Consider the following 72,089-nt stretch of genomic DNA (forward strand, 5'->3'; position numbering starts at 1 on the left):
CAAAACCCTCTGGCTGACTCATGTAAACATCCTCAACCAACTTTCCATTAAGGAAAGCAGTTTTGACATCCATTTGTCAAATTTCATAGTCATGAAATGCAGCTATGGCTAACAGAACCCTAATAGACTTAATCTTGGCCACTGGAGAAAAGGTCTCATCATAATCAACTCCCGGAGTTTGTGAGAAACCCTTTGTAACCAGTCGTGCCTTATAGGTGTGTACATTACCATCCATGTCGGTCTTCTTCTTGAAGATCCATTTGCACCCTACAGTCTTACGACCTGGTACATTCTCAACCAAGTTCCAAACTTGATTGTCATACATGGATTGTATCTCGCTGTCCATTGCCTCTTTCCACTTGGCTGACTCAGGGCCTGTCATGGCTTCCGCGTAACTGTTAGGTTCATCCAGACCTATCAATGTCTCATCACTGATAAGTGTATCACCTTCCGCAGTAATATGCAATCCATAGTGATGCTCTGGTGCATTCCTAACCCTTGTGGAATGCCTCAGAGGTATAGACTTGTCAATTGGCTCAATAGGAGTTTCCTCCTCAAGTTGAGTGCTAGGGTTTGAAGTTCCTTCACCACTTGACTCTTGAATTTCTTCAAGGTCAACTTGCCTCCCATTGTTTCCTTGGCTTATGAACTCTCTCTCTCTTTCTCTCTCTCTCTCTCTCAAGAACGCCCTCCTAGCTACAAAGACCACATTTTCACTAGGTCTGTAGAAGAGGTAACCAAAGGATTGATGTGGGTAGCCGATGAAAATACACCTCTCGCTTCGAGGTTCGAGCTTATCATGAGTCTCGCGTCTCACGAAAGTCTTACAACCCCAAATCTTGATGTGGTCTAGTTTGGATACTTTACCAGTCCACATCTCATGAGGAATTTTGGCAACTTTCTTTGTAGGGACTAGATTAAGGATATGGGCGGCAGCCTCTAAGGCATACCCCCAAAATGAGATTGGTAGCGAAGCTCGACTCATCATGGAATGAACCATGCCCAACAAGGTCCGATTACGCCTCTCATCCACACCATTCAACTGCGGTGTCCTGGGAGGTGTCAATTGTGAGACAATCCCACATTCCCTAAGAGAGTCGAGGAACTCTGAACTAAGATACTCACCACCTCGATCGGATCGAAGCATCTTAATGTTCCTGCCCAATTGATTCTCGACTTCCTGTTTAAACTCTTTAAACCTTTCAAAAGTCTCTGACTTATGCTTGATTAAGTAGACATATCCATATCTACTATAATCATCAATAAAAGTCAAATAATAACGATTAACATCCCTTGTGGCATGTTTGAAGGGCCCACACACATCCGTGTGTACAAGATCCAACAAACCTTCACCCCTCTCACAAGAACCTGTGAAGGGTGACTTTGTCATTTTTCCAAGTAAGCATGATTCACAACTATCATCTGACTTTAGGTCAAATGACTCCAAGACTCCATCCTTTTGGAGTTGGCCTATGTGTTTCTTGCTTATATGTCCAAGACGACAATGTCATAATGATGCTTTATCCAAGTTATTATCATTAACCGAATCAATACACAAAACATTATTTCCTAAGTTACCAATCACAGGTACAATTTCATACACACCATCACAAGGTAATGCTTTAAAATAAAGAACATTATTAAAGAAAGCATTAATCGAACCAACTTCATTATTAAATGAAAAGGTGAAACCTTGTTTATACAATGCATGAAAGCAAAATAATATTTCTTGCTATTTATGGCGAATAACAAAATTTATTCAAATCTAAATTAAACCCACTACTTAGCGATAAAGTATAAACTCCAATCTTGGTGACAGGTAAAGCTTTCCTATTCCCCATGATTAAGTTTATTCTTCCTTGCTCCAAATTCTCACTTCTTCTTAGTCCCTGCAAATCAGAACATATATGAATACCACAACCGGTATCAAGGACCCAAGAGTTAGAATGGGGTGAGTTATTAGATAAGATAGTGTAAATACCTGCATGGTTGGGTTTAACTTTCCCATCCTTCACATCTTGCTGGTACTTTGGGCAGTTCCGCTTCCAATGTGACCTTTCATGGCAATAGAAGCATTCAGCCTCTTTTGGGTCAGAAGAAGGAGTGATGAAACCTTTCTTAGTTCCACTTGAAGAGGATCCATAAAGGGTCCCAGCCTTGGTACCCTTCGAAGAGCTCTCCATCTTCTTCCCTCGACTTTTCCCAATTGCCAAAAATGGGGCGGAGTTTGGAGTAGGAGTGTTAACAACCGACTTCCCCTTAAGACCTGTTTTTGTGGTCTTGAGAAGTCCCTGAAGTTTGCTGAGTGTGACCTCTTCCTTGTTCATGTGAAATGTCATGCGAAATTAATCATAGCACGATGGTAAGGAGTGCAAAATGATATCTATTGCAAGCTCCTCAGGGAAGTTAACATTAAGCTTCAGCAACCGATCCACATACCTTTGCATTTTCTACATGTGGCTCGTGACGGACTCTCCGTCCTTCATCAAGGTTGTTATCATGGAGCAGATGGTTTCATACCTCTCTTGTCGTGCACTTTGATGGTATTTTTCCATCAGATCTTGGTGCATTTCAAAAGGATAGAAGTCGTCATAGGACTTTTGGACTTCTGCTGTCATGGTGGCCATCATGATGCATGCTACTTTGGTAGCATCCCTTTCATGTGCCTGGAAGTCAGCGATCTCCTGGGGAGTTGCAGTGGTCTCATCAATCTCCTTAAGCTCCTTATCAAGGACATATTCTTTATCCTCGTAGCGGGTAATCATCCTGATGTTTCTGATCCATTCATTGAAGTTGGATCCATCAAAAGTGACTTTCCCACACAAGTTCATAAGGGTAAAGGAGCTATTAGGATTAGAGCCAGAAGCAGCGTTGTTTGAAGACATCTGAATGAAGAGAACAAGATTAGTTTAGATATTAAGAGATTCCTTAATAAAACACCCAAATGTAATATTAAGGCTAGGATCCAATCACAATATATTATAACTTAGAAGAGGTATGTCGTAATCCATGTTATAACATATTTGAAAGGTAGGTGAATGACGATTCACCAATTTCCACCACGAAAAACGAAATATTGATATTAGGTTTTTAATTGGTTATTAGAAATTCCTAGATTCTTTGAGATTCATTGAACTTTTCAATGGCATGTTTCAATCTCGAGTGCGCCTTCCAGGTTTTGTGACTGGGATACCGAGGATCACAAAACGAGGTGTGAAGTAACCATGCAAATCGCTTGGTACCCTTAAAGTTTATCACTCAATCGATGTGTCGGTAAACCACACACGCTCCACCGATACTATGATAAACCTTAATTCACCCTTTAGCTACCTTTTTAAGTCCAATTTAGTGTGTCGGTTAACCACACACGCTCCACCAACGACTTAAACAAATTGTAAAGTGTAATTTCATCGATTAGCACCTTATTCACATTTTTCCTAAAGTAACTAAGATTGGGAATTTTAATAAAACATTTAGTTACTCTATAATATTCATCATACTTTTAATGAGAATTTATAAGTCCTTGTCTTACCCGTTCGGCTAACGACCCTCCACCAATCAAGGAAGCGGTGGGTGAGAGTGGACACCCATTAAGTTTCCATTTTATAGGCAACAACCTTATACCCCCTTTATAGACCGACTTCGTGAATGAGGCGTACTAGCGGTAAGACGACTTGATCTTATATATATATATATATATATATATATATATATATATATATATATATATATATATTATTAACATATAATATTATAAAGTATAAGGTTTGAATTTTAACTTTTAAAATTCTAAGGGTTGGAACTAAAGTTTTAATTAAGACTTTACTTGTTCCAAAACTTGAGGGCAAGTTTTGTAAACTTTCAAAACTTTTCATTTCTTATAACTTATGAATTAATCGAGTCATAAAAATGAAGACTCTTCATTTTTTATAACTCTTGTGTTCTTTTAATGTCTTTAATAAAAGTGTGACTTTTGGTTTTCCATAACTTGAGGACAAGTTATGGACTCCATTAAAACACATTATGATCATGAATTAAACTACCATGAAGGTTACAAGCAATTCCTATGATCATCTAATCTTCATAAGTTCAAGAACATGAATATGAACATTTCAAGAATCAAAAATTACACTTAAAAATTTGTAATTTTGATAATTTCCATTGCAAATGGATTAGTATAAACATTACACCATCTAAAACAAGTTTTCAAGTACCAAAACAGTTTAGGATAATGTTTCTAGTCCATTTCCAGCAAAAAAAAGTCGAAAATCTGCATTCTAAGGCTCCTACTCGTTGAGTGCACGAACCTACTCGGCGAGTAGGATGAAATTACACATGAACTCGGCGAGTCCCCCCATGGACTCGGCGAGTTCAGCAGGCAGATAGCACAAAATCGACTTTTTTCAACAGTTTTGCACAAATAACAAACAAACAAGCCTAGGCTCTGATACCACTGATGAGTTTTGAGCATTCTAACACTTCCTAAGTGTACATTCAACCCTAATAACCTTGGATCTATGTTTGTTTAATTATCATGCAAAGTTGAATTCCAAGGTTATATTCCTATCTAACATACATGGGGAACAATTTTTTTTAACTTGAATGGAAGATAGAATAACTTACCTTGTTGTTGCTTATGATCCTTGAAACCTTATGAGCCTAGCACCCCAAGTGTGATGCCTCAAATGCTTCACACAACACCAAATGCAAAGGAGTAAACTTTGAAAGAATCCAACACTTGCAAAAATCGGCCTAGCCCTCACTTGTTCATGTGTAGCCGATTTTGGTGGAGAATGGGTTCCTTATATAGTGTTGACACATCTAGGGTTACACCATGTAAACCCTAATGTATCATGACTCTTCATTTCCATGACCCATGGTTTGTAACTCCCATGGAGCATCCATGGAGCATCCTATGGGTGGAACCCAACTTGATAATCCATGGAGCCTCTTAGCCCACTATACAAGTTATGGATGATTTACATAATCAACCCATATATTTAATTAGTGATCTTTTGATCACTTAATTAATTCTAAATTAATTCTTGATCAAACTAATTAAATAATATTATTAATATATTAGAACTTATAATATATTAGTAATCCACACGTGTTATTTCTCTCATTTAGTCTATCCAATTGCATGGTGCCATGCAACCCAAATGGACCATGCCAGGTCGGGTCAAGTACATACCATAAATAGTTATGGACTTAGACACCTTATCCAACAAAGTATACACTAGTTAGCATTGCCTAAACGGAGTTAGTATCAAAAATTAATTATAAGCATTGTAGGTTTGCCTAGTGATGGGTAAGACTTAAAAAGGGATGTTTAGTTCAATTAAGTTTGGACATTGGATTGCCTTTTATTAAGAGTACGTGTGTTGTGAGATTGATGATCGGTGGAGTATGTCCTACATACAGAAGTACATTTAAGTACGAAGTCCTTTTCAAAGCTCTGTGTCTTAGGTGTTGCTTGTGCCAGGATACTATTATGTTATCGGGTACGAGTCCTTCGCATACCAGAGTACTAAAACGTGCCAAAAGTACTATCATGTACAAAGTCTTTTTGACAATTTTGTGTGTCGGTTACAGGAGCATACGGGAGTACTATAGTAGTATTTTCCCATACTTTTATTTTGAGGGAGCTTTGGAGTTAGCGTTTCTTTTATGAAGTGATCGACCGAGCTTCATATGTCAGCGTTTTCTTTCACGAAGTATTAAGGGAACTTCATAGACTGCCTAATAAAGTGTGTCGGTAATAGACCACTGCTAGGTATGTCTGGTGTTATATTGTTGAATAGGGTGCGTCTAGGGGTGAAATACCTCATGATATTCAGGCCACTGCTAGGCAAAGTTCGATGCTGGGATAGGTAGAGTCTGGGGGTATAATACCTCATGGTAGTCGGGCCACGCCTATGAATTGTTATCTAGATAACTACCCCTGACTTGGTTGTCTTGTGGTTCTTTCTTTTACGAACGAAGGTTCGTGGTGAAACTTATTCCATTCCCCTCAATTGATGTCTTTATTGATCCTCGTTTGATGCCAGGAAATTTCCGAAGCAACTTCGTCAGTTCGTTGTTCATATCGATTCCTTAGGCTAGATCTCGTAAGATCATTGTATAGGGTCAGTATGTGGGGATCGAAAGGATAGGATATATTGTTTTAGAAATATGTTTTATATGTGTTTATAATATTAGTGGTTTTGCAGGATCGAGATATACTTTATTTTCACATTGTTTGAACTAAGAGCTTTCGTACTCTGTGTTCCTTAGGTGATTGGGTTCACCAGGGATATTCGAACTAAGTGTTCATTATATATTTGAACTTAGTGTTCATCAGGGATATTTAAACTAAGTGTTCATTAAGTGTTTGTGAACTAGGTATTCATTAGGTAATATTGGAACAAAGTGTTCATTAGGTGTTCTTGAACTAGGTGTTCATTAATTATTGTGAACTGCGTGTTCACTAGAGGTAATCTAAGAACCTTGGCAGCACTAGACTTTGTGTCAGTTCCTTATGGCAATCCTTAGGAATGAATGGGAGAAGGTTAATCGGTTCTTAGGATAAATCTTTAAGAAATAAAGGAAGATAATGGGGGTGGGTAATTAGATTGATTGTTTGATAAGTGAATATAATAATTATATTATTGTGGGTTGAAAACCCTGTATGCTCACCAGGCTCCCAAGCCTGACCCTCTCAGTTTTCTTTGTATTACAGGTTATGGAACGAGAGCATAAGTTGGATAACATAATGAGAGATTTTGGATTATAGGCCACTAGTTATGAATAACTGTTGTAAGGTCTATTTTGTTCTGTTTATGCTTTTGGTCTGTATTGAACATGACATCCCGAGATTTTGTTATATAATAAAAATACATTTCATTAAAGAAATGCTTTGATAAATTCTTATCATATTTTGTTTTGGGAACAAATTCTGCAACTGTTTTCTTTAAAAGATTACTCTGATTTTAAAAAACAAAGCATAAACAAAGCGGTCTTTTCTGGCCGTGAAATTGGGAATGTCACACAATCTCAGCTTTTTCTGGACTTCCAATGTTGCTAATGTCCAATAACGTTTGGGAGTTCGATTGACCAATCAATTTTGCTTTACCATTGCGCCAAATCATTGTTGATTCGGCCGCAATAAGCAAATAGGTCAAATCCATGAGGGTCATGTCGTTTTCCATCATATAGTACTCTCTTACGAACTCACTATATGAGTCAGGAAGTGACTGAAGAACCCAGTCTATAGCCATCTTCCTTGAGAAATCGACACCCAACATCCTTAACCTGTCAATATGTGACTTCATCTTTAAGACGTGTGCACACACAGGTTGCCCATCTTCATGTTTTATTGCCACTAGGGCTTCAGTGAGCTTGAACTTTTCAAGCCTTCGATCACGTGGGTTAGGGAGAACAATAGAAGGAGGTGGAGGAAGTGAAGCATGACTCTCATTTCCTTGATCGTATCTTGGAACATCATCTTCATTTGGAAAGCTTGTTCCAAGGGATTTTGGAAGACCATTGTTAGATTTAGACATCTACAAAACGGGAGAAAATTCAAGTCAAGTTGATTGAGTCCTTAATAAAACACCCAAAATGAGTCATTAAGGTTAGGATCAAACACAATACTTTACAACCTAGAAGATGGATGCCGTAATCTAGTTGCATAATATTTGAAGGTAGGTAAATGACAATTTACCAATTTCCACCATGAAAAACGTAAATGAAGTTTAAGTTTTAAATGAATTGAAACTCCTAGATCTTTTGAGATTCATTGAACTTTTCAATGGCATGTTTAAATCTCGATTATGCCCTTCAGGTTTGCGACTGGGATGCCGAGGATCACAAACAAGGTGTGAATAACCATGCAAATCACGTGGTGCACGCAATGCTACTATCACCTAATGAATGTGCCGGTTAGCCACACACACGCTCCATTGATCTATGATAAACATCGAGCCACCCTTCACTACCAATGTCAACCCCAAATTAGTGTGTCGGTTAACCACACACGCTCCACTAACGTTTGACAAGGGTATGAAGTGTAATTCCATGGATTAGCATACAATTTCACATTTTGCCTAAAGTAACTATGATTTGGGAATTTGTAAAAGCATTTAGTTACTTTGTACTTCATTATACTTATAATGGAAGGTTTTGTTTGATCATACCCGTTCGGCTAACGACCCTCCACTAGTCAAGAGTGCGGTGGGTAAGAGTGGATACCCATTCAATCGTCATTTTATAGGCAATTTCCTTAAACACTTTTTATAGACCAACTTCGTGAATGAGGCCTACTAACGGTAAGAATGAATTTTTACTCATACATTTATATAATATTAGATTTTTAATGTTACATATAATATAAGGGTGTATTTTATACTTTTAAAATACTAGGTGGTCTAATTTAATAAATTATACTTTTAATTTAGTTAAATGTAAGTCAAAACTTTATGGAATTATTAACTCTCTTTTAATTATACATTTAATTAACTTAGTAAGACCATAAGTATGTAATTTGAACTTTTCAAAATACTAGGGTTTTAGAATTTAATATTTCAAAATTAAACTTTCAATCAAATTTTAAATTCCAAAACTTGAGGGCAAGTTTTTGAAACTTTTCCAAAACTATATCAAGAATATTCTAGATCAAAAAATTCAAACAAGGCAATTAACAATTAATTGGTAATTATCTAATTATGACCTAATCCAATTTCTTGCAAGATAATTCATCAAATAACTCAAATAATTAAATCTTATCTTATAAGGAAACAATAATTTGATTAATTGGTAATTATCTACTATTTTGGTAAGGATAAACACCCAAAATCAATGAAAATAGGATTTTATTAATTAAAAATGTTTTTGGTAATTATCCTACGCCAAAATAGCAAGAAAATCGCGAAAATACGCTGCCATACTTGCTAACTCGTCGAGTCTACACTGGACTCGCCGAGCACCCAGTGAACTCGGTGAGTTCATTCATGGACTCGGCGAGTCCAGCCCCAAAAAGTCAAAATTTTCGATTTTCAGGCAATATTCAATCAAATAAGCATCAAATTCATTAACAAACAGCTCTAGGCTCTGATACCACTGATGGGTTTTGAGCACTACATCAATCCTATGGTGTACATGCACACCCTAATGCTTTGGATCTAGTTTGTCTAATGAACATGCAATCGAATATCGAAAGCTATAAACCCTAGATCTAACATATTATAAACTGAATTAGGGTGTAGAGAATACCTTTGATTGTTATGTAGCAATAACAATCTATTACTTCCTTTGATTGGCTTCAGAAAGCTTGGTGTCTCAAGTGTTGCGCCTCTAATGGAGTCACAAACACCATGAGCAACAAGGATGAATAGGAGAAGAGAGGAGACAGCCAAAAACGACTAGAAACCCTAAAGGAAGTCTTAGACACGTTTTTGGGGCCATATGGGTCCTTTATATATGTAGGCTATTAGGGTTTACAACTAGGAAACCCTAATCTGATTGCTTAAACCCTAAGCAGCCCATGGACTCCTTTAGAATACCTCTTAGACGAATTCCTTATGGGATTCCCATAGAATTTATCCAACCTATATTCCAAGGTGATCCATAGCCCAATTATAATTATCTTATAATTACAAATCCAGTCCCCTAAGTTTAATTAATCTCTTTTAGCCACAAAATTAATTCTTAATTAATTCTTGACTAATATTAATTAAACAATATGATTTCTCCTTTAATATATTATTCTTATAATATATTAATAAATCATAATTAAACCTTTCTTTTTACATAATTCATCCTACAAGTTGCTATGGTGAAGGCAACCCAAAAGGACCATGCTCATAATCGGGTCAAGTACATACCAAAATAGTTATGGACTTAGACACTAGTCCAACAGTTTTGCCTGGAGTTTGCTTCCGAGCAAGCTCAGTTGACTCTTTATCTGAGCATGCTCAAGACTGACATTAGACAGTTTGTTGTTACCCATCATTGTGATACATTTTAGGAGTTACAGGAGGCCTCTATGTGGCGTGAGCTTGAGATTGAGCTGCAGATGAGAGAGCAGAGGCAGGACCCCGATGCAATTACAGCCTGCGCCGAAGCGGTCCAAAACTGCCGATTCTAGGTCTAGAGGCCAACGCGGCGCACTTATGGGAAGTGCGGGAAGGGTCATTCTAGAGTTTTTTGATCCAGCGTTGCGTACCGCAAGTGTGGCAAGGAGGGGAACTTTGCGAGGGATTGTCGCTAGTTAGCCCCAGTTCAGGATATGGGGATTTGTTACCGCTGTAATTAGGTTGGTCACGTGAAGACCAAATGTCCATTGCTCGCTATCAGGCCGGCGCAGGCTCCAGGGCCGGCTACACTGAGGATTACTGTTGGGAGTCAGGGTAGAGCAGAGCCCCCAAGGGATCAGGGACGCGCCTTCCAGCTCATGGCTTACGAGGCCAGGGCAGCACCAGATGTGGTGGCCGGTATGTTTCTATTCCTTAACTTTTTTATTATATTTATTTTATGCTCATATGTGTTGTACCTATGTTAGGTACGTTCTTAGTGAACTCCTTACTTGCTCTGGTATTGTTTGACTCGGGGGCGAGTCGGTCTTTTGTCTTGCGATCTTTTGGTAGGGAGTTCGGTTTACCCTTAGGAGAGCTAGAGTGTCCTTTGCGAGTCTTCATTAACAACGAACACGAGATTTCTTCTTCTTCAGTGTATGAGGGTTACGTTCTAAAGATCTTTGGGGTATCCTTCCCGATTGACTTGATTCCATTTCCCATGGGGGATGTTTGTGTAATATACTGGCTGAGTCGTTTCGGTGTCATGGTCGACTACGAGGGTCAGCATGTGGTAGTTCGTACCCCAAGTGGGGGAGAACTGGTTATCTACGATGAGAGCATCAGGTTGGGTTCAGGGTTCTATTTAGCCACCAGGGCTCGACAGTATATTCAACACGAGTGTGCGGGTTATTTGGCGTATGTGGCAGATACATGGGTCAGGGTTCAGGTCTCGGTTTTAGAGGTTCCAGTCATTAGAGAGTTTGCTGATGTGTTTCCGGAGGAGTTACCTGTAGTGCCTCCGGAGAGGCAGGTCTAATTTAGGATCGACCTAGTGCCAGGTGCGGCCCCTATTGCCAAGGATTCGTACCGATTGGAACACCAGATATGAAGTAGTTGTTATCTCAGCCGCAGGAATTGCTAGTCAAGCAGTTCATCTGTTCGAGTAGTTCTCCGTGGGGAGCGTTGATTCTCTTCATCAAGAAGAAGGATGGTTCGCATTGGATGTGCATAGATTACCGGGAGTTAAATAAATTGATGGTGAAGAACCGTTATCCACTTCCACAAATTGATGATCTCTTTGATCAGCTACAGGGAGCATCTTGGTTTTATAAGATAAACTTGAGGTTCAGGTACCATAAGTATAGGGTGAGGGAGGAGGACATGGAGAAGATTGCGTTCCGAACTCGTTATGGACATTACGAGTTCGTGGTGATGCCGTTTGGGCTCACCAACATGCCGACAAGATTCATGGACCTGATGAATCGGGTATGCAGACCGATGCTCGATCACTTAGTCATTGTGTTTATAGACGACATCTTAGTGTATTCCAAGACCATAGAGTAGCATGAGGAGTACCTTCGTGAGCTACTAGGAGTCTTGAGGCGGGAACGGTTGTATGCCAAGTTCTTGAAATGCGAGTTTTGGTTGCAAGAGGTTCAGTTCCTTGGACATCTCGTTAACCAGGAGGGGATTTTGGTCGATCCGGCCAAGATCAAGGCAGTTATGCAGTGGGAGGTTCCGAAATCTCCCTCGGATATCAAGAGCATCTTGGGATTGGCACCGAAGATTCATACACGATTTCTCCACGAGGAAGGGGGTGGATTTCTGGTGGGTCCCAGAGCAGCAGACTGCATTTGAGACTCTGCGAGGCGCCGGTTTTGACACTCCTTGAGGGAGTTGAGGATTTTGTGGTGTTTTGTGATGCATCGATCAGCGGATTAGGAGCATTCCTCATGCAGAGAGGACGGATGATAGTCTACGATTCGCGGCAACTGAAGCCGCATGAGACGAGATATCCCACACACGATTTAGAATTAGGAGCGGTGGTATTCGCTCTCAAGATTTAGAGATATTATCTCTACGGGGTGTGCTGTACCATATACACGAACCACAAGAGTTTGAGACACATCATGGATCAGCCGAACCTGGACATGAGGCAGCGTAGGTGGGATGGATGTAGTCAAGGATTATGACTACGAGATCCTTTACCATCCGGTTAAAGCGAATGTTGTGGCGGACGCCCTGAGCGGCAAGTCGGCTGGATCTTCTATTCCAAAAACATGTATGAGGTTATCAGTGGATTCTCCGCTTGTGAGCTTGATCAGGGAAGCTCAGCCAAGGGTGTACGACAGGAGAACTGGAAGGTGGAGAGGATTAGGGGTGAGATCACCAGATTCTTGTAGGATAGTCGGGGATTGTTGACCCGTTGTGGTCGGGTATGGGTTCTGATGTCTGGTGGGGTCAAACAGATGGTACTGGAGGAGGCTCATAAGTCTCCCTTCACTATTCACAAGGGCCACCAAGATGTACCGAGATTTGAGACTGAGTTACTGGTGGCCGTGTATGAAGAGAGAGATCGCCTGGTACGTCGAGAGGTGCTTGACATGTAGGATGGTAAAGGCCGAGTATTAGAGGCCGCATGGCAAGCTGAAACCTCTAGAGGTTCCCATGTAGAAATAGGAATAGATCACAATGGACTTCATCACTAAATTACCGAGAACGGAAAAGGGTTTCGATGCTATTTGGGTCATCGTGGATCGATTGACCAAGAGAGCCCATTTTCTGCCCATCCGGGAGAGCTCATTGGCCGAGAAGCTAGCCGATGTGTATATTCGCGAGATCGTTTCTTGCCATGGGGTTCTAGTCTTTATCGTTTCAGACCGTGATGTTCGATTCACCTCCCTTTTATGGTAGAAGTTCCACGAGAAACTGGGCACACGGCTACATTTTAGTACAGATTATCATCCGCAGATAGACAGCCAAAGTGAGCGGACCATATAGACCCTCAAGGATATGTTCTGGGCCTATGTTATTGACTTTGGTGGGAGCTGGGACTCCTACCTACCCCTTGCAGAGTTCTCCTACAATAATAACTTTCATTCCAGAATTGGTGCTCCACCATCTGAGCTATTGTATGGAAGGAGATGTCGTACCCACAGTCTGTTGGGGTGAGGTTGGCCACAAGGTGATGGGTCGGACCGAGGTGGCTCCGCAGACTACCAAGTAGATTTAGCAGATAAGCAGCAATTGCAGAGTGCTCAGAGTCGGCAGAAGAGTTACGCCGATCTGCGCCGATCTGAGTTGGAGTTTCAGGTCGGCGACAAGGTGTTGCTGAAGGTCCCACCCTGGAAGGGTGTGATTCGCTTCAGGAAGAGCGAAAAGTTGGGTACCCAATACATTGGTCCGCTTCAGTTATTGCCAGGGTTGGCAAGGTGGCGTATAGACTGGATCTTCCGGAGGAGCTCAATCAGATCCATAACACATTCCATGTTTTGCAGTTATGAAAGTGAATTTTGGATGAAGATACGGTTGTGTCACTAGGTGACATCCAGGTCGACGAGGGCCTGAACTACATAGAGAGATCAGTGGCTGTTTTGGTGGTTTTGAAGAAGAAGAAGTTAGAAAAAGGAGGAAGAACATGGGAGGAGCTTGTAGATCCAGGAGTTTAGCATCTTTTCTGACTCATTTGAGGTATCAAGCTTCAACATTGACCATTGCATGCTTAGTTGTAGTTTTAGGGTGTTTTATGTGACATTTTGACTCCATAGTTGAGATTTATTGTGTTCTGGTAGTTCCAACACATAAGAGCTGTCCTTTTGAGCTCTTGGAAGCATTTAGAGTCATAAAAATCGGACCTTGATGGTTAAGCCACAACCATGCAAGTGTTAGATGGTCACAAAGTGTGTTTCAGGACTTAAATCATGTCTTAACCCCCATCCATGCATGCAAAGACATAAAGTTTGTAACTTTATGGTTTAGGATGTCTTAAAGGACCTGGATCTATGTTTTAGACGCTAGGACTTAATGGATTAAGTCACAAAAGGAGTTCTAAGGAAACTTGTCAGTAAGTTGGGCACACGTACCAGGTATGTCGTGCATATGCATGTAGAATGGATAAATGGGTATCTGGGCCTTAGGAAGTTGGGCCTAAAAATAGTTGGGCCTTATGACCCACTGAGGAGTAAGGCTTTTGGGGCTAGACCTAGGATATATGGTATTGGGCCTTAATGGGCTTTATTAGGCCTTGAAACTTAAATGAATGGACTTGGGCCTTAATTTAATTAGGAGCCGGGCCTTGAGAGAAAGAGGTCCAATAGGCCAAGGATTAGGAAAGCTTGCCTTGGGACATGAACTAGAAGTTGGGCCACAAAGGAGTTCTATTTGGACCCAATGATTGACTATGGAATTTATTATGTTTTAGGGAGAGCAGTTACGAGCCATCCGAGGAGTACGATTTCGACATACGTAGTGAGGTGAGTCTCCCTTCGTAGAAATTGTGGGTTGAAGGCACCAATGCCAACCCACTAATATTGATATGGCCTAGTAATTGTATCTGTGATAATCATTAAGGTGGTATGTATTGTGTAACATCCCGACTCCCATGTATGAAATTTAAGGGTTTTTTTTTATGCATTTCATAAGACCTACTCGACGGGTTTAAGGCCCCGACTCGTCGTGTAGAGACCAAGATAGCCGTGTAATTTACAAAGCCTACTCGACGATTTGGAAGACCCAAATCGACGAGTTGGCAGCAGATCATGAAAACCCTAATTTTTAGGATTTGCACCCTATTTAAAGGACCTTAAATCCCCCACCAGCCTCCCTTACCACCTTATTGCCTATAGAAACCCTATTTTGTGCATCATATCTCATTGTGTGTGTATGTGTGTTAAAGCTTAGAAGGTGACTTTTAGTGCTCTTTTGGAAGGAAACTCGAAGATTGAAGAGATTGGAATGAGGAGGAGGCTATCGATCCGACATCTGTTTTGTTTTCGCAACCATCTTGAGGTATAAAGTTGATACCTTGACCTCTTATTGCTTAGATCTCCTCTTATGAAAGTATATGGTAAATTTTTGTACAAAATGGAGTCATTCTCGGATTTGAGCTTGTCCAGATGATGTGGTTTCAGATCTAGACACCTCTAGGCCTCCATGAACATAAAGTTTCCCACTTTATCTAGTCTTGGCCCTCCTCCATGCCCTAAACCTCTTATTAATCTTAGTTTTAGTGTTTTAATCCCTTTGATGCCTTGCATGCACGTAAAGTTAGCAACTTTACGTGGTATCCCAGTCTTAAGAGGTTAGATCTGTAGTTTGGGGCCTTGAGTTTGTCTGGAAGGGGCTGAGTACGTTAAGACAGGAAGACTGCCAACTCGACGAGTTGATAGGGTTTTCCCGCTTTCTGGATGTTGAGTGAACTTGGCGAGTTGATAAGATAACTTGACGAGTTAGTTAGCGCTTTTTCCGATTTTCTGAGTTCCGAAGGAACTCAACGAGTTACTAGCTGCACTCGACGAGTTGGGTCAACATGGACTGTTGACCTTGACTGTGACCATGGTTGACCAAGTTTGAATTCTGAAGGTATTTCGGTAATTTGGGATTTTAATGGAATTCATCATATGGTGGTTATAGGCAGTTGAGTTTGGAGTTGTGTGTTGGGATTCAATTTTATCGGTTCAGCACAACTTATGAGGTGAGTTTTCCTCACTATGCCAATAGGGTCGAAGGTACTAAGGCCGACCTTTTTTGGATTTTCATCCTGGTTATCGCATGATGATATGCTTAGTGACCGGTTAGATCTGTATCCTAGTATATAGGATGATGTTATGTTTAGTGACCTGTTAGGTCGGCATCCTGGTATATAGGATGATACTATGTTTAGTGACCTGTTAGGTCGGTATCTTGGTATATAGGATGATGCTATGATTAGTGATATTTTAGATATGTCTGACTGTTTGTACATGTTGGCTAGCGTATGATATTATGTGTTGATTGTGTGATTGCGGATGAGTCGAGGTGGTCCTACTTTGTGCTCTAGGCCAACAGACCCAAGGCAACCCATATAAACTGAAGGCCCATCGGGGAGTACCAGACAGGCCGAAGGCTCGAAGAACGGTCCAAACAGGCTGAATGCTTGGTAGGGCGGACCAGACATACTGAAGGTTTTGAGAGTGGACCAGATAGACTAAAGGCCCGACGAGGGAGGTCCAATCGTACTAAAGACTCTATATGCATGTTGTTGGTTATGATATTGTTCTGATTTGTATGGTGTTGGTATTTTGGGGGAACTTACTAAGCTTCAGGCTTACAGTTTTGGATTTTGTTTCAGGTACTTTGGATAATCGTGGGAAGGCGAAGGCTTGATCGTGCACCTCCTCACATTTTATGATTTTGAGTTTTGGGATACTCTGATATGAAACTATTTGAAAACATTTTGTAATAAGTAATGGTTTTTGGATGCTTGAAAAAGTTTTAAATTTTTATGAATTTTATGGATGTTACATATTGTTTGATGCTTATGTGTGATATACATGATTTATTTGGTAGTAGTAGGGGTGAAATAGACCCGTAATCGGTTGGAATGAAACCGATGGGTAGGTCGGATACCCCGGTATATCTGACATGGGTAGGTTGAGCACCTAGGTAAGCTCAACAGGGTATGTCGGCCACCCAGATATGCCTGACAGTACGTTTATGATTTGTAAGTGGTATGGTGGGGGAAACTCACTAAGTTTCGTCTCGCTAAATCCTATGGTATTTTGAGTCATAATTTTATTAGGAATATTACACGTTTCAAGGATAATGATTTAACGGTTTAATTCTTAAGTGTTATGCGAGTGGTGGTGAACATTGGTGGGGGATTTGTAATACCCCGCAAGATGTTGAGCAAGCCATTGGTCAACAACAGGAACAACCAAGACAAAGGGGAAGGCGAAATATTAGAGCTTGCGGGAAAATGGGCCAACCACAACAACCACCTCCAACATTTGAGGGTGGGGTACCAATCGACCCTTTTCAAAGTCGGGTCGAAACTTATTTGGACAATCTCCGTGGGGGTGTCAATTACCACAATCAAGCTATTGATGTCTTATTTACGCATCTTAATATGGAACGACCTCCAACAATGCCGCCTCATTACTCGTACATTCCAACTTGGGAGGAGTTGTGGACAAGGCAGGGGTATGGAGCCGGAACGAGTGGAGCACAAGAGGATGGAGATGATTATTAATTCCATCATTTGTTAAGTTTTTATTTTGTTTTAGTTTGTTTTGATTTGGGTTTTAAGTTTTTATTTGGTTTGTTTTGAACTTGTAACCAACTATGGGATGAATATTTTTCTTCTTTCCATAATCCCTTTACTAGGTTACAAATTTAGTGAGCTACCGTGAGCGGAATAACGAGAGAATAGAGATAGTAGCATTCGAGTAAAACCGTGTCATTCGAAGTTATGAGTCGAAGCCCACAATTTTTAATAACTATGGGGTTAATTTCGTGAGAAAATAGAGTTGAGGGAAGAGTCAAAAAAATAATAGAGTATTAAAAGGGTCTCAAAACTGTAACATACCAAAAATACAAGCCAAAAATTTCATTTTTAATTACATCATTTTAAAACCAACAGTGTAATAAAACATCTGTAATATTATGTCATGTCAAAACCAAAGTAGAAATAATCAAACATGTTATCATAAAACAATATCAGAGTGTAATCCCAAAGATCTCATGTGCGGAAAACCATAGTGTGATGCGCTGCGATCAAGTCGGCTCCTTTCCTTTAAACACGAAGTACCTGAAACCAAAACTAAAAACCGTAAGCACGAAGCTTAGTGAGTTCCCCCATCATACCACATACCACACAATCACATAACATACATACTGCCAGACATTTCTGGGGTGCCCGACCTACCCGGTACGGCCATTCTGGGGTGTCGACCTATCCATGCGGCCATTCTGGGGTGCCGTCCTACCCGTGTCAAGCCATTATGGGGTGCTGACTACCCATGTCAAGCCATTCTGGGGTGCTGACTACCCTTCGGTCCTGACGACCGAACCTCGGGGACTATTTCACCCCCTGCTACTACTACTATCACATATCATAACATAACAGATTATCAGACATATCTGGGGTGTCTGAACTACCCTTCGGTCCTAACAACCGAACTCGGGGACTGCTCCCGTCCTACTACCTCTAACTCATATAATAGATCATGCTAGCATATAAACATAACATCACATACTGTCAGACGTATCTAGGGTGTCTGACTACCCTCCGGTCCTAACAACCGAACTCTACTACTATCACATATAACATATCATGCTAGCATATAACATATCAGGTAGTAGCAAAAACCTAGATGATATCACAGAGACAATCATCTATCATACGTCTCCTACTGGTGGGCCGACATTGTGGCCTTAGACCCACCGCTACTGGAAGGTAACTCACCTCACATTGCTGAAGTCCCGAAGAAACAACCCCACACTTGCTGAAGTCCCGCAGACTCGACCCCAGCTGCTGGCTGACAGATTCCCGAACTGTCAACACTAGAATAACACCCAATTAATAATTGGGTCCCAATACATAACCATAAGTATATTCTTTGGGTCTTTACTATATTACCCCTAACTTGGCTTATTCAAGCCCAAGGCCTAATCCATAGGCCCAAAGTCAATTAGAAATCAAAGCCTAACACATGGCCCAAATTTCCAAATTGGGCCTACGCCTAAACATGGTCTCATTCTAAGGCCCAAACTATGGCCCATCTAAGGCCTAATTTTCCAAATTGGGCCCAAGCCCCTTATATGGGCCTTACCCCAGGCCCATTAAATTATTCTAGTTCATTGGCTTGACTTTGGATGGTCCATTATTATCTCAATCATTTAGGCCCAACATAAAGGCCCAATAATATACCCAAGTGAAATTAGGGTTTCACATAAAATGATGATTAGGGTTAAGTTTCCTACTTAACCCATTAAGGACTTAATCCATTAAGTCCACTATCGCTTAGATTAATCTTGCGAATGATTATTATTTATTATTCCACGTTATTAGTAATTCCCGTGTGTGTGACCCGATTAATTCTTAAAGTTAGAGTTTCATTGGCATTACGGTTTTCCAATCCAAATATTAGCCCATTTATCAATTTGCTGGCCTTTTATGTCAATTAGGGCTTTATTGGGCCTATTAGGCCCACTGGAATATCATTAAGCCCATTAGGATTCATTGGGCCCATTAGGGCTTCTTTGGGCCCATTAGGGTTTTAAGCACCCCAAACGAGTCGACACAATCCGGCAAGGCACACCGCCACCCGACACGGCGGCCGATGGCGGCAGGAGGCGGCAATCACCACCCTACGGTGGTGGTTCGGGTTTCTTTTCATTATTTTTCTTTCCGGTTACATTTTACAATGCTAATCTCTAAAATATCACACACACAATTAGGCTAAACACACACACACAACCACCTGTGGTGGGCAGCGGTAGCAAGTGGCGGCAGCCACCACCCTATGGTGGTGGTGATGCCTTTTCCGACCAAATAAACACCCACACACACACTTTCTTGAAAACGGATCCTTCCATCGATCTAGCGGCGTACGGTGGCGGCAGTGGTGGTTTTACGATGGCAGCCACCACCTCACGGTGGTGGCGGACACTTTTTTGTTGGTTCCCAGTCAATCAACGCACACAACAAACCCTTCCTCGAGATTCTGAACACAACCACCACCGGTAGTGCATAACGACAACAACAACACCACGAGCGGCATAACGGCGACAGTCATGACGGCGCCAACCAAGCTGAGACGCGGCGATGACAAAAAGAAGAAGAAGAAGAAGTGAATGCAGCTGGGGAGGAGGAAGTTAGATGAGAATCAACGGTTGCTCGGCGGCTTAGGTTAAATGAAAGCGATTCCCGACATCCGGCTCCGATCCACAGCCTCTATCTTGTCGGAAATGGCAGTAGCGAAAGCAGTAAGGCGACGAGGGTTCGACAGCATCCTCCATGATCTCGGCGGTCCCTCCCGATAGCCGCTACATCGCACACGTCTCCGCCAGCGACGGAGACACCGGTGGGTCGAGCATCAGCAAGGAGATGGCGTCGGAGGTTGAAGATGTATAGAGAGAGAGCGGAGGCTGATGGAAGGCCTCTAGGGTTAGGGTTACGCAGCCTTTAAATACCCGACCCCATTCCGAAAGTTTGCCATAATGGCAACAACAGTCCCTCCCCTCCTTTTTCTTTCAAATGTAATCCAACATTTACCCTTTTAACCCCATCCATGTAACTCCCTTACAAAATAAGCCCCATATTCTAACAAGTGGCCCATCCGTCGGCGATTATTTTCAAGTAAAGTCCATATGTTACCATTCAGCCCCTAAACCTCCAAAATCTCTTCAAATTTAGTTCCAATAATTCACAGATTAGTCCTTGCCTTCAAAAATGCTTACGAAACTAATCCAAAACTTACACCTTAACCCCCGACTTCTAAAATTGTGACAATTAGCTCTTCGAGACCATCCTTTGATATATAATTATTTATTTTAGGGCTACCATCTGCTCATTAATTAATTTATTTATTTGATAAATAAACAGGGTCTTACAAAAACATTTATATATTCAGTTGCATTCCACTTGCATAGAAGACTTAATGCGCAACTGCATTTTGTGACTACCAATATCTACGTCGTGGCCCTTCATTCCACGTCGTGACTTTGGAAGCCATCGCGATTTCAAATACGATTTACATCAACAACACGACATAAATTACAATACCATGTCGTGGTTAGGACATATGGCATTTTTAATCCTCTCTTTCAATTTTATAATGTGGCGTATGCTTTCCCAAATTGAGATGCTATACTTTGAAGATCTTATACACCATATTTTTTAAACATTCAAGTTTCTGAATCGCATTTTTCTGGCACATTCACATATCTCGGAGGATCGAAGTTTCATTCACGTATTCAAGGTGTTCAAGTTATCCACACGTTCAGAATCGATCTCGCCACTATTACCCCAAGGGAGTTTGTTCATTTTTCTCCCTTTTATTGTTTTTTAAATTATTTTATGCATACAGTGAGGTCATTGTATGTAATAAAGTGTGAGGTAGGAGGTAGAAAAAGTAAATTGCTAGAAAATTTTAAAATTTTAAAATTTGAAAATTTAAAAATAGATTTGAAATAATAATCTAAAAATTAAATCTAGTAGTAGTTTAAACTTAAGTTGCTAGTGTTATGTGGGATGATCCAATGCGAGCTCAAATGTTTAATTGAGCCAACATATGTTATACTCCCTCCGTCCCATAATAATTGTCCACTTTTGACTTTTGAAGTCTTTATTCATCAACTTTGACCTTAAATGTTGTTATTTGTGTTATGTATTACTTGTTGAAACTTATAGCAATGAAAAAATATTTAAAATACAATCCATTCATAAATTTTGCATTAAGTTTTATATATCAAGGATAAAAATATTTAAGGTCAAAGTTGAAGAATAAAGACTTCAAAAGTCAAAAGTGGACAATAAATATGGGACGGAGGTAGTAGTATATTTGTGGCTTCCCAAGTTCAAGTGAAAAGTCATGAGATATGAAAGGTAATCTGGTAGTTTATATGACATAAAAAGTTTTGCAGCCTATACTTGAAATCTATCAAGGAGAACTTCTGTAGTCATTGCACTTAGACGAATACCTCTAACCAATAAAGGTTGAAGGTAAGTTCCCTTGCTTAAGCATGTAGGTATTGAGCGAAAAAAAAGAGTTATTTAAAAAAAAGAGAGAAATTACCAAAAAGTTGTAAGAATTTTGGGAGCTATAAAGTATGAAGATCAAAAGATCAAAATTTTGAAGAATCAAACAATTGAAGATACCAAAAATCAAACATAAAGGTGGTGAATTCAAAGAAATCAAAGATCGATTATTCAAAGAAGTGAAGAATTCCAAAGAGCTCCATTATGGTATCAAAAGTTGTAATTTTTCTAGATTATGTATGCTTGGGTAGCTTAACCAAAAATAACTTAAGGTTAAGAAATATTTATGAGGATTGATTCGAAGGGTTGCAAAAATGAGTGTTGTATAAGCTAAGGGGTAAATGTTCATAAGGATTGTGAGTATTTAGGATTGGGAAGTTGATAGGATTTTAGACACAAATATGCGCATTGAGATCTTGGTATAATGGCTAAGTTTAAAGTGGATTATCTTATGTGATGTTGGTGATGAAAGTTTGACTTAGAATAGAATAGTTTTGCTTGAGGGCAAGAAAATGATAAGTGTGAGGTATTTGATATTGCCATATTTATACATATTTTTAGGCAATATTTTAATATATTTTTATTAATATATTGATTATTTGCAAATATATATGAAACTTATCAGATTAAATTATATTTTGCAGCCAAAAGGAACAATCTTGAAGAATAAGGACCATTGTTGACAAGAAGTGGAACTTTGGAGGATTAAAGAATTAATAGAAGAAAAATTCTTGTGAAAAAGCCCAAATCACGACGTGACCATCATTTACACGACCTGGAGTGAGTGTTCTAGAAGATAAGTCCACAGGAAGTTAGAGTCCTTGCCCGATAAAGATTCATCTTATGTACACGACGTGAAATCCCTGTGCACGTCGTGAAGTGTGAAAATTCCCAAAACTATATATATATATATATATATATATATATATATATATATATATATATATTTGTTCACTTTCACGATTGAAGGAGGTTTGGAAGATTTTAAAAAAGATTTTCGGAGAAGAATTGATCAGAAAAACGAAAATTAAACATTCATTGAATGAGATTTATTTGAAGGTCAAGAGATTGAAGATTATATTCATCATCCTAGTTTAGTACACTATGATTATGCCTTTTATTATTGAATTTGTGTCTGTGTTATCAACCATGAGTAGCTGAATCTAGTAGCTTCCATTTAGCTAGATGAAGCTTTAACTCTATGATTTAGTTAATTGATTTATGGATTTTAATTGTTGGTTATGAGCTTATGTTTGATTATCTTTATCTAGCATGTTAATATTTGATGCTTTAATTGCTTAAATTCAGGTTCTATGTAGCTTAGTAAACATTAAATTACATAAACTTGTTACCTAGTAGTTTACTGACCATTAAATTGCTAGAGTTAGGATCGACCCAATCTTAGATAAATAATAAAAGTAACTAATTTAGTTGTGCTGGAGAACATAAATTATGACCACAATTGTGTTTATTTTGATTAATCTTACATAGCTTTTCTATATCTTATAACTGATTCTATGTTTGCTAATGTATGACCATACATAGTTTTACATGAATTAGTGAAACCATTAGTAAAATGGATTTGAATTGCTAATAAAATAATAATTGATAACCAACATTAATAATCCATAATCAGTAGCTAACCATAGAGGAAAAGTGTATTCGAACTAATTGGAAGTGTTTTTAGTAATTGATTGAATCGTTAGCTTAGTGATTAAGTTTGTTTGAACTTTCAAAATTAGATGAAAAACCAATTAAACTTTTGCTTGTTTTAGGTTAATCTATTAGTAGTTAGTTTAGTAAATTAAATCATTTTCCTGAGATCGATACCCGATTGTTTGTGCTATATTATTTTCAACAAGGTCCACTGTCTTAAGTCATAACAATTAGTTAGATATTTGGTAAATAATAGGTGTAGCAATATTTCGACATCATTAACAAACGGAAAGAAAGTTAAGAGAGAAAGAAAATGAAAACAAAATTTTCTTTTGTGTTCCCGAGTTGTAGAGAAGTAGCATTAAAATTAATTATTTTGTTATTATTTTCCAAATCCTTCCAAATCAGAAGGAAAATTAGAAGGGAAAATGATCATTCAATTTCCTTTCACTTCTTTTAATGAAACTTGGGAAGACTATTTTTTATTTTTTATTTTATTCTCATTTCCACAAATTTACTTTCTTTTATTTCGTTAAGTTAAACTTGGAAACGAGATGGATGTGTATTATTCCTACCATTTGCCCAACAAAGAATAAAATGTCCAACAAATAAAGACAATAAAATCATAACTCAAAATTTCATTTTCTACACATCTTCATCGATATCATGTCAAACGAGTCAGCAAAACTCACCTAAAAATTGAATATACTTACTTATTTTTTTTTTTAAATGGCAATATTTATAGTAATACAAACCGTTTGTAAATTTTAAACAGTGTTATGTTTACTGTTCATCTTTGGGAGTCATATATTACCACAATACCAATTTTTTGGTATTGGTTTAGTTTGTGAAAGTAGGTTTAGTTTGAAGTTATGGGTAATCTCAGTTCTAGATCGGTACCAAACCAAAGGGTACCACTATACTAACGTTTTTCGAGAGCATTTCTAGGAATGAAGATCGATTTTAAGTATAAGGTATCCTACTGTGTGGTTCGAAAAAATTGGGTCAGTCTGCTCGCCCCTAAACGAAAATGACTATATTTTTTTGGAAATGACAAACGAATTAAGTGCAAGCCTACTCGCAATATTTCAATGAGCATCTCGAGTTCGAGTTCCTTTAGAGGACAAACCCAGCCCCCATAGGGATTCTCAGGGAAAAATTTCCCATATGTGGCACCACAAGAGATAGTTTAAGGGAATCGAACTCCCAATCTCACGCCCCACATGTGTATAAAACTCAATGCATCAACCTAGCTAGACTGGACATCACTTCCGAAAATAACTATGTGGTCCACACATTTTACTCCACAACGTATATAATGCCAATAAGAAGGTTGTAAATGATGAAAAATTTGACAATAATTTGCCTTAAAAATTTGATAATAGTTATCTTTTAGCTAATCATTTTATTTTTATTATGTAATTGGTAACTTTATGTTATTTTGTTGGCATGCAAGCATAATAACAATAATAATTGTACATATTGGGGTGAATGTCTATTGTTCATAGTATTGACTAATCTTCCATTTCATCATCAGGTCCTCTTGAGAAAGTTCTCTCATTAACTGAGATAATATAAAAAAAACCTTACACCAATTGTCATATGCCTTTCAATGTCATCATCTAGTTCATAGTCCATGATACATCATCAATTGTGATCATAACCCCATCTTCAACATATTATCGAGTATTAGAGTTTTGAGAAGAGAATGTCATTGACAACTTGTGCAATGTAAGAGAAAAATATGAAAATTAATCATCCACAACCAACAAATGTACCAATTAACATGTAAAAATGATACAAAGAAGCTTCAAGAAAACCTCAATCATAAGAAAAAGTTAAAGATAAAAAGCCAACAATTTTGATCAATAATATTGATTAACAAGAAAAAAAGAAGAAATCTATTTTGACCCGTTTAGGAGTAATTAATTTGAATTTACAAACAACCTTAAAACAAGGTAATGATTATGGAGAAAGTGAGAAACCCTGTTTTTGAATTTTTTATGTAACTTTTTGTTATTCAATTGGACTCGATGCAAAATATGACATCTGTAGAAAAAGGTGAACCTAAAAAACATTTATAACATTGACCCCAAATAAAATAATACATGTGAATAGTTTTTCTTCTTTCAACTAATAAAAAATTTCCCCCTTGTCCAAATAGTCGAACGCATATAGAAGCCTCCAAGAAGACCTTCATTCGCGGCGGCCCCCTGCCTACGATTATTCCACGAATCTGCGTGAAAGTTCTACTTCTTCATTCATTCGTTCTTCCGTAGAAGATCCAGACCAATCTGTTCCTCAATCCCGTAAGTTTATTGAATCCAAAGGATCTGGTTTAATCTTCGGTGATTCTTAATCGTTTGCGTTACCTCTCTCTCTGTATATATTTGCTGAAAATTTATATATACATCTGGTTTGAATCTTCCGGTATATGTTTATTTTTTTGTTAAGCGTTTTATTTTTTAACCGATGATTTCGTCTTTATACCTTTGTATGATTTGTGGATAACAGCATATAAAGTTGACGCTAGCGATGTTCGGTGTTTTCCGGCGAAGAGTTGTTAGCGGAAGCTCCTCTGCTTCGGTAAAGGTAGATTTCATTTTCAGGCATCTTTTATATGTTTACTTTGTGTTGTATTTTTATCTATACGATTTCCTCCATGTTGAAAAGAACAAAATAGAATGTGTCAACTGTGTTGCGTTTTGAGCTCAAATATGATACGACTCGTTGCTTTGTATAACAATGGAATCTGATAACCACACTAAACCGTAGCCAAAGTACTCCATCTGTGATGAAATAGGGTTATATCATGTTGTTTTTACTCGGTTATTGATTTTAGGTAAACTTTTTAGAAAGGAAACTTATATAATATAACTACGTTATTGTATGAAATAACAGGAGTTTCGCAATAGAAATTGTCTAGAGTTGTCAAACAAAAAGCATCAATTTAAAATATGAATTTGGAGAATACTAGGTTTAGCAACAGAAACTGAAATGGACTGCAGTATTCAGAGGTAGGGAGGGAATGCTACATTATGCACATTAAGAGTAATATAGAAATATAAAAAATGGACAGGCCATTGATATTACTTTACTGTATTTTGGACAGATCATAGGAAAATCATGGAGAAGGACTTGTCCTGTAGCATCTACAACTGCAACTTGTTTTACTTCAGAAGGAGAGGTATTATTGTCTTATATTCCAAAACCATGTATTTTATTTTTATCCAATATTATTTAATTCTACGTTCTGTTTTCTTATGGTTAACTTTTCAACATGTGTATAGGTGTTGCTCCATCCGAGAATTGTTGGAAATGTTAGGAGTATATGTCATGTTGCCCAACCTGGTAAGTTTCAGCCCATTTATTAGATAGTGTTTTGTTTGATGGAATCAAGGAAGGAATGGAATGGTTCATTCCATAGCCAGGGGAATGTAATGACTCATTCCATTATCCTCGTGATTCCATTCCATCCTACTATTCTGAGAAACACTGATTTTGAAGTGCATTCATTTAGTCATGTAAGGATCTAATTTTTTTTTACCATCCTAATGCTGTTACAGGTGGCCCAGTGAATTTAAGGCCATTAAGGTTAGTTCATAATGCTATCTTTTTACCCATGATTCAAATTCAGTAGTATTGATCTAAGTAACTAGACTTCCTTTTATTCACAGGGAAGTTATGACCAGTCTTCAGCCATCTGTGAGCATTCAAATGCAAACCAGAATGTTCTCCTCAAGTGGTGTGATACTCATATATATTTCTTTTCTGACATTTCATTTACATGTAAATTCTTAATGTTTAAAAGGTTAATTTTGTTTCTTGAAGGTGATTTGGTTGATGCTGTTGTCCCTTTTATGGGTGAATCTATAAGTGATGGGACACTAGCAACTTTCTTGAAGAGTATGTCTATGTCTCTCAATGTATTTCATTAACAATATCCTGAATTATTTTTTAAGCTTCTGATTTTTAATTAATGTTCTTGGAACAGAACCTGGTGATAGGGTAGAAATTGATGAACCAATTGCACAAGTTGAAACAGACAAGGTATTTCTTATACGTGGGTAGTGTTTCATATTCAGTAATCATGGATGGAATAATGAAATGAAATGGAATGGAATGAAGAAATCCTGTTTATTTGACACACAGGAATGTAATGGAGCATTCCATAATCTTGGGCTGATTTTCATTTCATGGGATTTTTATTTTATTTTTTATTTTTATGATTCCATTTATGAGCTTGTAACCATTGGTAATGTTTCTGTATGTTACAGGTTACAATTGATGTTGCTAGTCCTGAAGCGGGTATAATCCAAGAGGTAAATTAAAATATTTTTCAATTTTGTTCAAAAAAATGGATAATTTTTTTAGAAAACTAAAAGATTCTAGCTTTGATTTTGTTAGTTTGTGGCAAAGGAAGGGGATACTGTTGAACCAGGTACAAAAGTTGCCATCATTTCAAAGTCTGCAGAAGGTGCATCACCTCCTCCTCCTTCTCCATCCAAAAAAGAAGAAGCTGTTTCTCAGCCACCAAAGGTTGAGGAGAAGCCAGCGCCAAAAGTCGAAACTGCCCCTATCATTGCAAAGCCTAAGCCTTCTGCTTTACCATCACCATCACCTTCTAGAACCTCTCCTTCAGAACCCCAACTTCCTCCTAAAGAAAGAGAAAGACGCGTGAGTCATTCACATATTTTATATTAATCCAATTGAATCAACTTTAAAGTGGTTGAAATGGAATATTTGTTTTGATGTTTTTAAGGTTTTGTTTGATTGAATGGTGTTATGTTTAATGTGCAGGTTCCTATGACTCGTTTAAGAAAGAGAGTTGCTACACGTCTTAAAGATTCTCAAAACACATTCGCTTTATTGACTACATTTAATGAAGTTGACATGTAAGATTTTACTTTCTTATATTTTTATTCAAAAACCAAGAAGAGTAAATTACACGAATGGTCCCTATGGTTTGGGGTAATTTGCACGTTTGGTCCCTAACTTATTTTTTAACTCGGAAGGTCCCTACTGTTTGTTTTGTTGCGCGTTTGGACCCTGTCTTACCTAAAAAAAACTATTTTGCCCTTGATTTTTTTAAATCAAGGGCAAAATAGTCTTTTTAGGTAAGACAAGGACCAAGCGCACAACAAAAACAAACAGTAGGGACCTTACGAGCTAAAAAAATAAGTTAGGGACCAAACATGCAAATTACCCCAAACCACAGGGACCATTCGTGTAATTTACTCAACCAAGAATATACAAGTAAAGGATACTAAGAAAGAGTACAAGTTAGGTAGATAACCGTTAAGAAATTAAAAAACCAAGCTCAATAACCATTGTTCAACAAAAAAGCGATAAGTTAATTTGTTTTTTTTAGCATACATGTGAATTAGTAAAAATCATTTCTCATATTTTACTTGATACTTGGGTTTATGCAGGACTAATTTGATGAAACTCCGTTCTGAATACAAGGATGCATTCTTAGAGAAACATGGAGTGAAATTGGGTCTGATGTCTGGATTTGTGAAGGTATTTCCTGAAACACAGGGATCATTTCTGTAATTTTGTGATACAGAGGACAATTTCTGTAAATTCTCTATTAGTCAGGGACCATTTCCCTAATTTTGTGATGCACAAGGACCGCTTCTGTAATCTTCCAGTTAAGCAGGGACCATTTCTGAAAAAACATTTGTTAATATAGGGATGAAAACTGTCATTATGCTAAACATCCACAATTATATTTAATGTATTAATATTTGATTATTTTCACTCAGGCTGCTGTGAGTGGACTCCAAAATCAGCCAATTATAAATGCAGTTATTGATGGTGATGACATCATCTACAGAGATTACATTGATATCAGCATAGCTGTTGGGACTCCAAAGGTAACAAACAAACAACTTTGAGATATATTTTTATTAAAAAAATGCAACACAATGACATTCTTGTATTTTCTTTAAAGATTGTGAATTTGTTGTTTTTGTAGGGACTTGTTGTGCCAGTAATTCGAAATGCTGAAAAGATGAACTTTGCTGAGATTGAGAAAGAGATCAACAGTCTTGCTAAAAAGGCAACCAGTGGAACAATATCTATTGATGAAATGGCAGGAGGCTCTTTTACCATCTCTAATGGTGGTGTTTATGGAAGCCTTTTGAGTACCCCAATCATCAATCCTCCACAGGTACCCTTTTGCTTCTTCTTTAATAAAGTAAAATACAATTAAATATTTAATTGGCTAAGTTACAAAAGTTACGGATATCATCCCCATGTTTCATTTGTTGCATATGTGGTCCTCGAAGTAAAATTACTGTATCCTTTGGACCAAAATTGGAAAAATCACCTATACTCAGGGGCCAAATTATAGTCATTTTCATTTTACATGGAACATGGACCAAAATTGTTGAAAAAAACCTCAAATAAGGATCAAAATTGCAAGATAAAACTTTTTGGGACCAAAATAGCAAAAACCGGCTATGCTCAGGGGCCAAAAACGTAATTATACAACTTTTTTTGGTAAATAAGTTGACTGATGAATCATATGGTGTGAAATGACAGTCTGCAATATTGGGAATGCATTCAATTGTGAGCAAACCAATGGTGGTTGGAGGCAACATAGTAGCAAGACCCATGATGTACATCGCCCTCACCTATGACCATAGGCTAATTGATGGAAGAGAGGCTGTGTTTTTCCTCAGACGAATCAAAGATGTGGTTGAGGATCCGAGGAGGCTGCTTCTTGATATCTAAAAACGCTGATTTTGCTTCTTCATAATCATTCATGCTGAATATATATATTCTGGTATACTTGAAACTCTTTTTGACCAGAATAATCGTCTTTCTATTTCTTGCTAAATTTTTTTCTAGGCTTTTGCTCTACTTGATTGCAGCTTTAGCCTAGCTTAGCCACGTTTGCATTTGATATGATATGAGTACTACATTTTTATAAGTCAAACTCCAACACATGGTTTGGTTTGGTTTTACACCAATCTATACTTGAATAACTTCATCAACAACATTTTTGATGATATGTCTTCTGTCAATATGGGGAACTTCTTGGTGGGGTGTACGTAATGTTTTTTTGCTTTTTTTTTTTTTAAGTCCTCTACAAAGGTGAAAGTGTATGATTTATATGGAGTGTTTTGATATTGATTAAAATAAAATTCAAAAACAGAAGTAGATAGAAATACTAAAGTTCAATAGATAAAATGAAAAAGACTACTGAACGTCTATAATTCTTAATTTTGTTAATGCTATATTAACATGGATCCAACCAGCAATTAATGCACATGAATTTGTATGTGGGATTTTTATTTTCTGATGTCTCGAAAGCCTTAAGAAAAGCTACATCTGAATTAGTTCATTACTATTCAACTAAACTATGCTTTTCTAGTTTTCTTCACACAAAAGAGTGATATATTACTTCCCAAAGAAACAAAAAACATATGATTCGTTTCTACTTTCTACCAATACAACAAACTTGTAAGGGACTTTCTTTCTTTTCCCTTTTGTGACTCGCTGAAAATAGCAAGGTTTAAGTAATAATGAATACAAACTAAAATGACAAGCGATTTTCTTTTTAAAATGACAAAAATCGATATTATAGGGTATAATGACAAAAACGCTTTATGCCTGATCACCACATTTGTAGCTCAATCTTATTATATTGACAAAATTAGTATTTTTAGGGTAAACCCATAGATACGAAGTCTCATATTCAAAGCACATTCCTTTGAACATCCTTCTTACATAAAAGTTTCTAACCTACACATAGATTCTTAATTTCCAACTCCCATTACGGAAACGTTTCCATATTTGCCTTACGACAATGTATTCTTAATAGAATCCTATCTATTCATAATAATGTCAATATAGTCCATTCATTAGTATACTTTCAGTTGCCCACAAGTGATCAATCCTTGCAATCAAATGAGAACTCATAGAACTCACATGCATAGTCAACATGAATGGGTACATAAACAAGAATGTGTTAACACGATAGGTTACAAACCTCAAGTCGTGTGCTAATGATGAGCAATAGGTTTATTCTTGATTAGTTCTTGAAACTTTTTAAGACCTTTAAGACTCCCACTGACCTCTTGACATATAAGATTCTCTGTCAAGAAATGTTTTTCGACAAAAAAATATTCAAGTGTTAGTACAGATTCTTATCAAGAAAAACACTTCATATAATTGGTCATAGTTGGTCTTTGTCCTATCCAAGACATCACAACTACCAATTTCAAATTTGAAAGAGTAAGAAGCATTTCTACTCCACATTTGATGAGTGTTACAAACCTTCTTAAAGATGTGTCACTCAAGGCACAATCTTGGATTACGACTCTAAGACTTGATTTTGGAACGAAGTATGATTCACCTTTTGATTTAACCATTTCAACAATTGTTGATTCCTCTTCTTAACCATACAAATGCACTAAGGTGTCCTTAGAGGATCAATTGTGACATGGTTTCATAATCACTAAGATGATCATAAAACACGATACTTAAGTACTCTCCTTTCTTTCAGATTGGAGAAACTTTTATCTTTCTACCTAAATGATTCTTCTTATTCGTTCTGCCATACATTGAAACTTTTCAAATGATTTAGAATTACAATTAATCTTGTAAGTATAACCATGTTTACTAAACTTTTAGTAAATCATGACGAATAGTCTTATCGTTCTTTGTGGTGGACCTGACCAATGCACAACAATGTGTACTAGATCTTCTAATCCTTCACTTGACTCACATCTACATGTGAACAAGGAATTAGTCCTAATTTCCCAAAGATGAAGGTTCTCATTCGTCACACGATAACTCTCGTAACCAATACTCACATTTCGAGAACGTGACATACAACCCTTATCGCCTCAACACTCCCAAAAGCTCTCTGGTCTTGGAATACTCCACGATATCATCAATGAACACAATAACTGATCGGTCGAGCATCGACCTGCATACCTGATTCATCAAATCCATAAACACTGCAGGCGCATTGGTGAGCCCAAATAGCATCATCACGAACTCGTAATGCCCATAACAAGTCCGAAATGCGGTCTTCTCCACGTCCTCCTCTCTCACCCTCACCTGATGATACACCGACCTTAAGTCGATATTGGAGAACAAATATGCACCCTGTAACTGATCAAATAGGTCATCGATCTGCGGAAGCGGATAACGGTTCTTCACCATTAACTTGTTTAACTCCCGGTAATCAATGCACATCCGGTGTGAACCATCCTTATTCTTGACGAACAATATCGGCGCTCCCCACAATGAACTTCTCGGACTGATGAAATGCTTACCTAACAGCTCCTGGAGCTGAGATGGCAACTCCTGCATCTCAGGTGGTGCCAAACGGTACGATGCCTTAGCAATCGGAGCCGCACCTGGCACACGGTCAATCCTGAACTCAACCTGCCTCTCAGGAGGCACACCAGGTAACTCCTCCAGACACACATCAAAAAACTCTCTGAAAAATGGCACATCTAAAGCCGAGACCTACTCCCCCACCCGAATATCAACCATATAGGCAAGATAACCCATACGCACATGCTAAAATACTGTCGAACCATGGCCGCCGAACAAAACCCTGTTCCAACCCTGGCACCCTCTCCGCAGATGATCAATTCTCCCTCACTTGGGGTTCGAACTATCACTCGCTGACCCTCGCAATTGATCATAGCCCCAAACCTGCTTAGCCAATCCATCCCCACTATTACACATACATCTCCCATGGGGACCAGAATCAAATCGATCAGATAAGGAACCCCAAAGATCTCCAACACACAACCCTGATACACTCTGGATGCAAGAACACCATGTTCGTTGGCGATAGAAACCCGCAACGGACACTCCAACTCGCTAAAGGTCATACCAAAATCCCTACTAAAAGATCGAGACTAAAAGGACTTACTCGCGTCCGAGTTAAATAACACAAGTGCAGGCAAAGAATTCACTAAGAATGTACCAGTCACGACGTCAGGCGCTGCCCTGACCTCCTAGGTAGTGAGCTGAAAAGCACGGCTCGAGCCCTCGGGGGCTTCACCCTACCCTGTCACCCATCAGTAATCCTCAGAGTGGCTGGTGTCGAGGCCTGCGCCGGCTTGGCGGCGAGCAATGGACAGTTGACCTTCACATGGGCAACCAGATCACAATGGTATCAAATCCTGGTGCTTGGTACTAGGGCTGGCTGGCGACAATCCCTCGCAAAGTGCCCCTCATTTTCACATTTGTGTCATTCAGAAGTAGATCGGAAAGAACCCTCATGAACCTTGTCGCACTTGCCACAAGTTCGGCCCTTCTGACTCCCAGATCTCACATCAGTGGCCTTAAACCACTTTGTCGTAGGCTACAACTGCATAGGGGCATGCCTCAGATCCCTCTTCTGGAGCTCCATCTCAATCTCCCGTCTCCTCGCGGCCTCCTGTAACTCAATGAGTGAACCATAACGTTGAGTAGACACAAACTAGCGGATGTACATCTTGAGCATGCTCAAGTACCGGGTCATCTGAGCTTTCTCAAATACAACAAACTCAAGGCAAAACAACGCTCTCTTAGTGAACATCTTGGTGATCTCATTCAACAACTTCGTCCCCTACCTCAGGTCCAAATACTCCTGGGCTAATCTCTCTTTCTCTCTCTCTCTCTCTCTCTCTCTCTCTCTTTCTCTCTCTCTCTCTCTCTCTCTCTCTCTCTCTCTCTCTCTCCCACCAAAGGGACGTATCTTGAGCAGAACATCTTAGAGAATTGCTCCCAAGATACAACAACTCTCTGCTATGGAGTGTATGAACCAGTAACCAGCCTCCATCAATCCTTCGCTCCAGACCGAAGAAGGTTTGGAGCGCACTTGACCTTCTGGTCAGCTAGGCAAGAGCAAGTAAAGAAACATTCCTCAACATTGGACAACCACCTAATGGAAATGATCAGATCCTGGACTCCGTCAAACATCGGGGGCTTCGTATTGTCGAAGTCCCATTACTGGAAGGCTCTTCCCCCACCAATTCTTGCAACAACGACGACCGCGGTGGCCGCAACAGCAGCAGCCTCAGAAAGTGCAGTGTATCGGTCATCAAAGAACTCCATCATGACGGTCTTGATAGACCCAAACAACTCCAATATCTGCCCCCGGGCAATAGAAACAACCTCAACATGAATCATCTCCCTAACCTGATCCTCAAACAACCCTGACCTATGCTGGCCACTCGCTCTTGCTCCTGATCCGAATCCTGACTCAAATCGCCTCGTAACCAACATACTAAAAAATAAACTAGAAAATATCAAATGAGGCACATATCATACCATATGATCCATTCCAACAAGACTCTAGGGGTTGTGACTTCCTTGCTACGTGTACGAGTCCTGTGCTTCCAGTAGTACGAGCTTATACTACCTTCTGCACCTACTCGTATTTGTCTCAGAAGATCATCACAACAACCCTAACAACACACACTAGAATACACATACATCCTATTCTCACTTCCTAGAGAAAGGCTAGACATTCCTCAACTGGCCGGCTGACCTCACATAACTTATCCATGAAACTTCCACCAACCCTACAACACTCGTCTATACTAACCATAAAATAACACTAGATCCTATAGACAATCGAATACTTGATTCTACCCTAAGCTCACAATCAGACAAAAATAAGGAACTTTTCTTGAAGTGGGTATACAAAAATCAGTAACCCTAAATTAAGTAACACATCACATAGTCAGTAAAACGATAATACCTAAAGAAAATGGGAGTTGTTGGACAAAGAGAGGAAGCTGGAATAAGGGAAATCGAAGTAGTTAACGAAATCAACACATGGAACTCGATTTCTCCTTCCGAAAACAATAGGTCGCAAGGTCGTTGGCGATGAAGGTGGTGGTCGATCATTATGGAGGCTGACGACGTCAAAGGAACCAGTGAACGTCGTTGTAGCGATGGCCGTCATCAAGCATGCACCATTCGAACGAGAGAGAAAGAGGTGAACGGGTTGTGATCGTGAATGAGGGACGAGACTTAACTTCCTGATTTTAAGGTGTAGATAGCTATGACAACGACTCGGCAAACTAGGAGCAAGAATTCAAGTTTCAGCATGGTTTGAGGGAAGGAAATTAAGGTTGGAAGGTATGTCGATGGGGCCTGGTGGGCTGATGTAAGGAGGAAGACGAGTTCTAACAATAAGTTCTTTTAGCTCATATAGTAAGACATATTGTTGGAGGTTGAGGATTCGAGTCCCTCATCCTTATTTTCTCCAAAAAAAATCTAATTTTTTTTTTTAAATTGTAAAGGAAGGGCAAGCCACATGAGTCGACACATAAGCCCAATAGTCCACTTAACGCGCCTCTTTAGCAAGCAGTCAACTTGGTGCCACTCAGCAAGTTGCACGTAAAAAACGGTCAAAATGATTACAATAGCCGGTTTAAGTTGCAAGTAAAAAAAATTAAAGTGATTACAATAGCCACTTTCCTGTCCATGAACTTTAATTTAGGAACCCAAAACTTTGGGATTGATTATCCATATACCAATTAGGGAATTAGGGATATAAATACACAAGTTGAAACCTTACCATGACAAAAATTTGGGATTGAGGCAGCATGGGTAAAATGTCTATGACTGGATCAATAAGTTTTAATTGTGGTAGTCTGAATTTGATCGAGTCCAACCAAACCTCTTACCACACCCAATAAGTAGTAAGTAAGTAGGGGTGACAAATCGTGCTATCGTTTCGTGTTTCTGTCTGACACGACACGACAAGGTTTTATGTAACACGAACACGATCCGATGTCGTGTTTTTTTTAACTAACACGAAAACAAACGAATTAAAAAACGACAAACATGAAAAATATAACATATACTAGATACTAGTTTATTTTAATGAATACTTTATCAATATAACACGGCAAACACGACAAACACGATAAAGAACTGCTAAATCGTGTCAAATTTTGAACACCAACACGACATGACATCGTGTTTTTTACAGTTAACACGAACACGACGCGAACACGAATTCAATTTCAGTTTCGTCCCAATTTCGTTTCTTGTCGTGTATTTTTGTCGTATCGTGTCATAAATTGCGACCCCTACCATAAAGAGACATATTAACCAGCCTATGATCATGGACACCTGCAAAGAACAAAGTTATATATTTAAAAAATTGAAGTGAGCTGCACGCATCTTACTACTTGTGTTTGTATCAAAACTCAAGAACATTTTTTTTCCTAATTTTCATAACAAAATAACATCTTTAACTCTATTTTAAGTTGCTCCAACAGGGGGTACCTTTCCTCTTGAGCTAAAATAGAGCAGAACCCCTGTCTGCAACCTTTATCTCAGTACTTTACAGCTGTATAAACATCATGTCACAAATCTTTTTTTTTTTTTTTTTTTTTTTTTCTTTTTGTCTCAAAAGGAAGCATTCCATAGAGCAGACTCGTCTTCCCCACATCGCTTGTGAACATCTTTAATCCTATCAGCAGATCTGCAAATCCCGCTGCAACTCCAATCAAATGATGCCACACATACATTCCCTGCTTGAGCCTTCCATTCACAATCTACAACAACATTTAAGTGTTGTTAATAGGACATTAATTTAATTGTTTCCCAAAGTGTGACGTTATTTCTTAAAACTTATTTACCCAAACAACATTCTATCAAGAAAACGTTTATGATTATTATTATTACCTGGTGGTGTTCCACAACACAACCTCCTATCATCAATGTGCTCCACATCCAGTCCAATAAACCATGATCCAATCGAGACATCCTCATTCGCATATTTGTGTAGTACATGTCTACAACATTCCAAAACATCCAATAATGAGATCCAGAATATTGATGACATAATAATTTCTCAAGTTCTTCATGTTTTTTTATAGAATAAATTTTTAACATCATGATCATTTATCAACACAAAACTTTATAAAAAAGAAAGAAGCATGGGCTTACTGGTTTATTGAAATATAAGTAGCTAAATCTCTAGAGATTGCATATAGTTGACCCGTAGCATGACGAAAATACTTGTTTCCTACTTCACCAAATTTCCAATGCTCGGGTTCATGATATCTCACTCCTCTATTCACAAAACAACCATAATTACAATCATATCATTCTTTGTAATATAACTAAAAAAAACAATAAGTAGCTAGTTTCAAGGAAGAGATTCTGCTTACTTATGAGCAAGAACGGGCCCCGATTTCATGCATCCAACATATACACGAGGCTTTGACTGATATCTACTTAACGTTGCTCCAAGTGTACCTTCACACAATAATTTAGCTTTGTAAATGACAAATCTTAAAAAAAAAAACGTAAGACTCACCCTGTTTGTTACAAAACAAGTTGTACTGTGTCTGACATACATTGGACTGTGATTAACCGGTCTCAATGGTCCCATCCTTTTGGGTGGGACCAAAAGCTTTTAGTCCAATGCAAGTCAAACACAGTACAACATGTTTTGTAACAAACAAGGTGAGTCTTATGTTTTCTTTGAATGATTTGTCATTTAGAAAGCTAAATTACCTATATTTACATGTACATCATCATCAACTTTGACATAAAAATCCGCATCCCACAGAGCAACAGCTGTAGTTATGTACTTTTTTGTTTTTGCAGATAATTCAAGGTACCCTTCAATATGCTCCAACCTCAGAAAATCTCCATGCTTCTTTTCTTCTGCTTCAATAGCTCTATCAAGAATACCACCTGATGTAGCACTGAAAATAAAATAATTCATCAAATATGAATTACATGTAAATAAGATTGATATGATTATTAGATACACTCTGTTTACCTGTGACCTATCACAAATCGCATAATAATACCCTTTTCTTCCTCGAGCTTTTTGAGTTTATCACCTAAATTTATGATGCAAAAAGAACTTAATAAAAAAAACTTGAAATAATATTATATGCATCAAGTGGAAATGTAAAAAATTTAACCTTGAGGCATCCAAGTAGCACGAACAGAGTCTCGTCTTTTTCGGCTGCTAAAAGCCGTATTAATCCCAATAACCATAAAATATTTTCGTTTTTTGATGGGATTAAGGAGTGTCAAATCATCAGATATTGGAGATCCTGTAACTATGGAATCTTGCATTGCTCTTGCTGCTGCTAATTCCATCTCCAACTTTGAAATTGTTTTGTCTAATGTTCTGCATCCAATAAGTTTTTAGGTTGGTGTTTGGTAAAGATGGAATCAAGGAAGAAATGGAATGGAAATGGAACTAAAAAAAGTTGTTTGTTTTGAATGATGGAATGGACAATTGATTCCTTGATTTTTATTATTTTCATTCATTAGGCAGCCGTATTTTTTTTTATTCCATCATGGAATAGTGTGAGAAATTATAAAAAGTTTAATGACAAAGTTCTTTTTTAAGAATACATTATTCCATTTAAATATTACGTTCACTTTCAAAAAATTAACTATAAATTTTTATTTATTAAAATCTTATTTGTGTTTATCAGCTTTTATTATGTTTAATTTGTTTAGTTTTGTAAATAATAAATAATGAGGGTTTTAAGCCCTTGGGTCGCGGCGAAATGGACCATTTCTGTAATTTTGTATTACACACAGGGACCATTTCTGTAATTTTGTCTCACACAGGGACCATTTCTGTAATTTTGTCTTACACACAGTGACCATTTCTGTAATTTTGTCTTATATAGGGACCATTTCTGTAACTTTCTATTATATAGGGACCATTTCAGTAAATTCATCTATTTCTTACAGAGGGACCATTTCTGTAAATTTGTCTTAGATGGGGATCATTTCAGTAACTTTGTTGCACAAGGATCATTTCGGTAATTTTTACTCACACAGGGACAACTTCTGTCATTATGTCTATTTGAAACAATGAACTATTTATGTATTTTCTTTTTACACAAGGATCATTTCTGTCATTTTGTCTATTTGACAGCTACTGGGACCAAAATTGCCATTCACTTTCCCTACAGGGATCATTTCTGTCATTTGAAACTACATAGACCAAATGTGCAATTCACTAAAACAAAGAACAAAGACCATAGCTCGATTTGACCTATTTAAAATATTGGTAATGTTATATAGTATAATAATAGAATTATAACTAAATAATATTTAGAATATTGTTAAATTATACCTTCTAATCTCCCATCATATGAAATTCATAACTATTTTTGTGAAACATAAATAATACAATAAAAGGTAAATATCAAAGCTTACTGGACAGCGTTGTGCGTTTTTGAAACTTCCCCAATATTGTATTTAGAACCCCTTCTTACATCATTCTACCAAAAACCAAAAATCCCAAAAATTTTGTATGAGAAATATATAAAATTAGAAGTAAAACAAGTGATACGCTCATGTAAATTGTAATTAGTTACTCACTGATTTTGTATTGCAATCCTCTGCCAAAAATTTTAGATTTTCAGCTTCGTTTCTGGTTGATCTTGATATGCCTTTAGCTTCTGGCTCTTTCCACATTCTATAACCACAAGATTTTAAATTAGTTCTTGATGTAATTCAATATCATGAAATTCACAAAAGTAATCATCAAAAGCAAGCCAAAAAGATTGCACAAAACCCCAAAACGTTGGGTAAAGATTAGAAAAAAGATGAATTTTTATTTCAAGATTCGGGAACCACACTCAAATTTGTGGAATTTAGGGTCAAAATCAAGAACATACCCATCAAATTTCTACACATGTTATGCAAAATAGATGATTATACAACTTTCAAATAAGAAATCTTTTTGGTGCAAAACCTGTCGGTGAACAGCATTCCAGCACAGAAGCAACTGATGCAAAGAAAAATACTCAATTTTCTCGACACCAAATTTCTTGAATTCGACTCTGGTCCACCTCTGTTCTTCCAAGAAGCCATGGCTGAAATCTTTCGTGTAGAACCAATTTAAGCTAATCTAAGCACGAACCCATGTCGTGAACACACCCAATTGATCAAGAAACACACCACACAGTCTGATTGATTTCCAAATTACAATATTTTTAAACCCTAATTAAAAATATTTGCCCTGAAAAGTGAACTCTAATCTTCCTTGTTTGCAGATGCTACTTGAAACGACTGAACATGAGTGAGTTGAGGGCAGTTGTGAAGTGTCAAAGAAAATGGTGGTTCGGTGGAATATTTTGAGAAGAGAGTCCCACCGACATCTAAACAGTGGTGGCGATGGCGACTTTAAATATGTCTCCGCCATTGTAGTGTAATAATAGTTGTATTTGCCGTGTACAACCTTCTTTGTCTTAAACTTACTATTTTGGTTTTAGTAAAGAAAAAGGTGTCTTTCACTAGAATAACGAAAACGAGAGACTATTGCGAAATGATCTAAAGATATTTGCGACTTTATATATATATATATATATATATATATATATATATATATATATATATATATATATATATATATATATATATATATATATATATATATATATATATTTTGTAAAATACTCGGTTTTTTAAAAAAATAAAAAAAATTTCGTTTTTCAAATTTTCTAGTTTATTTACAAATTTGTTTGGTTTCATTTATTTATTCTTCCTAGTGATGTGCACTTCATGGTGGGTAACGAGTAAAAAAAATCTTTATTAGCTATGTAGAGCGCTATCTTCTCCCAAATATTGTTCACATCAATCAAGAATAGAATGTGCCAAGAGATAGACTCATGAAAATTGTGCTGAGCAACTTTTGCCTCCTTTCGTGAAGAGGGGGTAGTATTCCCTGGATGTGTTCAGATGGGTGGTTTAGTTTGATCCGATCCGATCCAATCAAGTGTTTGATACACAACTCATTGGGTCGATCAGCATTTTTGGCTGACTCGCTCCAGTCAACCTGTTTGATAAAGGGGCTAATCCTGTCAAACCCAGTCCATTGTTTTGATTAGGTCCTAGGTAATTGGCTGATTCAGTCCACGGTAAAAAAGAAGCTGACCGGAACATTTCCTCACTTTACCCCTGATTCTTTTTACGCTACATCGTGAGGACGTGAACGACAATCCCATTGTTTCTCTATCTCCTGCTTTTGTCTTCACCAAGTTTGCAACTCCTTTCTGCCATCGTCGACGCCTTCTTCATTATGATTCTTCCTGCCAGGGACTTCTTCAATCGCTGGTAACCTCTGACGTTTTTAATCTTCCTCTTTAATCGGTTCATGAAATCGATTTCATGAAATCGGTTTCACTAAATCGTTTTTGAAATCTATATACATAGTGTGATAGGTAAACATCTCCATCAATAACAGGTTTTCATAATTTTTATGTGTGAAATTCTGATGAATATATATATGAATTTAGGGTAATTTCTTTGCTGATCGATTTTTGCTCCTTTTTGCTGTTTGGTTTTTGCTGTCAGTTGATACACTTGTTTATTGTTGCTCCGTTTCCACCATTTCCAGTGCCACATTTATGGAAAAGATAAAAAAAATTGTTTGACTCTTTGAATTTCCACTGAGATAGATTCCATGTGACTCTTTAATTCACATGTAAGGAAATATAAAGATTTGGTATTATGATTAAATAAATCTTGTATCATGTTGCATTATGTTATGTTGTTCGAACTTGCTCAAGAGATTAACCATTCACAGATTTCATGATATATATTCTATATATGTTAATCTCTATCTCTCAAGTGGTGCCAATTGAAAGTTGAATGGACCCAAAAAGGTTGAACAAGGAGAACCTTATGAACATAGAAATGGCCTTGCAGTTTTTTATATTAATATATGTTGTTATTCTTGTTAAAAAGATTTTTATTGTTGATTTTAAACTTTTATTTTTATCAGGGAGAAGAGTCGAGAATGATTCAAATAAATGTGAAATATTGAATTGAAAGTCAAAATTGGTGTTCCAATTTGCTTTATAATTTGATTAAAACAAATAATTCATGTTTTTTTTATTATGTTCACTTTGGGTATGTATATGTATCATCAAAGTTCATTGCTTTTACTGGAATAATGAATAAAATTCTTCATTATTTTTAGCACTATAAAGAAATTTCCATCAAGGGATAATATGGTCATTTTGCATCATTCATTACAACCGGTCAGAGATATAATCAAACAGCATGGTTTCAGTCAGACGTGGACTCGGTCAGAAGTTCTAACCCAATCAGCACTAACTCAGTCAACACTAACTCGGTCAGCAACTATCAAACGACCCCTAAATTCAAATCGATTTCGGTTTTTCAAAACATTGATCTAAAATAGTCCAAATTAAATTCAAATCCGATCTGATCCAACCAAATTACAATTCGATTGGATCGATTTTTATAATTCGGTTTCAAAACGGAACATTTTAAAACCACATATAATTAGAATATTAATCAGTTTTATAGAATAAACAAAAACAAATTATTTGGTTATGGTTTAAAATTTATAAACAACTACTAAATAAATATATTATAGTTTAATATTTTATAAATAAAAACTTTTGAGATAAAATGCATATTAAGGTTTTTATTAGGTGAAACATTTTGAATCTATTCCAAAAATAAATTACTAAATTAATAAATAATTATAGACATGCATAAATAAGAAATTGTTATTTGGTTCCTATTTTATAAACAAAAACCAATCCAAAATAATAATTTGGTTTTGTTGAAAACAATCCAAAAATCTGAATATCTGAACCAAATAGTCCAATTCAAATTATTCAATTGGACAATTCGGTTTATCCAAATAATGAATAACCCTAATATACCCTCAGCAAGTCGAGCTATACGTCACCGGTGCCAAGCCTTCACTTCGACTCCACGTACAACCTTACGGGTATTTATGATAATTTTACAAAAAATTTACAGTTAAATTACAAAAAAAAATCAAAACTCGTCGAAATTATAAAGAAAAAAATGGTAAAATCAAAACTCATGGAAATTATAAAGAAAAAAATAGTAAAATTAAATGCATCTGACTATTATCATTTGCAAAATACATGATTATTTTGAGATGGCTTTTAAAAAGTTGTCATTCGACTTCAATTTATTAGTACATTGCATTTATGCATTTTTTATTATGAGTTCTTTGGTGTTTTGCATCATTCAGTGCATACAATTATAACATATTCAACCTTTCATGATATTGAAAGGATTGTATACACATGTGGTTTATTCTATTTAAACGTCATGGTTATAATTTTAGATTGTGAGGTGTTAGAAAATATAGGAAACTATACTCAGGTATAAAGAAAATGAAATAGGAAATATAATGAAAAGTTGAGGCATGTTTTAAAACGGTTTCATTAAAACAAATATGAATCACACAAGCGTTTGTTTCATAGGATACAATCACGAGAACTGTCGAACTCAATTAGGTTTGTCTATTGAACCTAGATCTTGGGATCTCAAGTCTTATGGGTTAGGTTTCCTTCATATGAACTCCTTTATTTAAGGGTTTTAGTCTCATTCTTGTAGTTGACTTACTAACTAACTCTCTTTTGCATTGTTATCCTTAGACATCACATAGTAAACAATGATATTTTAGTTGAGAGTAATCTCCTAATGGTATTATGTCTACAAAGAATATGTATAGACTTACCATTATATATCACAATGTGTGCTAAGCCAATTGTTGATGGTGCTACATATGAAAAACATTAACTTAGGCTATTTTGGAATGTCTTCACAAATTAGTGTATCCATGCTGCCTATTCGCCATATTTATCTGGGTGATAAACTCACATTCCATTGTATATCTTGTTGTACCTTTCTGATTGGAGGACTTCCACGATATAGCAACACCACAAAAAATGAATACCTATTCACTGGTTGATCTGGAATCTTTTGTGTCAGATATCCAATTTGCATCATTTTATCCTTCAATAACATTTAGATATTGACCATAAGCAAACTTAAATATCTAGGAATCCTAGTCATATGTTTCTAATGCTTTGCATTTGGATTACTAGTACATATTCTTAGTCTACTTACAACATAAGCCACGTCGTATCTAGTATAACATATTAAGAGCATTATACTACCAATGATTATTGTTGGCATCCTAAGTCATTGATACCAAACACTTGGAGAACAAGCAACCTAGTTTATGGTAAGTCGGTCAATAGCTAGTTTCCTAATTCTAAGTTACAAGTCGATAGTTAGGACTATATATACATTGTCAAGAATCGAGTTACGATCAATAGAGAGACATTGTAAACATCGTAAGTTTTGAGTAATTTTATCATAATAATCAAACAACTTTTTTGTTAATTTAATTGTGTTTACATATTCTAATCTTGAATTTGTATCAGAGCTCGATTGTTGAAAGCTTTGAGATCAAATACTTGTCTGTTGACGAGTTGGTCAACATGCCAGATACAGATACAGGGTTAGAAGGAGGAGGTGCTCTAGTAAAGGCAAAGGAGCTAGGATTGACCGTCGTTGCCTATCCCATGCTCAATTTGACAAACTACACCGTATGGGCACCGAGAATGAAGGTTGTCTTATGAATTCATAAATCATGGACTGTAATCGATCCAAGAACTGAGGAGAATGAAGAAAAGGACTACCTGGCAATAAAGTTGTTATATCAAGTGACCCTAGAGACTTTTATCATGCAAATCGGAGATGTGAAGTCCTCAAAGGCATTGTAGGATGCAATCAAAGCTAGGCACGTGGGTGTTGACCGCATGAAGGAGGCTAGGTTACAAACCCTGATGTGTCACGCCCCAAAACCGAGAACGGCGGAAACATTTTGGAGTGGATTACGTCATGTCAAGTATCACAACATATGCAGTATAGTAATCAAAGTACAACAACCATTGCATTAATAGTAATAATTTTACATAGGTTACATTATACAATAACATCAAAGTAAATACAGAGAATAACATAGATTGCAGCTCGGTACAAGGTTGTCTTCATAAAAGCTCCCGGGATGTACCTGCCTACTAACGACCTGAGAATACAAGTTATTTTGAAAGCGAGTATCAACATTTTTAATGTTGGTGAGTTCATAAGTATTTAATGACATTTGTATAAATACAAGTTTTCCTTCTAAATAATCACGTAAAAGATAGAGGTTTAGAATTTTACAGAGTGTTAGAATCCTTTCCAGAAAATCCCATATTTTCTAATAAAAAGTAGTCTTCTACCAAGACTCAGTTGTTTTATGTTTAAACCAAAGAGTGTCTCTACTAAAAGCAGTCTTCTACCAAGACCCGATTGTTTTATGTTTAAGGAGTATTTTCCCCCAAAAGTACTATCATTATCAAAATATAGTTTACACTTTAAAGGATATGTGAGAAAATCACAAGTAAAAGTAATAGGGAAAATAACATTTTACTTCAGCAGTAACACTTCTGGCTAAAAGTAAGTAAAACATAGACTCCGGGTGGTATTGAATAAATCAATACGCCTCGCAAAGTCTAAAGAAATAAAGTACAGACTCCAGACGGTATTAAGCGAACATTACGCCTCGGAGAATCTAAAAGAATCTTTAAATCCTAAGTAGGTTTGTTTAAAGATTTAAAATGTGGCCTAGTGTATAACTAGGAAGACGTATTATAAGGATTATTTTATATATAGAAAATATCATGATGATACTTATTACCTTAAAGCCATGAATTATAAGGTAATTCTAGAGATATTCGTAACCATACTGATTGACAATAGAGTACTTGACGACCTGCTGGCGTCGGAGTGAATGTGACATTTGTCATCCCTTGGCTTGGTCGGCTGGGACTGTAGCTACCAGTCAGGATGTGGGGTTGTCGGTCCCGTATAGATCTATACACACAATGCCCACTCTCCCTCCAGGAGACTCTGGTTACCAACTTGACAACGGTGAAATCCGTATCATGAGGATGCATCTCGTATTTTAATTTCTATAAACCTTTCTTTTACTAAGGGTATACGTTTTAGAGTATAGATATAACTAAGTTCTCCTACCTGAATGTTATAGTAGGTTCTCCATTATGAGTGTTATAGTGGGTTCTCCTTAACGAGTGTTATAGTGGATTCTCCTTTATGAGTGTTATAGTGGGTTTCTAAACTATAGTTTACCCGAGAGGTTATCTAGAAGCCTTTGCTACCCAAAGGTGATGAATCTACTGAGAGGACTTTTATGTCTATATATGTATACATGATATATAACTAATAATTAAACGACCTTTGGACGGATAACCAATACCCTAGAACCACATCCAAACAAGGAAAAGGAGGAAGGGCGAGCTAGCCTTCCTAAGTCCTTTAAACATTACTTATATAACTATACAGATACAGGCATGCATTTTACAATGTAAAAGCATAAAAGAAAGTTCTGTAAAAACCTTTGGAAAACTTTTGATAATCTAAAAGAGTATTTCATACTTTAAAACAAGATTTGAAAAACCTTCAGCTGGATAAAGCAGTTTGACAAGCAAAAATCTATTTTGCTATACAGTTATTAATCACATGAGATTGATATAATAACTCTATAGTTCAAATTTTATACCCCCCCATAAAAGCATTTAAAATCATTTAAAAGGTTAATTCAGGGGTATGAACTCACCTGACGTGGGTGACTCAGATGGACGGACGATATAGGATGCTATGTGTCGATTGAGGACTTGACCACACACTCAGATCCTATTTAACAAGTAATGATACATTTAAGTATCCAATTGGTCATTAAATAACTAATTAAGCAAGTAAGGATGTCCTAATACATGAAAACACTTTGCTGCAAGTGTTAGGAGTACCAAGGGTTGCATATGAAGAGTGTATGGACTCACATTGGAGTTTACTCTTCAAATGATGGCCCTTAGGGGTGTTTACGGTTTATGGACCATAACCCCCATGAGTTTACGGCCGTAAACTCATGGTAGTGGTGCCATGGGGTGTTTAAAGGTCTTATCTCACTCAAGGAATTATGCTAGACTCGAATCAAGGGCTATGGAAGTGACTAGGGCTCAAAATGGACACTTATGGAGTTTACGGTCCTTGGACCACTCCTTGGGGAGTTTACGGCAGTAAACACATGATTTTACGTCCGTAAACTCATGTTTGCCCCTTCCTTTCATGTTTTGGTGCATCTAGGCTAAGCATGCAAAGTCCTAGTCACATATACAAGCCATACAAGGTGTTAAGGGCATCAAAACACCCTTTGGGAGGTGTTTACAGTTTTGGGAGGTCCCCAAACCGTAAACTCATGTTATTGAGGGATTTTTGGTGTTTTCAAGTGATAAACTTATCAAGGAAAGGATCTATGCTAGTTGTCAAGGCTTAGAATGAACTAGGGCACACTTTGGCACCCTTTTTAGGGTTTACGGTCCAAGAACATCTTGGACCGTAAACATCTTGTTCTTGGTTTTTCATGGGTGATTTCTTGATACATGGAAGTATAACACACCTTAATATACTCTAGGATAGAAGCACTTACGTTATGCGAAGGTTGGGACGAAAGCTTGAAGATCCTTGGGAGAGAAATCGGGTTTTCTCTAGCTTGAAATGGAAGAAATGAATGAAAATGGCTAAGTGCCATATATATAGCCTTTGGGGTTTGTGGTCTAAACTCCCTTGTTTGGCCGTAAACACCTAGTCAAGGTGTTAATTGATTTATCGTTATACAAAACACCTAAAGGACACTTCCATTTAATTGTTCGTTCGACGAAAAATTTAAATAAAATACTCGAATGGGCTTAAATCTGGCCAAAAATGTTTTGGGATTAATTTGGCAAATTTTTAATGTGCTTGATTGCGGAGTTTATACGAATGAAAATTTCGGGTTGTCACATGATGGCAGAATTCGACCGATTGACAATTTGGCAGGAAAGTTATCCGGATTAGCCTTAAAATCGGCAGCCCTAGGAGAAGTAATTGATGAGACTAAGATTGTGAAGAAGTTTTTCAAATCATTATCGAGAGCGAAGTTTACTCACATAGTGGCTCCATTGGAATATGTTTTAGACCTAAAAATTGTGGGCTTCGAGGATGTGGTTGGAAGGCTCAAGTCATATGAGGAGCGAATCAAGGAAGAGGACGTCAACGATGGAAATCAGACGAGGGTTATGTTCGTGAAATCATCTGGCGGTGTGGTGGTGGTTTGTTTGGTTCTCATGGTGGGTCGAAAGGAAAGGGGATGGAAAAGGGGTTTAAACAGTCCAATTCGAATTCTGACCCAAAAAAGAATAAAACCAAGAAGGACCGATCCAAACTTATTTTTTATCGGCGTGATAAAGCAGGCCACTTCGCATACTAATGTCCGGATTGAATCCAAAAATTACAAGAAAGTAATTTTATCGAAAGTGAGGATAACGATGTGACCGTATTTTTACACGAGACCGTGTTCTTAAATGAAGAGAAAGTGATACCATCTCGATACGAATCACAAGATAGTGATGTGTGGTATTTAGATAATGGACAAAGTAATCATATGATGGGAAACTAATTGTTTTTCTTCGAAGTTGATGAAGGCATAATCTGGAGGGTTAAATTTAGAGACAATTCGTCTGTAAAAATAAAAGGAAAATGTGTTATACTTTTCCAAGGGAATATGGGACAAAAACGGCTCATAGGTTATAGTGGTAGTAGTCACAATATTGACTCGGATGACAGAAAAAACACAACCGGTCAAATATTCTACTATAGGTCATCCCCGATAACATGGTGTTCGCAAAAGCAAGATATCGTTGCCTTATCATCTTGCGAGGCAGAGTTCATGGCGGCCACCGTGGCTGCATGTAAACCTATATGGCTTCAAGATTTGTCAGGAGAAATCATGAAAAAAGCGCAATAGGAGGTAGTTCTAAGAGTTGATAAATAAATTGGCTATTGAACTAACGAAGAGTCCCGTTTTTCATGGAAGGAGTAAACACATTCACATGAGGTTTCACTTCATTCGTAATTGTGTTAAAAATGAACAAGTGGATGTGGAGTACATTCCCGGTGAAGAACAAAAGGCGGACTGTAACACCCCAAAAATCATGACCAAAAATTTCATTTTTAAATCATTGAATTAACCATAGTTACTAAAATCATTTATTAAACAGGAACCATAATATCTCAAAACATCAAAATTAGTATATCAACATCAAAACATATGTCAAATGTATATCGGAGTAACATCCTAAGCTAACATCATGGTGTGTGCAATGCAGTCATCCCGAGCTCTTCCCCTTGCTACCGAAAGTACCTGAAACCAAAATTGAAAACTTTAAGCACGAAGCTTAGTAAGTCTCCCCAAACTACCACATACCATACATATAATCATATAACCACATGATGACATAACATGGGCCTTGTCCGCTTCATCGGGCCCCGCCCAACATCGGACCGAAATCCGGCATCGGGCCCCACCCTGCATCGAGCAAAGCTCGGTATACATGTAAACATATCAACAATTACACAAAAATAATCACATAACATAAACATATAAACATTCCTCAGACCCCAACCGGTTTGGACCGAAATCTAGAAAACATACTAACATTCCTCGGGCATTGCCCGACATCAGACTGAGATCCGAAAATATACAAAACAGACACATGCAAGAATCACGAAGACATCAAGCATACGAACATTCCTTGGGTATCGCCCGACATCGGATCGGAATCCGGAAACATATAAACCTACATCGGACACTGCCCGACATCGGACCTTGGTCCGGAACATACTAGCATACAAATACGGGCCGACATTGGTGTCTTCAACCCATTAATACAGGAGGAAAACTCACCTCACAATTGGAATTCAAATATTGTTGCTCACACTATCAGTTGCATTGGTCTATTCCACACCTATGAAATCATGCAATGAAACCCTTAGACTTACCCTCTGTGACAACCCGATATTTAGAGACAATGCAATGTAAAACCAGTCAAATTTAGGTCAAAATATAACTTTCCTAAAATCTTATTTGGGTTAAATCAAGTATTAGGGATCGTAACAAGGTTTTCATACATATAAAGAACACAAAAATATGAGTTATAACGAAGAAGTTATGACCATTCTAAGATTTCCGACAAAACCGGCAACACCGATTAAATGAAAAACGCGAAGTTTCAATACAATAGTTTTTAGCCTTAAGTATCTAAATGAAAGTTGTAGATAACACTAAACCGTGAGCGTACATAAAAAGAACGTCCAAATCTCACTTCGTATGAGGAAGTTATGATTTTTCCAAGATCCGGATATAACAGTAGACAGCTAAAAACTCGAAATAGAGCTCAAGAGACTTTTGGCCAAAACAAACTAAATGAGAATTGAAGGTCTCAATAATAGTAGCGCAACGGCGAAAAGTATGACAAAAATAGACATCGGATGAAGATGTTATGGAATTTTAACGGACTTATCGTGTCCCGGCCCGTTAAAAATAAATAATTAAAAATAAATTCAAAATTTGCCGATGAAATCTAAACAAAAGTTGTAGATCATATTTTTAGCTACACGTGCATATAAAGAACGTCGAAAACGGAGCTCGTAAGCGAAAGTTATGGATTTTACAAGTTCGAGGCCCGAAATCTGAGGCTGTCAGGCTTGCCACGACGTGGCACAAGTTTGCCGCGACCCGGCAAGTGACTGAGGGAGTCCAATCAATGGAAGAGGATAAGTTTGACTCCCCACGACGTGGCCAGCCTTAGCCATGACGTGGCACACCAGAAATGCCCCTATAAATAGATTTCAAGGGCTCCGAGTTCCATTGCTCAGTTCCTTTCTTTCTCGCACCGAAACTCTGCGTTTAAGCCCCCGAGACCCTCCCAAAGCCCCGGTTTTCACCTTCAAGTCCCGAAGGAAGGTTTTGTGTTCCCGAGATTCCCGAGAATCCCGAGATTTTCCCGCGTTTTCAACTCTTCCTGTCGAAGTTCTGCTCGATTCTTCTCTCGACTACTTCAAATCAACCACTTCAATCAAGTGAGTTCATACCCCTACAAACAACACTTTCAAATGTTTTATAAATGCATTTTATACACTTTAAATGGGGGAATACAAGTAAACACACGATTATCATCGTGTGAAAAACATAAATCTGTTGTTATACTCTTTGTTATATAATCAATCATATGTGATTTATAACTGTGTTTTCAAACAAGGGATTTCTTTTACTTTACACTGTCTTATCAAACAAACTACTTTTAAATCGTTGTATACACTTGTAAAGGGGGGGGGGGGGATACAAGTAAAAACACGGTTATTATCGTGTGTAACATAAAGTTTCACCATATACTCTTTTTATCGAGTGAATCATATGTGATTCATAACTACTTCATAGGAACTTTTGTATGCAATATATATTCTCGATAACATCTTGTCTTTGGGAAATAAAACATGTTTATATATGTATACACGAATCAAACACTTTATTTATACTTTAAGTATATGTGATCATTTATGTCACTTTAGATGTTATACTTTACATAACAAGTGAGCATTACACTAGGATTTACAATACGAACGAAACACACACTTTGAATAACTATAATAGGTATAGTTTACGAGAAAACCATGAACATTTACATACTAGAAACATTATATCAAAGAGATACTTTCACATACAAGAACAAATGGACATTTTTATACGTAAATCTGTTTTATACTAATTTTTATGAGACGGTTCACGTACTTTCGAGTATGCATTATTAAGTCCTGTATTATATACCATAATCCCTTGTAGGGGGAGCGTGATATTTGTGTACAGATCTATACGGGATTGACAATCCCGCACCTGAGCTGTTAGCTACAGCTAGGCCGGCAAGCCTGGGGTGACAAACGTCATAACATTTCAATGCCTGAAGAACGTTGTTACAGGAAGTCTGGGTCATTAGTATGGTTATAAAACTCACATGGAGTATTAGAAACACATTGGTTTATGGGGTTATCAAATGCCTTAGTGATTTTATATTTACACAAATCTATTATTTAGGCATGAAAAACATCATTTTGTTATAGTTTTGGAGTTTTTAAACTACATACACACTTATGAAAAGATACTGGATTTCTAAAGGTAAACATACAAAACAGTCGATTTTTGGTAGAAGACTACTTTTATACTAGTAGAAAATATGGGATTTTCTAGAAACTTTCAAACACGTACAAAGCATTTTATTCAGTTTTATACAAATGTAGAATAATTCCAAATGTCTTCTTCATACTTATACGAACAATTACATTGATTAATTCCAAACGTTTTCTTCATACTTATACGAACAATTACATTGATTAATTTCAAACGTTTTCTTCATACTTATACGAACAATTACATTGAACAATTTCAAACGTTTTCTTCATACTTATACGAACAATTACATTGATTAATTCCAAACGTTTTCTTCAAACTTATACGAACAATTACATTGATTAATTCCAAACGTTTTCTTCAAACTTATATAAACAGTTACATTGATTAATTCCAAACGTTATCTTCATACTTATACGAACAATTACATTGATTAATTCCAAACGTTTTCTTCAAACTTATACGAACAATTACATTGATTAATTCCAAACGTTTTCTTCAAACTTATACGAACAATTACATTGATTAATTCTAAACGTTTTCTTCAAACTTATACAAACAGTTACATTGAATAATTCCAAATGTTTTCTTCATACTTATACAAACAGTTACATTGAATAATTCCAAATGTTTTCTTCATACTTATACAAACGATGACATTAAATACTTATGAACTCACCAGCTTAAATGCTGACCTACACTTTCAAAATAACTTGTATTCTCAGGTCACTAGTAGACAGGTACGATGACCAGGTTTTGTGAAGACAGAGCAGTCAAGACTACTCTTTTATTTTGATTACTTGTTGTAATGTCTTATTACTATGAAAGAACACACATGTATTAAACTTTTACTATTAATGCAAAGGATGATGTTGTTGCTTGTTTACTACTTTACATTTGTTGTGATACATTACATGACGTCCTCCGCCCCAGAACGTTTCCGTTGTTCTCGGTTTTGGGGTGTGACACCCTCCTTCTCAATAATTGACAAAAAGTCAACTTATGTCAAAAGTCAACGCCTCGGGTCAATGGCCAACTTTCCCTCACGTCGTGACCTTCCTTGGCTCACTTCGTGAGAGTCAACTCGACTTGGGTCGACACAACAAGTCAACTCGGTTCACTCGCCTCAGGGTTTTAGATCGGGGCAGTCGTCGTGCTCACGTCGTGAGACTATACTTCTCACGTCGTGAGAACTATTCTGTGAGCATTAAGCTCTTAATCCTTTAAGATGTGTGTTGGGACTTTCCATAATACCATATCTAGCCTAAAGGACCATAAAAATCATATCTTTTCAGTTGGGTCAAAAGAAGGGTATAAACATCAAGATTCAAACTTGGAGTCCAAAACTTGCACCAAAATCCATATACAAGGGTTCTAAAACAGGAAATGACTTAATGGTCCATAAAGTTGCTAACTTTATGGACCTCATGCATGATAATTCAAATTCCATGCAAAGAAGGTAACCGTAACCTAGATCTAGCAAGATTAGAAGAGAAAGGTGGGATCTTTGAGACTTACAGAGGCTTGTGAGCTCAGAAGTGCCACAAGGAGGAGCTTATCTCACCAAAAGGAACCACCACAAGAGCTTCTTCTTTTTATTCAAGGAAATCAAAACACCAATAACACACCAATACCACCAACAATGGCTCAAGGCTCAAGAGGGCCGAATCTAGGGTTTTTAGTGACTTGGGAGTGAAAGAGGCTGAGGATGGGCGACCCTAGCCTCCTCATTCTGTTTCATACTCGATTTTTAGGTTTTGAAACCATCAGGCCCGACTCATGCTGTGAGATCTTATGTCTCACGTCGTGAGGTTTGAGAATACGAGTCAAACGGTCAATGGTCCTACTCACGTCATGACCACTATGGCTCACATCGTGATCTTCTTCTAAATGCAAAAAATTAATATTTTTAGTGCCTCAGGATTCGGATGCTACACGGACATTCTTACTAAACCACTAGCTCGAACCAAGTTCATAAAATCAGTTTAGCATTCTATAGTATATATATATATAATTGTAGCCCAAAATCGTTAGCCCAATGTAATATTATGATCTGTTTCGGACATGAGAAAGTGTGAAAATGGCATCAAACCAATCAACTAGCGATGGGTATTAATTCATTCATCAATTGCGCATAGAAAAACGAAACGTCTATTGGCACATTGAAACACGTTGCAGTGATGCTGTTGATTGGAGAAATCGATGCCTCGATGCTTATAATCTGTTGCTCTTAAAATTTGATAAATAAAAAGTAACCGATAACTAATTTTAAGATTTTCTGATTCTTTGAAATCCATATTCTGCTTTGAGTGCTTTCGATTTCTTAGTTATCAGTCAATTACGTACCTGATTTCTCTAATTTTTGGTTTCTAATCCTCTAGTTTCTAGTTTTTCAAGTTTCGATTTGTGATTCTTTAATTTGGTCCTATGGTTCAGTTATAGCCTTCTAGGTTAGGAGATATATTGTCTGAATCCGAGATTTATGTTTTATTTCTATTATTCTGATTTCTTTTCTTTGATCTCGTTCTAAGTTCCAATTTCTAATTTATGTTCATGTTTAGTGTAATTTCCGATTAATAGTAATTGACTATTTTTGTTATTGTTTCAGAAATTGGGGCGTTTCTTGTTGGTGTTGCAACATATTTCTGTTCGAAATCTATTTTTTAGGTTTGAATTTTTATTTAGCTTTGATTCTTTTTAAAAATATGATTTTTTGTGGTTCCTTTTTAAACTTTTTTGTTATGTTTCTATTGAACTCCATTATTTTGACTATTTGGACTTCTAAAGGCAACATAAGTGCAGATATTTCATTCTTGCTATTAGATAGTATGTAACACCCAAAAAATCACGCCAAATTAAAACTTTTTCAACTCACTTAAAAACCATTTAATCATTACATAATTTGTTTTCAAAATAATAATTATCAGAGTATCCCAGTTTCCAATCATAAAACATAGAAGCAGGAGGAGCGGTATGATCAGGCCTTCGCCTTCCCTTGATCACCAGAAGTACCTAAAACAACAAACTGAAACTGTAAGTCCGAAGCTTAGTGAGCTACCCCAAAATACCAATTCCATACCAATATAACCATAACATATCACAAATAGAGAACAACATGCATAATGAGCCTTCAGCCTGACTGCACTGCCTCGCAGGGCCTACAACCTATCTGGACCGCTCCCGAGCCTTCGGCATGACTGGACTGCCTCGTAGGGCCTACATCCTATCCGGACCGCTCACCGGGCATGTTGGCCTACAACACAAAGCAGGACCGCCTCAACCCAACCCCTAATCAAACAAACATGTGCACATATATATCATACGCTAGATCATATCATATAATAGTCAACCGATCTAACATATCACAAATCATAGCAACATCCTAAAGACTGAAATACAGACCTAACCGGTCACTAACATATCATAATTCTATAATCAGGACACTGACCTAACCAGGTCACTAACATAAGCATAACGTCATCCTAACTACCAGGATGTAAACCAATAACATAATCATGCCATAATCTGGATAAAATCATAAAGGGCCGACCTTGGTGCCTTAGATCATATTGATATAGTGAGGATAACTCACCTCGCAACTATCGACTCGTAAGATAAGCTCAAACTCTCGGACCACTGCCACTAACTCCACCACCTATATTCATTGTAAACCATACTTGTAAATTTCCAATCCCCCAGAGTGTCCCCAGAAGTCAATTGGTCAACCCTTAGTCAAAGTCAAAGTCAACTGTCAAGGTCAACAGTCCGCTGAGGTGAACAACATCGGGTAGTGCTCCTGCATCTCTGCCTCCGGCTCCCACGTCCACTCGGATCCCCTTTGATGTTCCCACTGCACCTTCACCAAAGGTATCTCCTTGTTATGCAAAATTTTCTTCTTCATTTCCAGAATGGCCACAGACCTCTCCACATAATTCAGGCGCTCATCGACCTGAATATCATCCAACGACACCACTGCCTCCTGATCCATAATGCACTTTTGCAACTGAGAAACATGGAAAGTGTTGTGAATCCGGCTAAGCTCCTCCGGTAGCTCCAGCCTATATGCCACCTTGCCAACCCTGACAGTGATCCTGAACGGCCCAATGTAACGGGGACCCAATTTCTCCCTCTTCCTGAAGAGGATTACACCCTTCCAGGGTGATACCTTCAAGAGTACCATATCACCCACCCGAAACTCTAACTCAGATCAGCGTATGTCGGCGTAACTCTTCTGCCGACTCTGAGTGGTCTGCAATCGCTGCCTAATCTGTTGAATCTTCTCGGTAGTTTGCAGAACTACCTCCGTCTGTCCCATCACCCTGTGCCCGACCTCACCCCAACAAATCGGGGTGCGATGTCTCCGCCCATATAACAGCTCGAAAGGTGGGGCACCAATGTTGGAATGATAGTTGTTGTTGTAGGCGAAATCTGCAAGCGGTAGGTGGGAATCCCAGCTCTCACCGAAGTCAACAACACACACCATTAACATATCCTCAATGGTCTTAATGGTCCGCTCACTCTGACCGTCAGACTGCGGATGAAAAGCGGTGGTAGAGTGCAAACATGTGCCCAGTTCCTCATGGAACTTCCGCCAGAAACGAGAAGTAAATCTAACATCCCGGTAGGAAAAATGGACACTGGAACCCCATAGCGAGCGACGATCTCGCGAACATACACGTCGGCCAATTTCTCGGCCGAGGAACTCTCCCGTATAGCCAAGAAATGGGCACTCTTGGTCAATCGATCCACGATGACCCATATAACATCACACCCTTTCGCCATCCTCGGCAGTTTGGTGATGAAATCCATCATGATCTGCTCTCATTTCCACATGGAAATTAGGGGCTGCAACATACCATGCGACCTCTGATGCTCAGCCTTAACCATCTTATAGGTCAAGCACCTGTCGACATACCAAGCGATTTCTCGCTTCATACATGGCCACCAATAATTCAAACTCAAGTCTCTGTACATCTTGGTATCCCCTAGGTGAATAGAGAAATGAGACTTATGAGCCTCCTCCATAACTGTATGTCTGACCCCATCAGACATCGGAACCCATACCCGACCGCATCGGGTCAATAATCCTCGACTATCTTGCACAACTGGTTGTTCTCACCCTGATCCTCTCCAGCTTCCAATTCTCAGGTCGCATGCCCTCAACCTGAGCATCTCTGATCAAACTCACAAGCGGAGAATCCACCGCTATCCTCATACATATCGTTGGGGTGGATGACCCAACTGACTTGCGGCTCAAGGCGTACGCCACTACATTTGCTTTTCTAGGGGTGGTAAAGGATATCATAATCATAGTCCTTGACTACATCCAGCCACCTGCGCTGCCTCATATTCAGGTTCAACTGATCCATGATGTGTCTCAAGCTCTTGTGATCCGTGTATATGGTACAACGGACCCCATAAAGGTAATGTCTCCATATCTTGAGAGCGAACACCACCGCTCCTAGCTCTAAATCATGCGTAAGGTATCTCGTCTCATGCGGCTTCAACTGCCGCGATGCGTAGGCTATCACCCGTCCTCTCTACATGAGGACCGCCCCAAACCTATGATGCATGCATCATAGAACACTACAAAATCCTCAACTCCCTCTAGGAGAGTCAAAACTAGAGCCTCACACAAATGCTGACAGAGGGTCTCAAACGCCCTCTGCTGCTCAGGGCCCCACCGGCAATCCACCCCCTTCCTCGTCAGACAAGTGAGAGTACTACAATCTTGGAGAAATCTCGAATAAATCTCCGGTAGTACCCTGCTAATCCAGAAAACTCCTGATATCCGAGGGAGATCTCGACACCTCCCACAACATAACTGCCTCGATCTTAGCCGGGTTGACCAAAATCCCCTCCTAATTAACGAGATGTCCTAGGAACTGGACCTCTCGCAACCAAAACTCACACTTTAAGAACTTAGCATACAATCGTTCTCGTCTCAGAACTCCCAACAACTCCCTGAGGTGCTCCTCGTGTTGCTCTCGGGTCTTGGAATATACCAAGATATCATCAATAAACACTATGACCGAGTGATCAAGCATCGGTCTGCAAACCCGATTCATCAGGTCCATAAATACTGCTAGCGCATTGGTGAGCCCAAATGGCATCACTACGAACTCGTAATGACCATAACGAGTCCGAAACACGGTCTTCTCCATGTCCTCCTCTCTGACTTGGATCTGATGATACCCTGACCTCAAATCTATCTTGGAGAACCATCATGGACCATGTAACTGATCAAAGAGGTCATCTATCCTCAGGAGTGGATAACGGTTCTTCACCGTCAACTTTCTCAACTCCCTATAATCAATGCACATCCGGTACGATCCGTCCTTCTTCCTGATGAAGAGGATTGGTGCTCCCCATGGAGAACTGCTAGGTCGAATGAACTGCTTGCCCAGCAGTTCCTGCTGCTGTGAAGACAGCTCCTGCATCTCAGGTGGCGCCAACCGGTACGACGCCTTGGTGATAGGGGCTGCACCAGGAACCAGGTCGATTCGAAACTCAACCTGCCTCTTCGGAGGTATCCCTGGCAACTCCTCCGGAAACACATCTGTAAACTCCCTGACTACTGGAACCTCTGAAACTGAAATCTGATCCCTGGCTCACGTGTCCACCACCTATGCCAGAAAACCCACACACCTGTGCTGAATATATTGTCGAGCCCTAGCAGCTGAACAGAACCCTGATCCCAGTCTTGTGTCCTCGCCATATATAATCAGTTCTCCCCCACTTAGGGTTCGAACTACCACTCGCTGGCCCTCGTAACCTATCATGGCACCAAATTAACTAAGCCAGTCCATCCCCACAATCACGCATACTTCCCCCATGGGAATTGAGATCAAATCTATCGGAAAGGACACTCCGAAGATCTCCAACTCGCATCCTTGGTAGACTGAAGAAGTAGAAACTTCGTGTTCATTGGCGATAGAGACTCGCAATGGATACTCTAGCTCGCCCACTGGCACACTGAACTCCCTACTAAATGTCTGAGATACGAAAGACTGACTCGCCCCCGAGACAAAGAAAACCAATGCAGGCAATGAGTTCACTAAAAACGTACCTAAAAACAGGTACAACAGATAAGTATAACACATATATAATAAATGAGATAAAGAATATAAACATACCAACAACCACATCCGGTGCTGCCCTGGCCTCCCCGGCTATAAGCTGGAAGGCACGCCCCTGAGCCTTCGGTGGCTCCGCCTTAACTGGCCTCCCATCCCCAATCCTATATGTAGCCGGTGCTGGAACCTGCGCTGGTCTGGCTGTGAGTTGTGGACAATTGGTCTTCACGTGACCAACCTGATGACAATGATAACATATCCTCATATCTAATGTAGGGGTGCACTAGCGATAGTCCCTAGCATAGTGCCCCTCCTTGCCACACTTGTGGCACCCACTACTCGCTTGAAAAACTCCAGAATGACTCTTGCCACACTTTACACAAGTGCGGCTCTGCTGACCCCCGGTCCTAGAATCAGCGGTCTTAGACCGCTTCGACGCCGGCTGAGATTGTGTCGGGGCCTGACGCTGCTCCTTCAATTGCAGCTCAATCTCCAACTCACGCCGCCTAGAGGCCTCCTGTAGATCTAGAAGAGTATCACATCACTGCGTGGCAACAAACTGACGGATGTCCGTCTTGAGCATGCTTGGATAACGAGTCATCTGAGCCTGCTCAGAAGCAAGCTCTGGGTAGAACATCGTCCTCTCGATGAACATGCGGGTGATCTCTGACACCGACTCCCCATCTTTATTCAAACTCAAAAACTCCTATGACAATCGTTCCCGCTCAACCTGTGGAATGTATCGGCGCGGAAGATATCCCTGAACTGCTCCCAAGTAACAGCAACTCTCTGATCATCAGTGTACGACCCGGTCGTCAATCTCCACTAGTCATTGGTTGTGACATCCCCATTTTCACGGCCAGAAAAGACCGATTTTTGTTTATGCTTTATAAAAATCAGAGTACCTCTTTTAATATAAATGTTGCGGAATTTCCCAGTAAAACATGATAAATACGTTATCAAGGCATTTCCGAAGAAAAGTATTTTTTATTCATTTTAAAACATTTGGGATGTCATCGTCAATACAGAAACATAAGCATAAACAGAACTTACATACATTATCACTAGTTATTTTTGTATCTCCTTAGTTTCTCGGTGTAATGACTTCATATCAACACCTATGATATAAATAAACTGAGTGGGTCAGGTTGGGAAACATGGTGAGTACATAGGGTTTTCAACCCACAATAATATTATTATGTTTAATCATCAAACAGTTAACCCAATTACCCATCCCCATTATCTTCTTTACTCTTAAGGATCTACCCTAAGAATCAGCTATTTCTCATTCATTCATTCCTAAGGATTATCCTAAGGAATAGGTACGAAGTCCATCGTTGTCAATGACACAACTGTCAAGCACAACTGCTAGTTCTATCACTTAGGTGTAGCTGCCATAATTGTGACATTCTCTATGAGGCGCAGCTGCCGGTATTTTCCTTCGAGCACAACTTCTAGGGTTATGTCGTTTATTAACAGTATCGTTTTTGAGAGTCCACTCGCAATACATGTCAATGAGTTTTTAGAGTACACCGGTGAACACATCGTTCACAACACCCACAGGTTGCGAGCCTACTAGTGTTCCATTAGACTATCTAGAATAGTCCGTGGTTGTCATCCATACTCTGCTAGATGACGGGGCCAACATTTGGGAATAAGGCTTCTCACATTGTCCACCTCTCACCCTTACCTCATGGTCTATATCACCTCTCAACTCATCATCCAACACATATTTCATCTACCCATGTTTTACCCAACATATTATGTAGATATAAATACATATACAGGTTAAATCATATAAAACTTGTATAAAATCGTTCATCCAACATAAATAGCAAGTGTACAGATAATATGCACACATAACACGTAGTTTATATAAAATACTTCATGTCTATGTGTAAGATGAAAGGGACCATGTACTCACCTGAGAAGGTGGTGACTCAACACTCGGACAACACTTCGTTACTCTTAACACAATTTTCCTTGGACAAAACCTAGTATCATTACCACTAGAGTTTAGTCTAATATTCACCGAGACTAATTAATAGTCTTGCTATTATTACTATTATATAAGCGTTACACAATACTTATATAACTCATAATAAGATCCCAAATACTTATTATAATGTCCTAATAACATTACTATATTAAAACATAAGATATACTAACGATAGGGTAGGCGTAGCTCACTTACAGCGGGTTTTTCGCAAAACCGGGCTTCGCTGGAGCAGCGTTCCCGAGCCGAAAATCTTCTGGAGCTCCGAGGCTCACCTCTAGCACTTGGAGGTTGCTAGGGATTGGGGAGGAGAGGTTTGGAATATTGAGAGAGAAAGAAGTGTGAAGGTGTGAGTTTTGGGAGTGATTTACGCCTCTATTTATATGCTGAGTTCGGTGCGAACGCAGCACGTTCGCGAACACAGTGTTTTCCCTACACGAATGCAGCGCGTTCGTTGCCACATGTCTCCATCTTGTTCCAAGACGTGGGGAAGAAGGTGTGGCCTAGATTGTGCCACGTGTCACTCGCAGATTACCCCAAAAACTAATTATCTTCTAAAATCCGTAACTTTTGCATACGAGCTCAGTTTTTGACGTTCTTTATATCCACGCGTAGGTAAAAAAAAGATCTACAACTTCCACTTTGAATCTGTCGGCTAATTCTTGACCGATCTTAAATTTAACAATAGGAGCAGATTAGACTGTTAAAAGACCGCGAAAAATTCGTAACTCCTTCATACAGACTCCATTTTTGTCTGTCTTTTTACCGTTGAGTTCCTATTAATGAGATCTACAACTCTCATTTAGGTTGCGTAAGCCAAAAATCGCTCGAACTAAAATTCGAGTTTCGGGTCGTGCACTACTATGCCAAATCTTAGAAAATTCATAACTTCCTCGTACGAAGTCAGATTTGGGCGTTCTTTTTTTTGTATGTTATCGGTTTAACGTATACTACAAATTTTTTTTAGATTACTAAGGATAGAAAGTCCTCTATCGTAAATTTACTTTTTACGTCTTCGCGGTGTTGTGCCGGTTTTGCCGTTAAACTTCAAAGGGTCATAACTTCTTCGTTATAACTCGGATTTCGGCGTTCTTTATATGTACGGAATCCTTGAGACATATTCTACAACTTGGTTAAGATTATTTATTGTAAATAATATTTTTTCGAAAAGTCATTTTCCACCCCTATTATCTCTAAATTAACTTGCCCCGATCTACGGTCGTTACATTGGCCCTCAACCTAAGCAGGTTCAGAGCACACCTGACCTTCTAGTCAGTAGGATACGAGCAAGTAAAGAAACACCCCTCCACATCCGAAATCCACCTCATAACCTTGATGGGGTCTTGAGTCCCATCAAAATTAGGGAGCTTCATGTTACCGAAGTCCCTGTACTGGAAGCCCCGTGTGGCTCCTACTCTTCCCCCTGCCGCTAATACAGCCGATGTGGCTGCAGCAGTAGCCATCTCCGCAAGGGTTGTGTATCTCTCGTCGAAGTACTCCATGGCCGACTCGTTGACTTCCCCTTGCAACTCGCCAAGTTCATATATGTCCAACAGTTGGGAAGACCCCATCCGACTCGTCGAGTTCACGACAATCTTCATCGGACTCGCTGAGTCCCTTCATTCCTTCATCCATACAAATGCTTTTTAAGCCATGCAAAGACTCCATATTGTAGATATAGCTTCCCAAGGCATGCTTATCACGTAAAGTTGCAAACTTTACGTGCATGCAAAGCTCTAAAGCCTCAAAATGACAAAACTAAGCTTGCAAAGAAGTCTTGCACTTGAGGGAAGGCTCATTCTTGCCAAAATTGATAACTTTATGGATCTAGAGGCAAAAGGGAGTCCAGATCTGAAGTTGCAACTTCAGGTCTTGACTCAAACACAAGAAACCTTTCCTAAAACCCACCCAAAAGAGATTAAAGATGAAATGAGCCAAGGAGACAACCTAATACCTTCAAGAGAGTGCCAACTGAAGTAGATCTTTCCTACCCATGAGTTCCTAGCTTCAATTTACTTGTTTCCCCAAGTGTTTCCTCACCAAGATCCCTCTTCCAAGCTTTAACACACCAAAGAAACACACACACACGATTTTGGGTTTAAGGGTGTCAATGAGCTGTAAAGGGGAGGCTGGGGGAGGCCAAGGATCCTTTAAATAGGGTGCAATACCCCATAATTCGAGGTTTCATCTGCTAGCTCCTACTCGTCGAGTCTCTTCTTAGACTCGGCGAGTAGGTCACTAAAACACGTGGACCAACCCACTGCTACTCGATGAGTAGGGCAACCAACTCGTCGAGGAGACCTTGAAATCAAGAAAATTCTTATATAAATCAATACATGAGAATCGGGGCGTTACATAGTAGTTTTGAAAGATGGAGTAAATTACATGAAAGGACCGTATAGTTTAGGTTAATTTGCGCATTTGGTCCCTAACTTATTTTTTTAACTCAGAAGGTCCCTACTGTTTGTTTTTGTTATGCGCTTGGTCCCTATCTTATCTAATAAGACTATTTTTCCTTGTATTTTTTAATTTATTTAAATAAACACACCCCCAACCCCACTCTCCTCACCTTACCTTACCAACCTCATCGTCTTTTCCTATTTAAATAATAGTCTTTTTAGGTAAGACATGGGCCAAGCACATAACAAAAACAAACAGTAAGGACCAAGTGCGTAACAAAAACGAATAGTAGGGACCTTCCGAGTTAAAAAAATAAGTTAGGGACCAAGTGTGCAAATTACCCCAAATCATAGGGACCATTCGTGTAATTTACTTTAAAAAATGATTTCCTATTTCTAATTTTATTATTCATTTTCCAGATCACTTGACAATTGGAATCTTGAAAGTGGAAACAAAAACAAAAACATTGTTTAGGATAGAAAACAAAAAGAACAAGAAGAGGCTAATCATCTAAAAGCGACGTTGAACAAATATTTTGTTAGAAAAATGTTGTTTAAATTCCGAGTCTAACTTGACAAATGGTGAAGAATCTCATATTGATGGAATATGTTTATTTATTGAGTTACAATTTTTTGCATAAATTTTGCCTAATGAAGCTAACAAAGGTGAAAGTTCTTGAACATCTATTTAAATAATGGAGTATGCAAGAAGCATTGGGTGATTTTAAGTATCGAAAGTGATTTTTCATAAGATATTTATTATTGTAAAATAAAGGATGTTTTTGCTTGAATAAACGTAGGAAGGCATTGTGTTAGGCGGTTTTCAGATTTTATAGGTTTTGTTTGTACTACTTGATTGATTATAAAAGGTGGTGCATATCTGTCGTATATTTTTTTATATAGGTCATGCAATACATATATAAGGGCATAAAGTTCTTATCTCGCCTTAGGTATTTATATACAATGGCCCTGGATCGAACACATCTCTAGAACTACTTAGAGATTTGGGGGTGATTGTTGGAATCCTAAGTCGTGGATACCAAATACTTGAGAACAAGCAAACTAGTTTATGGCAAGTCGTTCAGTAGCTTGTTTCCTAATTCTAAGTTACAAGTCGGTAATTACGATTATATATACATTGTCAAGAATCGAGTTATAATCAATAGAGAGACATTGTAAACACTGTGAGTTTTGAGTAATTTTCTTATAATAATCAAAGAGCTATTTTGGTTAATTTAATTGTGTTTACATTCTAATATTGAATTATCGAGTACTCTATCTGAGTAACACCATCACCTTTGTTATTTTATTTCATGGATGTTGACAAGTGACAATTGGAGTTCTAGTAGTACTAGAATCACTTAAGTTAATTTTCTCAATAATATTGTTCACATAATGGGTTTGACTTAACATAACTCTATTTTGTGTTTGTGTGATCTTGACTCCAAGAATCACTTATACAGTTATACATGACCCAATATATTTCATATAAAACCTGCTTTTCAACATATTTCTAGTTGGTTTTACCAGCTTTTCATTGCTTCTAATGATAAGCATCTCATATACATATAAACATAGTATAACATGATGGGTTTGAGCCATAAGAACTTTCCTATGTGCACATGCAAACCCTAATGCTTGGATCTAGGTTTCTCTAATTGAACATGCAATGTATCCAGGGCTTACAATTCTAGATCTAGTGTAAACAATTGAATCATATAATATGAAATCAGATCTAAAAGAATACCATGAGTTGTTTGCTTGAAACTTCTTGTTCTTGGAGCTTAGAGTCACAATTGTCACTCCTCTAATGGCTTACAAACACCAACTAGCAAGAGGATGATCTTGAGAGAAAGAGGATGTGAGAAATCGTCTATAGGTTTCTTCCTTGCAAGAGTATGGCCGATTTCCCTCACCTAAGGGGTCTATTTATACTATGAGATACTAGGGTTACACCCTTAACCCTAATTGAATAACTTAGGCCCTAAGCAATCCAAAGATCCTCCTAGATATGAGGCTTGGACAATTTTAAGGTAGCCTAAACCTAAAATCCGTCCACCCTAATATCCATAAGGATACATAGCCCAAAACACAACTATCACACATTTGACAGTTTATGCCCATTTATTCAATTAACCTCTTTAAGTCACCAAATTAATTCTCAATTAATATATGACTTATATCAATCAAATAACATTATTATTCCTTTAATATATTACTCTCATAATATATTAACAATAATATCTCTTCTCTCTTTACAAATCATCCTGTCAAGTTGCTATGGTGAAGGCAACCCAAAAGGACCATGCACAACCGGGTCAAGTACTTACCAAATATAGTTACAGCCTTAGACACTAATCCAACATAACATACTAGCCATGTCTTTGACATCAACAAAATTCTCACATTCATTGATTTTGAAACCATAATCTAGCATGACATTGTCAAACTTTTGATTCCATTGTTTTAGTTGTTGATTTAATCTATGCAATGAATTAACAAGTTTGCAAACTTTCTTCTTTTCCCAGGACAATAAAACCCCCATGTTGCTCTATGTAAATCTCTTTTTCTAAGTCATTTTTTAGAAAATCTGTTTTAACATCCAGTTGGTGCACTTCCAAATTTATTAAGGCCGCAATGACAAGTAACATCCTAATAGAGGTTAATAGTGTTACCGGAGAATAAGTATCAAAACAATACAAACCTTCCCATTATCTATAACCTTTTATCACTAATCTTGGTTTATATTTATTTATGGTGTCATCTTATTGAAGATCCATCGATAGCTTGGTGGTTTATTACCCGGAGGAAGATCTAGTAGCTCAAAAGTGTGGTTTTTCACGATATATTTTATCTCACTCTTAATGAACTCTTTCCATTAGGTTCATTATGAGAAAGCAATTGCCTCTCAATAGGTTTTAGTTATAAGTAAGACAGAAAGAGTTTACATAGATGCGAGCTTTTTGACTGGAACATCTTCAAGTCCTAATTAGGTTTTGCATTTTGTATTAATGGAGTTGCTATTAGACGGAAGACTTTAAAGAAAAGCAGCGTTCTCAATACAATTGCAAAAGTTAAGTACATATCGTCATATGTTACAACCAAGGAAGCTGCTTGAATCAAGAAGTTAATTGCAAAGTTGAGAGAGATTGCCAATGTCTCGAATCCTATTGAAATGTATTATGATGGTACTACTATGATTTCTCATGTAAAGTAGTCGTTGTCATACCAAGACTAAAAAATGCTCGAAAATACCATTTCATTAATAAGATTATTTATAAGTGTGATGTCAATATATGCAAAGTCCCTACCGAGGATAACATTGTTGACCCATTGGCTAAGCCATTCTCTTGGGTTTTTAGGAGGTTCACATGCGTAGTATATGAATGAGATTTCTAGCATAGTGGAACTATTACAAACTGATTAAGAGGTGATTGCAACATCGAACATTATAAAAATATATTTTGATTCAATTGTTAAGTGAAAGTTCTATTTTTTTTACACTCTTTTGGCATGTTTGGGTATCCAGGAACCGCTGTGATAGTTGGAATCTTCCATAGCCATTGCTTTTCATGGGAATTACGGATAAATTAAAGGTATTTACAAGGATCCGTTTATGTTCTTGTGGTGAATATAGGAAATGGTTATACTATATTCATACTATTTGTTAGGTGTAAATGTTAGATTGATCCACCCATGAAATTACTCTAAGGATTGGCATCATAAGTGTCATCAACCAATTTCTCTATGGTGTCCTTAAACCAGAAACACTTATGACCTCAACCTATAAATGTTGTGCTTTAAAATATTCTAAAACCACCTTTAACAATGTGGTTATACAAGTTATTGTTATGGGCGATAGGATCCATGTGACAAGATGTAAGTAAGTTTAGATGGGATTTGTCCCATCGCTGAGATATCTGTAGGCCCTCTATTTTTATTTTTTTTTGAAATTGAACAAACACATAGCTATGCTTAAGTATGATGACGTTTGTCATTGTGGTTTAATACGGATCGAGAAACATAACTTATGATAGAGAAAGGTGATATGATCCATGTCTTATGCTCAATATAGGACATCACATATAATGGGAAATATGATGATTAAGTATATTTTTACCTCAAATCTGTTTAGTGTTGTAATGCCATTGTAAGATTAGCATTCATTTGGCTTGGGGAGCAAGGACGCATCCATAAACGCCACACCTAGTTTGTTTCATCACAAGCAGGGGCAGCGCATGAAGACTATAATTAGGGGGGCCGAAAGAAAATTTTCAAAACAAAAAACAAGTTTAACAAATATAGTTTTTAATACAAATTTCTAACCATGCTAATGATTTCTTTATTTTGTTTGTTTGTTTTATAGTTTCTTATACATTAGGATTTTTACTTACATGTATGGCATAGTGTTATAGTGTTATATATACAGATCTTAGACCATGCGGTGTGCCTCTTACCACATACCGCGATATAGTGTGACATGTGGTAACCGCACCAACCCTCAAACAAAATTGTGGTGTGCATAGAGTGTGTTACAATTTTACCACATGGGAAGAAACAGTCACTCCTTCAAATGTTGTATTTCATGCATAAATGTGTGTGTTCTGATGGATATGGTAAGGTGTGGTATGACACTCATCAATTTTGTGGGTAAAACAAAAAAATAATGTGACATTAGAAAAGTGTGGTGAGTGTGGTATGACACTAACCAGCCTTAATAATTACTTTAGTGTTTGCATGGCATATATAAAATTAATAAATATGTTTTTATTATGAATTTCTAATTATACTAAGTTACTAACAATTTTTTTATAAATTCTAACTATACTAAATAGCAATAACAAGAAATAAAAGTTTCTATTTATTTAACAAAGTAATAGTAGTTATTTGTACATTGGCAGCTTCTAGACTCAAAAGTCTATATCGTATCTTTTGTATAGATATATTCACAACAGTAATCAAGGTATAAACAATCATATTTATGAGTATGAGAGAGAGAGAGAGAGAGAGAGAGAGAGAGATATAGGGAATGCGTACAACTCAATTGTTACGCTCGTGGTAAGGAAACATAAGAGGAAAGGGGCAGCGGCGAACAGAAGGCACGGCGGAGGTTAGAGGCAAGAGTGACCCGTTAGGAGGCGAACAACTTGCTGCGGTTTCCGGTCAGATTTAAGATTTCTTCTTTTGACAGCGACGTTTTCTTTTGGGCAGCTTTGAGATATCTTTTTCTGGTGGTTGGAATAAGTTTTTTTGGTTTACTGTTTTTATAAACTCAAAACATTGAGTTAAAAAAGTTGTAAATTAGATTAAGATCATTTGTTTTTATATAGTTTGAGCGTAACTTCTTCGTTGATTTGGTTTCCTAACGAATGAAGATTGGTTTTGATTTTTTTCAGTGATTTGCGGACATTTTAGTTGATTGTAGTGAATTGCGGACATTTTAGTTGATTGTCTATCTAGTCTCTTAAAATAAAATTATAAGTTATATTACATAATTATAGTAAGCTCATTAGTAATATTAATGATTTTTGGTAAGCGAACTGTATACATATAGGTATTATCAACCTCAAAACCGGGGAGGCCATGACCCCTCCTGGCCTCTAAGAGCCTCCACCACTAATCACAAGGCTATTATTGTAGCACAAATGGGAGATTCTTGGAATATATCCATACAACATAACAAAATGATGTTCCTGCATGCAAAAATCATCTGAACTTATTTGGTCGAACACTATGGAAAGTAGTAAACCTTTAGATTGGATCGATCTCAACACCACTATGACACTTATAATGGTTGTGAGGAACAAGTGATCAAAGGTTGCAAGTGATGTGCACCGGAAACAAACTAGGCTAGTTGGGACCAGCATGAACCACATCCTCTTTACACAATGCACAACACAGTTTGAGCATATGATGCCAAAGGCAGTCTAGAACACAGATTGTCTCCTATAGGAAATTTTTTGCCTCTATAATATATATTGGTGTGTGAATTTTGCAAAATCTTAAACACAAAAAAACGTCATAATTCCTCAATAGTTTCTGCTATATTAACAAGAAAACCAAATTCTTAATATTGTTAATAGCTTCGTCCCCAGTACGTCCATTTCTTGGCAGGTTTTCCTGACGCAAAGCACAATGTACCTGTCACAAAAATTAAGTCACATAGATATTCCAAGACAGGATAGAAAAGAACGTGTTGTCCTGTGTTTGATGTGTATGATGTGTATCAGACGACTGAGACTGAAATTGATTGATGTAAGTAGGATAAAAAGTCACATCAAAAAAAGTAAAACAAGGACTCGCTCGTCTCTTGTATGTGCAAAAGACGTAGATACTGTTATCGTCATTATTGAAAATAGCCCAAGAAATTTTTTTCAAGAAATTGCAATCAAATAATACCTTTGGGCAGCTCGGGCTGCTCAAATGGAGAACAAAGTGTCTTAGCTGCTCCTGTCTCCCCTTTTGTCTTTGTTTTCACATCTTTCTCGACTTCCTGAAACATTTTAAATCCTTATTAGATTTAAAATGTAATCTAATAATAATTAGCACAGTAATAATAATAAATAGACATGAACCACCAAGATATGACTGAAATGTTGTCTTTTTGTCTTTTTCTACACATCACAAATATTGTTTCAAATTTGTAGTTTTTCTGTGACACCTCTACATGTACTATCGATAATATTATAATTCCATTTCTTGTATTGTTTTTTTTTATTCAGGAAGCATGTCTTTTAAGTTGTATAGGTATTTTGTTTGTAAATTTATAATGATAAAGAATATAAATTAATTACCTCTTCATCACACCATGGAGCCAAAATCAATTTCTTTTGGGCTAATGCAACGATAAACTCATCCCAAGTTTTTATAACTTGAACACAAGCATCTCGTTTTTGCTTAGCGACTTCAAACATGTTTTGTTGAACATCATCCAACAAACCCTTTACTTTATCAACCAAATCATCCATTGGAATATCAATTTTTTTTCCATTGTCACGACGAGCCACACACACCTGAAAAGTGAAAACAAACACATTATTTTATCGTAATTAGTGCAACTTTTTATTTACAAAAGTAATAAAAAGCTAATTAAAACTCGGATAATATATCTTCTAGATATAATGAAAACCAAAAATTAAACACTTTGGTCCTGTTAATACCTGATTTTTAGCAATGTCCCTGGGTCCAATTTCAATCCTCAAAGGAACACCTTTCATTTCCCAATGAGCATACTTCCAACCTGGTTTATAATTCTCCCTTAAGTCAGCTTCAGCACGAATTCCTACATCACATAAAGCTTTCACAGTCTCCAAACTTGCATTCACTAATGCATCAACGTCGGCATCACTGTAAGGCAAATGAATCACAATCACTTGTACTCCCGCAACTTTAGGAGGCAACACCAGTCCTTTATCATCACCATGAACCATCACCATCACCCCTATCTGTAAAAAAATCTTACGTTTTTAGCAATGTCATCTAAATACAAAGCAACTTTCGATGATATAACAAGAAAAGAGATTGAAAGTTTTTAAATTTTTTTTTTACTGTTCGAGTACTATATGCCCAAGAATTCTGCCAAACCATGGCTTTTTCTCCCTTTTCATCTTCGAATTTTATTTCAAACATTTTTGCAAAATTCTGGCCTAAGCAGTGGGAAGTCGCACCTTGTACACCACGCCCACTATGTGGAATAAACGCCTGTTCGCATTATATAAAATTATAAATAATGTAATTAGTTATATATAATGACTTGACAGGGGCAAAAACGTCATTTAACATTTTCAAAAAGTATTGTCGGTAAGTAAGTACCTCAACACTGGTGGTATAAAGTCCACCGGCAAACTTCTCCATCTCACTTTTTTTCCCTTTCACCACAGGCACAGCTAAGTACTCTTCGTATAGCCGTCTATACAGTTCAAGAATTTCAACAACCTAAAAATAAATACATCATTAAACTATTTTATCAATCAACAAGTATACTGATATTGATACGATAGTTTTTTTTTATATATTTATTAACCTAATTTACCAATATCAGTGTATAATAATAGTATAATACACTAAAGCACAACGTACTTTCACCAATTTAAGGATATAAACAACTAGATTATTTATAGTATAGTTTACTATTGCTATCGTGATTTTAAGTTAAAATCACGATAGCAATATAAAAATACAATAAAGCACAACAAAGATAGTTATTAATTCCTTAAATTAATAATCATACCTCAGTGTCTGCCTCCTCCTTTGTTGCAAAGGCAGTG

At 37.8% G+C, this 72,089-nt stretch overlaps 3 protein-coding genes across 5 annotated transcripts in view; 1 reads left to right on the forward strand and 2 right to left on the reverse strand.

Annotated features, from left to right (window-relative positions):
* The first annotated feature begins 25,586 nt into the window (after positions 1–25,586).
* LOC111912761 (dihydrolipoyllysine-residue succinyltransferase component of 2-oxoglutarate dehydrogenase complex 2, mitochondrial) lies at positions 25,587–30,472 on the forward strand. Of its 2 annotated transcripts, none has more exons than XM_023908503.3 (15): positions 25,587–25,881; positions 25,966–26,043; positions 26,564–26,638; positions 26,742–26,802; positions 27,018–27,045; positions 27,129–27,196; positions 27,283–27,357; positions 27,446–27,501; positions 27,729–27,773; positions 27,859–28,128; positions 28,252–28,346; positions 28,884–28,974; positions 29,220–29,330; positions 29,432–29,626; positions 30,001–30,472. In XM_023908503.3, the coding sequence occupies exons 2-15, from the start codon at positions 25,987–25,989 to the stop codon at positions 30,190–30,192; spliced, it is 1,419 nt and encodes a 472-aa protein (XP_023764271.1). In that variant the 5' UTR covers positions 25,587–25,881; positions 25,966–25,986; the 3' UTR covers positions 30,193–30,472. The 2 variants fall into 2 exon arrangements, with proteins under 2 accessions (XP_023764271.1, XP_023764270.1); XM_023908502.3 differs by having other exon boundaries at positions 25,589–25,760.
* Positions 30,473–36,300: 5,828 nt separating this feature from the next.
* On the reverse strand, positions 36,301–40,695 carry LOC111912760 (probable beta-1,3-galactosyltransferase 2). 2 transcript variants are annotated; one of them, XR_006186827.2, is made up of 11 exons: positions 40,178–40,695; positions 39,802–39,898; positions 39,637–39,701; positions 38,376–38,587; positions 38,228–38,291; positions 37,957–38,150; positions 37,608–37,695; positions 37,384–37,509; positions 37,120–37,229; positions 36,718–36,989; positions 36,301–36,561 (listed from the first exon to the last, which is right to left on the reverse strand). XR_006186827.2 is itself a non-coding variant. In XM_042898101.2 (10 exons), exons 1-10 carry the CDS (start codon positions 40,294–40,296, stop codon positions 36,841–36,843), a joined length of 1,224 nt encoding a protein of 407 aa, XP_042754035.1. In that variant the 5' UTR covers positions 40,297–40,695; the 3' UTR covers positions 36,569–36,840. The 2 variants fall into 2 exon arrangements, 1 of the variants encoding a protein (XP_042754035.1); XM_042898101.2 differs by lacking the exon at positions 36,301–36,561 and having other exon boundaries at positions 36,569–36,989.
* Positions 40,696–69,573: 28,878 nt separating this feature from the next.
* LOC111912697 (proline--tRNA ligase, cytoplasmic) overlaps positions 69,574–72,089 on the reverse strand; it is a 2,576-nt gene continuing 60 nt past the window's right edge. The window contains 7 exon segments of the mRNA XM_052767833.1: positions 69,574–69,963; positions 70,222–70,315; positions 70,617–70,880; positions 70,983–71,267; positions 71,371–71,523; positions 71,635–71,757; positions 71,855–71,885. Of these exon segments, the coding sequence (XP_052623793.1) occupies positions 69,899–69,963; positions 70,222–70,315; positions 70,617–70,880; positions 70,983–71,267; positions 71,371–71,523; positions 71,635–71,757; positions 71,855–71,885 (1,015 nt within the window). The 3' untranslated portion in view covers positions 69,574–69,898.

This window comes from Lactuca sativa, chromosome 9 (genome assembly GCF_002870075.4).
Source record: "Lactuca sativa cultivar Salinas chromosome 9, Lsat_Salinas_v11, whole genome shotgun sequence".
Lineage (NCBI taxonomy): Eukaryota > Viridiplantae > Streptophyta > Magnoliopsida > Asterales > Asteraceae > Lactuca > Lactuca sativa.

Excerpts from the sequence above, each read along its gene's own strand:
- LOC111912761 (XM_023908503.3), top strand. The coding sequence starts at position 25,987 with ATGTTCGGTGTTTTCCGGCGAAGAGTTGTTAGCGGAAGCTCCTCTGCT. Across the intron at positions 27,197-27,282 it reads CAGAATGTTCTCCTCAAGTG|GTGATTTGGTTGATGCTGTT; the intron begins GTGTGATACTCA and ends TGTTTCTTGAAG. Across the intron at positions 27,502-27,728 it reads CACAAGTTGAAACAGACAAG|GTTACAATTGATGTTGCTAG; the intron begins GTATTTCTTATA and ends TGTATGTTACAG.
- LOC111912760 (XM_042898101.2), bottom strand. The coding sequence starts at position 40,296 with ATGGCTTCTTGGAAGAACAGAGGTGGACCAGAGTCGAATTCAAGAAAT. Across the intron at positions 38,588-39,636 it reads AAAACGCACAACGCTGTCCA|AACATTAGACAAAACAATTT; the intron begins GTAAGCTTTGAT and ends TATTGGATGCAG. Across the intron at positions 37,696-37,956 it reads TGATGTACATGTAAATATAG|GTACACTTGGAGCAACGTTA; the intron begins GTAATTTAGCTT and ends TATTGTGTGAAG.